This window comes from Schistosoma haematobium, chromosome 2 (genome assembly GCF_000699445.3).
Source record: "Schistosoma haematobium chromosome 2, whole genome shotgun sequence".
NCBI classification, from domain to species: Eukaryota; Metazoa; Platyhelminthes; class Trematoda; order Strigeidida; family Schistosomatidae; genus Schistosoma; species Schistosoma haematobium.
In genome coordinates, this window is record NC_067197.1 from 38,056,482 (window position 1) to 38,122,449 (window position 65,968).

Below are 65,968 nucleotides of genomic sequence, written 5' to 3' on the forward strand. Positions count from 1 at the left end.
TTAATCTGCCCTTCAAACGTGTACAGAGATGGAAAACGCTTGCAGTTTCCATTACCTCTTCATCTTTCTACTCAGCAACCTCACTAATCCATGGTCTACACTCAATTGTGTAGACGTATTACACACGGACAAGATAAATACCACTACTACTGCTACTTCTACTAAAACTATTACTACTACTAATACTACTACTACTAAAATTTGCGAAATACACAATGTTCATTTATGATGATAAGTGATGTTGAGTAATACATTTTTGCTTACTACATCACAGATTTGGACAAACCAGTCTTTGTTCAATGAAGATTGTTGAGAATATCAGTAAGACGTACATTTATACCGCACATCATACACTCACTGAATTATAGCATGCTACCTAAGATTTTGAACGGGTATTAAAGATTGATCTTTTTCAGTCAGTTCCCATAAAATCATTTGAACATTAAAGCTGAAAACTGGAATCCATAGGTTTATATCAGTTGGCTCATTTGTTCTTCGACTCACTGGTGTTGTAATTGACGTTTTATTTTCCATTTTCACTATTGTTTTACTACAAAATCCTTCACATATTTCTTTTGTACGAAATCTGTATTCGTTTCCATCACATCCGCTAAAAATGAATGGTAGACATTTGTTTGCAGCTGGACTGTAATAGAAGCGTGGCTTTTTTTGGAGACAGTAGCCTTTCTTCATTGGCAGAGCGCAAATTTCCGATGGAGTGACTGAAATGAGAGACACGAATACGACATCATAGACATAATTACTCTTAAGTGACAACTTGCATATAATGTTACCTGATAATACTGTGCAAGTATATCGTTGAAATTTAGAATCTAAATGAAATGCCTTCAAATAAATCTTGTTTATTCTACTGTACAATGAGATTCAAGTGTTTTGTTGTTATAAACTTACCTTCAAGCATATGAAATATAAGACTGGTTTCAAGATTTTCGTCTTTATTAATATATTTGACATACATAATCCGGTACACATTTCTACTTCTTATGTCCATTAGTTATTTTGCATCAAAGTGATATTGCATACAACTCATTTGCTCATTTTAGATACACATAAGTTTGAAATCGAATAGTCGGCGATTATGGTACCTTATTAAGATACCATATTCACAAATAATTGATTACAATTTCAAATCAATTTCTTATATTTTCACGGTACCAATAGCTTACACTAAGATGTTTTGTCTCAGACAATGAAGTATGTGATTTTGTTGTTGTGAAGCGTTTCATTTTTGACCCGTGTTCAGTACCAAACGCATTTCTTGAAACTATTTGCTGTGAGTAGAAAACTAGTTATATAAATCATTATTGCGCTACATGATAACTGTGAAATTCGATTTGAAATAAGCGATTATCCGATACAATAATAATGATCATTCCATGCATCAATAAATACACGGACGTTCAGAGAAATAAACGCTAGTTAAACGATCGTACTAAAGTCTATGCATTTGTAGATAATTCAACTTCAAATATACCTTATCCAAACTAATGTACTTACGTGACCTTTTGCTGCTAACTTGTAATATTACGCAAATGGAAAGTAAAAGGGAAAGACATTTGGGTAACATATTTCCCAGAAGGTAATATTCTAAGTGGTCGAACATACTTATATATAATTGAGAGCGTTTAATGAATGGATTTTATGGACATGTTTCCGTTTTAAGCCTATGTAATAATTGACAGTTTGTCACAACAAATATACAATTGATATAATCGGTGACAGCAGTTAGTGAAGACAAGATAATTTGCATTTTTCTGTTTAAATAAATCACAAGTGTTAATCTCTTTTGTGTAGCTGGCAAGTCTACTCAAGTTGTTTGACACCACATTAGGTGACAACACAATTAAACTATCCATGCCTGATTCAATAACCCAGATGTTATCGACTAGCCACATGTTATCTTGTGCACTCAGTTGAGACGTCCATAGCATCACTCTAAACTATGACTGCACAATCATTTAATACAACGCTATATCTTACTGCAATAACTAAGAGTCTCGTCCTCTCAGAGCACACCACATAGTGTGTCTCACTGAGGCTTATATTGCTAAATTGTAACAGGCTATTTTGATTGCATTTTTGTGAACATAGTTTGAGTTGAATTCTTTTTCACAATGAAATACAATAAAAATATTGTGACAAATATCTTACATTCTTTGTCTGACAAGAATGACCTTCATTAGTCGAAGAATGTGCATAATTATGAAGATTGTTTCCAGACAGAGTGATAAATGAGTTCAGTGTCATTGTTAATAAGAAGGGTAGTTAATTCGTATGACAATTAAAATCTTGTTAATTTAAAAACAACTATATTTTAGTGACATAATTGTTCATTATCCACCCACAGCCTTTTAATCAGAAATAGTTATTGTGCCAAATGTTTTCTTTGCGGTTAGTTCCATCACTCATCTGCTACGTGGGACAGTTGTGCGTTGCAAGCAACGGATAGGAATTACGCGCTATTGTCAATCGACTGAAGTTAGACATTGAAACCTCTGGATGCTGGTTCAGTGGTCTAGAGGTTAGAAACTTGCGTGCAAAACCGAACGTCCCGGGTTCCATTATTGCGTGCTGAGCTACGGATGCGCACTATTCTTGAGTCCCACACTATGGTGAAACGGCAGTCAATTGCCCCCTGCTTTTCAACAATCGACTGGCTATGTCCAACTCATGATCTTAACCATGAGAGTTCTACTATCTCCACAAATCCACTTTACCAATACACATATCCTCTGCTGTTCACATGATGTATGAAGTCATATTCAACTGAACATTTGTTTCAATCTCTTAGCTTACATCTTTAGTTGCAATTGAGTGGAGAGATGAGGTTTGTGTGGTGTTCATTCATATCGTGGTCACGATCAACAGCTAAACGAGAACGCAAGTCAGAATGAATGCCAATTCATTGTGGAAAATAAAATCACACAGAGAAGCCTGACACATACGTTGATTCAACAGAGCATTTTATGCATATCTTCCAACAAATTAATCTATCCACTCTCTGAGGTAGTGAACCTTCTTAACTCAAACTGATCAACTTATCTGAACACACGTTTTCATTTTGTCCACAGCGTTTTGGGATGGCTACTCTCGAGGATTACCTCAACCGCACATTTTGTTTTAATTACTGTCTGAAGTGATTGCGACAATGTTCTTTGAACATTGTTTATGGTTCATTTAGATTGTTCGCACTAATGTGTGATATCCACTGAGTGTGAGTTCTTGACATTCGATCAGGAATTTCTAGTTGACCATATGGTTGAGGTATTTAAATTTAGGTGAAAAGAATCTAGCATTTACTCGCGTTCAATTAATGTGATTTGAGAGGCTGGAACTGTGTGTTTGAACACTATTCACCATCATAGTATTTGATAATCCGTCAAGTCTTCTTCATTCGAGGCATTTGTGGAAAATTCAGTAATATGCTGAAGAATCGTGGATTATCTCAGTTTATAAATTGGACAACATTCAGCTCCTTCATTTAACATGAGCCTCCTGGAAATTGTCTCGAGGTTTGGATTCGGTCATTCAATACTCAAAAGCAACCAATTTAAATATCATATTGATTGATCAGCACACAGCTTACATTTGTAGACTTTTATAAAGCGTGCAATAACGAGTGATTTTTCTTTCTGATCTTTGTCCATTGTGTACACAGAAGTGAATGTGGACAACGGAACATTGCACTCGTTGTTGTGTAGAGAGGTGCAGAAGGGACTTACACCACAAGCGTTGTTATGCAAAGCTTTGTTTATATTTACGAATACTGTTGAACGCGTACTCTATAAAACACGAATGGGCTATTATTCAATTAGGAAAGAAATCAGTGAGTGCACTAGAATATGTTGTGTTTCGTCATTCAAACCAGGCGTGTAATAGTATAAGGAAGAATTAATAATTTGTACAAACAATAAAGTGGTACTGGTTGTGGAAGTTATGCTACGATTTTAAGCGGTCGAACTGGAAACCGGTAGAGAAATAGCTCATTGACTACTTGGTGTTCACTCAAGTTCACTCTTCTAAGTGGATGGGACAAAAACTCTACAGTGTACACTAGATGGACGAGTCTTTTGCTGAGTCTCATCCAACACCGTACATTTATTCAGCAAGAATGTCTAGTAAGCAATGTTGAACATGGATAGAAATACCTCACGCAGTATTTCTGATGATCGGAGACTTTGTTCTGTAAACTTTACGTAATAGAACAAGGCTAACATGAAATACGCCAGTAAGTTGGACTAACTTATGATGCAATAACAAACTGATCTCTTCTACATGGCACCTGGAAATCTCAACTCACTTTCTATGTATCTCATTCCGGTATTATTTCTCGTAAAATTTACAACTTCCTCTTCATCTCTACAAATAAACGTTGCAAACCTAGACAATCACAACTGACTGTTTGTCTAATTGTAGGTTAAATCACTATTTTATCGTCGGGTTGAAACACATAGTCCAAAATGGTAATTGTCCACACAGATCTGGACATTTGCAGATTTGACTAACTCCGATCCCTACTCATTTTGACGTTTTGACACTTTTAACACAGAAGCTAATCCATTGTGCACCCAATTCGCTACTGTGTGTAGTAACTGTGAGAAAGATGGCAAAATCAACAGTGGATAGCTCCGTTTAGTTTCATTTGCCAAGCAACATGTGAGAGTCATCTCACTAGTTCGACAAGTCGACGAGCATTCTGACCACTTCGTCTGAGTGCTTCTACAAAATGTAACAATCAGCTAACACTGACGTAAGTATTATGTTGCGACAAACAATCGTGCTACTGATTCACAGGCTGTAATTTGACACACGTGATAGACATTGTTAAATTAGATTCACATTGATTTGCCTCATTGGTGGATTAATGATTCGTTGTAAAGAAAGTTTATCTAGAATGAATTGGATTGGTGAATTGATTGGAATGAGAGATGAACGGACTGTGAATACTTGTGTCAACACGAATATAAATAGCGGGAGTCTGAAACTGTTTGATCAAGAAAAGCCGTTCCATCTTCACTGTGCTTCCAATGAATCAAACAATGTGCTTCACTCTGCTTGTGTGCGTGATACTCATGGGACTCCCAGAGAACCAAGGTAAGTGTGCAGAAACGTGTAAACGTGCGTATTTCAGTTGTTCGATGACCTCACACCTTTGATTATCCAATGACTTGTCAGCGACTGATACACTTTGCTCACATCAAGTTGTCAATTATCTCTTGAAGGAATTCACCCTCAGATTCAACAGTCGGAGGAAGTATTGAATTATTCAGGAACCAGTATCCGTTGTTGACTAGTGTTTGGAAGTGCAACCATGAAACTATATTTCGCACTTCGTACTAGATTCCTAGAATATTTGATTTTATCTTGTTCGAAACGCCTGTTTCACATGTCATGTCACGATTTCGTCGATACGCTAGGCTTTGTAACATTGACTGCAACACTTTAGTGAAGCTCATCTTATACACATTCGGTGGCTTACATGTAAATTGCTTTTATTCATTGTATGATCAGCCAAAATTTCAAGTCTTGAAGACTGTTGTGAACTAAGTGCCAGTTGTTTGTACTAATGAATAGAGCCGTACAATAATCACTCATTCGAATTTTCACCTGAATAAGCTTAAATATAACATGATATAGGCACCGCTCACAATGATCGTTAATCCCATAGTCCGTAAGTTGATTTATTCCAACACTTTGAACAAACATTTCATATGTTTGTGGACTGACATGCTATAAGACAGCGGTTTCAATACAAACACCGTTGTCAAACTATACAGATACCAATATTCTTGCTGCCATGTGTGTTGTTGGTGATCCAGCTGTGTTGTAGATTCGCTCAATATATAACAATGGGTTAACGTTGATTTGTTTATGTTTTTTAGCAAACCCACATGTAAGCAAATACTATTCCACTTTTTCTCCGTTAATACATTCACAACACAAATATGAGATGATTTGACTGGTTCAGAACATTATTTATCAAACACATCACTCACCCACGTCAATGAACAGATACTAGATATGGCCAATTCACACGTGTCTATATGTTGCATCTAACCTCATAGTACGATAAGCTCACGAAGATGTTATCCTGAATATTTCATTCACTGGATGTATGCAGGCTTTCATACTAGGCAGGACGTTGATGTGTGGTTAATGAAAGCAACAGCAATCTGGGGAATTCCAACTGCGTCAAAATCCTTTGAAGAACAATGCGGACTGAACAGTGCATGAATTTTACGTCGAATTGAATAATCGCCTGTGTCGTGTCCTCTGGATATGACTTCAGTTTTATCGACACTTCACAAGATACGAATCTTAGTGTTAACATATACTTCACTGGACTGACTGTTTCGACGTAGATAATAACCGATTGTATGAGATGGGTGATCATTTGACAGATCTACCATCCGTGTTGTGTTGCATGTGTTGAGACACTTATTTCTGTGATGATTATAATTTCAGTAATATCGGTAGTATTGACGATTGTAATTGAGAACGAGTCTTCGTTCGAACAGCGTGGTTGGTGATTTATCCGTTTTTCAAATAATATAATTGATAAGAAGAGACTCATTATTTAAAATTTCGTCGCCTATGCTTCTTGCAGTGACATACACATGATGCGAAAGATTTTTCATTGATATAGCGGATAATCGAGCATAATGCAGAACGACTTTCTATTTTAGTCAATCCAAGTAGAGCTATTGCATTTCGATGAGGAGATATGCACTCAAAATTTAAGAAGCCTAGCAATAAATTCGGATATTTGAAGCCACAGTTCTCTATGAAATGATCAACGTTTCCAACATAACTATGGAACGCGCTCACATCTCCTGATGAGATTTTGAGATTCTCTAGCGATATCCAGTATTGGTTCAGTTAGACAAGCTGACGTAATATTGAGTGATAAGACGTAAATGAAACGAAGTTAAACACTTAATTTTCAAATGTTTCTTCCTCGCTTTTGTTTAACAGTCTCATCATGGACTTGTCGACTACAGGGTTCCTTTCACCTGTTGGAGATGTCGATGCGTAAGTATTTGAATGAATGCATAAAGTTCTGCTGTGAAAGTATACGATTTCGAAACCATTACTGCACAGTGACAATAATATCATATGCACAATGTTGCGTGCTACCCAGTAGTCAGTGTACTACAACAATAACATCAACAACAACACACAAACTGCTATTCATTGTACCGTTGTCAACCACATAGAAGAAACCATTTTCATGATAGTGCACTGCTCCCAGGTGTTAGATTCGAATGAATGACACAACGAATGACGAAGCACAATTCCGAGTTCCATTAGTACTTGAAAGGAATAAGACACAGTTGGCACCATAAGACTTTCAACTACAAACATTGTGTTTAACATGTGAAGATCAACTTCAAGCCTGTTCATTCAAACAATATTATTGCAACAGTCATTCATTCCGGAAAGAATGACCAGTTGAAATCGATCCTTGGATGCTATTGTTCTGAGCAGATTAACGTAGCATGTCAGGTCATGAAGCGGAATTTGTCGTTTCGTTTCGCAATTTCAACGTCACAATTATTGAGTCTGTTGATCGATGTTACACGTTTTTAATACATGTTTTCTTTCAATAAAGTATCTTCCTCTGCTGGGCGATGTAAGTTGACCTGTGCTTCATATGATTGTAGTAATTTATCAATGTGATCTGACGTGTTAACGATTATACACACTCATAAATTCGTTTGCCCTCATTCTGTTTTCCAGTTGTCTCCTACTCTATGTGTGGTTAGCACAGAGCTGAACAGTTGTTCAACAATATACTTATAAATGACTCATTTCTCAAGATCATTCTTGCATTCTGAGTATTAACAATAAGCAAAGAGCACTTCTATAGAAGTTCACACGCCAACAACCCTACACAATCCTTGTGTTTCCAGAGAATTAACTTTCCAATCATAATAATTGTTTCACTACTTCAAAAACAAAACCAAATAAGTACAATTGTTCACGCATCACACAGGGGAAAGATATGTCTTTCGAAATTACCAAAAACCATTGTTTCTCAAGTATATATGTGAAATTTTAAGCCAATCAATGGAAGTTGACTTAGTTCAATTTCATTTCAGTTGCAATTTCGAGGCAATAGATATGCAAGGCCACCAACCGATATATGTCCAACATGTGAATGCGTAAGTTATCATCTTTTGGATTTTAAACTGAGTCAAGTGGTCACTTGAATGACCGCGATTTGAATAATTTCCACTACGGATATGTTTCGTTCGTCGTGTACCCGCTCTCTGTCGACAAGTGGCAAGTAGTTAATGTCACTCACAGTGCCGAGGTGGATTAATCACATCAAAGAGATTTATTATCATAATATTTTCCACATCCGTTTTATCATGGCACAGTGCGTGAAGTCGTCAAACAATAACGGAGTAATGTGAAACATGAGACCAAACACATTCAAAACAGGTTATATACGTGTTCAACACTAGTTTACTAGGATATTCATACTTCAGAAATGAGCTTCTTGGATCACTGAACAATTGAACTTACGTTAACTGTCTTCAATGTATTGCAAAATTTGAAAGGTATTCTAGTGCTTCTTTATATTTACAAATGATGAATATTTGTCGCCATTTCAGGTGTAGTAGCCAGCAGACGTGGAAATCATCACTTAATTAAAGAAAAATGAATACAGCTGCTGCTCGCTAAGCAGACGTCGATACGTTTCCTTCCAGACAAATTAATTTACACTGCGATCTAATTGATTATATTTCAGTTTTCACAATAAATGATGTGCTGTACTACTTCCTCGTTCGTGCTTTAGTTCAGACATGAATTTGTTTGCATCTTACTTGAGATAAAAACGCTTTATCGAGAAAACCCCTTAGAATCCAATTTGATGATGATTAGGTCAAGAATTTATCATTGGGGAGGACTGGAGTAGGAGGTGGTCGACCATGAAAGTGATATTCACGATGAGGTAGCGTCGGACGATACCTAAGAAGCTGTTGAAACAGCAGTAATATCAACCGGTGTCGAACACAAATATAGGCAGAGAGAATGTGTACTTATTGATAGAAGTCACAAGGTCTACGCAATGATCGTGAGCAGTGGTTGGTAGACAAATTAGGATGGATAAAACGCATCTTGAATAGATTACAGTAGGCGACCGTTCGCACTTATCAACGAAACTGGTATTAGAAATGCGGCCGTCAGAGAAACTGTCTCGGCAAATTATGAGACTATTATTAGCTCTGAATCCAGGAGATTGGATCTATGAACAGTACACTGTACGAAGCAGTCCAACTAGCCTTCAGTCAAAGTTGAGTTACCGGCGATCTTCAAGCAATCTGAATGGTAAACTATTTATATTCTTCAACTCTCTGTAAGGTTTAAAAGGTCATAAGTAGTTTAAATTGAGAGAGAGCAGCTGGGTCTGACGGACGAAATCCTTAAATCTTTATAGATGGTGCTTCAGTTTTAGCATGTGGTTTTCCCAAGAGTTTTGCTAACATCTATCAGCAGATTCTCTTTTTCACACAGAATGACCTGATAGTACAATTCAGTGTGTTAAAGACTCTTACTCTTACAACCTTAAATAACAGGCACATTTGTGAGGCCGTTTTCTTCCTTAAAATCTAAGATGTCATGTTAGAATTGTCTCGCGTTTTGCCTGAACTAATGATTCGGAGTGAAGTAGTTGGACGCATCGACCAATTCACATATCTTGGGATTCTCCTTAGTACTTATGGACTGGTATCTGACGAAATCTTGGCATGGATTCAGATAGTCCGATTAGCTTTTGTCAGCTTGCTGTACTTGTGTCGCAGGCGAGATATCCACTTACCAGCAGTTGGATGAGTTTACTGAGCAGGAGTTCGTTCTGTCCTACTTTTTGAATGTGAAATATAGCCATTAAGAGTAGATGATTTGCGTAAGTTACTAGTATTGAGATTAGATGGTGGTTGGAGGTAGTCAACAGGAAACCCTGGACCCGGGTTTCGTGCTACTTGGCACTCGTCAGCAAGGTGTACCTGTAATCTTGAGGGAACTGATGCTCCCTGGCGGATTCGATCTCGTGTCACAAAGCTTCACAGTCAGAGACGTTACCACTGAGCTATCCGAGTCTCTGACTGTGAAGCTTTGTGACACGAGATCGAATCCGCCAGGGAGCATCAGTTCCCTCAAGATTACAGGTACACCTTGCTGACGAGTGCCAAGTAGCACGAAACCCGGGTCCAGGGTTTCCTGTTGACTACCTCCAACCACCATCTAATCTCAATACATAGTGCCCGCAGTGTCGAGTCACCTAGACTGGTGGCCACATTGCAACATGATCGATAGCATTCGATCTGCACTATTAAGGACTAGACAAGCATGAGATTGATCACCACCCAGTGATCAATCAATTGTAAGTTACTAGTATTCGATCCTGTATATCTTCAAAGCATTGCATGTATAGTTTAGGACAAAGGATGCAGCCGTGCTTTTATCAGGAATAGAATATTGGGTAAGCATGACGAATTGATTAACGAGGTAGGAAATCTTCATGAACTGACGTGCTCAGCCAGCGCCTACATCGATGGGCGATGTTGTGTAGTGTAGTAGTAAGCTAGAATGGAGCTAGAAGCGATCAAACCAAAACATGTAATTGATTAATGAAGTCATACGTCACTTTTCTTCCCACCCGATCCTAGACCAATAAAGCGGATTTCTCCATCATTCCATTACCTAACTCAGTGTCAGAATCAAGCTTGTTGTTGACGACTACGTTTATACCTCCTCAGTTTTTGGCCTATCTCACTGAGCACTGCCCAGATTCATCAATATTGATGAATATTTTGGGGTTCATTTAATGCGCTCCTAAGTATGATCGAAACCTAATTGCTGCTCCACACAAGTCCTGTTTTTCTGTCGTTTCACGATGAAGACAGTTCGGGGATTTCTGACTCGTTTTTCGTTATTTGTGAATGTATCTACGATTCAAATACTCCTGTCAAATAAATATTATTGGCGTTTCTTACTTTACTCAACTTACTTATCTTTTCCGTTTCATGCTTACAATTTTAAATGTGTGTGCCCCTCGTCTTGTTCATCTGAATGAGTATTATGTTGACAGACAGTCTACCTACGCAGGGTCTTCCCAGTTGGTTCACCGTGATCCTTCCACGCTCTTTACTTCTTTTTGACAGTCTACAAGTGGTATATGAAGTTCTAAATTGTTTTTGTGCTTGATTCTTGCATCGTGTGGCTTGTCCAAATGCATGCGGATTCCAGTTGAGAATCTTATTGTTTGCATGGGATTCTTCGGGCGTGTAAACCGTTATTTGAGGAGATCGGATGGATAACGTCAGTAGCCGGAGTTTACAGTCCCCAGACACCTATGCTAATAGTACCATTTTCTGTGTTAATATGTTCTTAAGCTTCACAAATTGCTTGGTTAACTTCCGGTTCGGGACATCATAATTTACATAATCAGTGTCCTTATTTTCTGGGACAACTTCCATAATGATATTTCCTTTACGAAAGAATGCTCACGAGATTATTTTGGGATGTTGTTGATGAGATTGTTTCCAGAATATCGAGCAGTATTCCCACACCTCTTTGTTATTTTAGCTAGTAACTGATCAATAGAACATTAACTATAACGGTGACCTCAGTGAACAGTTCACAAAGGGGGTTAAAATAATAACTGTATTTGATATCCTTGCCTTGCTTAAGTCATGTTACCATATGTGGCTCAGCTTTGAGAACTATGAGCTTTCATTAAACTCTCCTTAAAGCTCCCTGCTAATTTTGTCCTGCGAACTAAAAGGATGGTCAGAACTATTTTTGAGGATCATTATTATGTGAAACGTGCCACGAACAGCGATCATTTTGGCACTTCTTGTTAACAATATACAGATGGCCGCTATGATGGCCTGTATTGTAAAAGGAATTTCTTACAAAGTTAAGAAGTAGGGGGTACAAACTTACGAATCAGGTGTTCCAAAAAATTTGCATATACATATATATAACACTGATAAATATGACATCCTGAGCATCGTTTTCGTCATTTTGATTAGTCTAGTTGTCAGCAGTAAAGGTAAAATATCGCATTTAGACAACTTTGTTGGTTGTATCAGGGGGAAATGATAAGCCGTGACTAAAACCACATAATATTTCTGAGTTTGTGCAATGCTTAATAAACATCGATGTGTATTACTACTGTTCGCTGTTGTCAACTACATTGTAGTCCATGAAAGCCTTTATAACCTACATCTTTCCCATATAAGCCAACCAGTCCGAATTGAGCTTATACATGGTTTCTACAGAAATCACTTTAATAGGGGTGAAATTATGGAAACATGTGAGCACCAACACATTCAACTGTATATTAGAAACCCTTTTATCATTTTATGGATGATGGAAAGATATAAACACCACGACTAGTGAACAGTAAAAATTATCTCTTGATTTCGTCCAACAATTCAGTTCATAATGTAAAGATACATCAGGCTGAACCTAATAAATGGAGAAATCATAATTGCATCAAGCACAAAGGTGACATACATCGACTCCGTGGGACGAACGAAAACACGTTACACGTGTGAGAAACGGTGGAAATTATTTTGTCACTGTACCAAGAGCTACTGTTCATCAGACAAAATTTCTTAGATAAGGAATAACATGATATTTTGTGTACAGCCATTTCCGAATGCCTCAGTAGCCACTTGTTTAAATGCTGTAAATGCAAAACTACATTTTGACCTCCTGAACATATACGCGTTTGGTAAGAATAACTGGGTCGAATGATTTACAGCCCTGCTATTATAATCAGTGTATTATATCGACAAGAATACTCAAGTAGTCTTTGAATTTAAAGTACGTTTGCATAGTTCCTCAAGACTGGTACGATACTGCTCAAAGTCTTCAATCAATTGACTACTGATAGATTTCACCTGAATTTATGAATTCCATCTATGGATCGTGTATGCTTCACTATCACCATATGACTATAACCTCAGTCATATCAAACGCCCTCGGGATAATGGTGAAAAGCCGTGTATGCCACCATCTAGCTGAAATATTTATCTGTACACCTAGCATGGTTTTACGGATTATTATCCGTGTACGATCTGTTGCTTTGAGTAATGTGACCATACAATCAAACACTAAGAGGCTTACTATCTTATTCTGCGATGACATACGAAAAGCATTGAAAGAGGTCAGTTATGGATTGTCAAAGTTAAAATTTTGTGATAAAGAATGCCCATTTATGTGTTGTTTTGATTTCTTTCTTAAGAATTGGATCTATGTGTGGAAAGCAAAACCATACGCTTTTACACCATTTCCTTAATACTAGTGAGGTCATCCAGGGTCATACACATGATCTACAACATTTTAAAGACTATCAAAACGATGTGTCGGACACCATGAAAGTAGTACGCTCCCAACGATTCTTGAATAGTGTCTTTTTCCCCCATACGCAATACAGATGCTTTCTCAACAACGTATTCTATTAAAAGTTAGTGAGTTATGGCATTAGTCTCACACATGGAAAAAGGCGTTATGTGGTTGAATATGATTTATCGTGTACCGGGTGGTGCCATAGAGTTTGAAAATTCATGATCTAGACCAGCATTGGTACACTCATATTGATTACAAGAATAATAGACCGAATCTCGAAACTGTAGGTTTTTCATGATGTGACTACCTAATCTACGATGTTTTGTATAGAAGTCAAATAGTTGTCTATACTGACTCGTCCAATGATGCTGAGCAGATGCGACCAGTTCTTCTACACCTAAGATGAAACGGGAAGCTCTGGCACTCGTTTTTGGATAAGCGTAGATAGAAAGCGTTGTCTGAAGACGCCGTCGTTCATATTCCTTTGACCAGTAACCTCCAACATACGTAGCAACATTTGTGTTTCCATGCCATCTCGCAATTTAACGTTTCGGAATGGCTGGTGTCAGCTTCGTCAATCGGTAAGGTCTCCATGTCCAAGGGTAGACATTTGTAAGGTCTCACTGTGTTTGGGAACACCAGTGGTAAATATACTAGTTGTAATGTACCTATTAAAGTAGTTCAGTATTTCCTCCATTGCTGTGAGGAATCGCGCACGTGAGTCTGTCACGCCGTGCTTACGGGAGTCAGCCACTCCATAGCAGAATCAGGTTTCCATATTATCAAGGCAGAATGGCATGAGTCAAAAAGCGGGATTCTTAAGAGTCCTAATCTTCAAAATTTTCGGTGTGTGTGTTGCGATATGATGAAAATAAAATGTATAAGGACGAGAAGATTATCCGAGGACTCAGAAACGATATCACGATGTGTAAATATATGCACATAATTTTGCGGACAGGAATAAACTCACTTTAATGCTTAGTATATCAACATGTCGGACTATCCACAAAAGATGCTGCGGACATTCAGGTTTTGATGACGTACTTGTTCACAACGCCTTTATAATTGAAAGGAGCCAACCCACTCAAACCAGAGGTTAGGAAAGAAGGATTCAGCAAATTGATTTAGAATGTATTCAATCCGTCGAGAAGAGTTTGATTTAAGCTAGCTGGTTGTTGCGAGTGGTACGTAGCATGGCGTATCCGATCGTGATCTGGTGAGGTGGCGTGACTGAAAGCTTTGAGCTAGGTTGAATCCATTTCATTAATTGAAGTTAAGATCAATTTCAAAGACTTGGGTAGCTTTTAATTTCTGGGTGTTTATTTGCGACCATACTTTTAGACAGTTTCTCATAAACATTTTCGCGAGCGGCATGAGGTGGACATTTCGCATATTTCGGATCCCAATATATCGGAACCGAGTTTCAGTAAGTCATTGATTTGATGCTGCACGGACTCTTTAGGAACTCGGTGTCTCATTGCACAGGCTTGGAGATAATAACTGAAAACCTTTGATGCTCCGTCAGCGTTCATGAACGTGAATTCAAGGAATTTGCTCGAATACGTTTTATTTTCATTTCATTTCTATTCATATATTTAGCAATAACCTATGACCGATAAACTGTACCAGTCATTGTGACATTGATCAGTTTTAGTATATTGCCGATTGGATAAAGGGAGATTGAGAAATATCATACACAAGCTCAAATATTTTTATCTGGTAGTCTAATGTAGGAATTAAGTGTAAGTAGCACTCATGAGTGATTTTGTGTTCCAATATTATACTTCTAAGAAAATGGATTCTATAAGACAGATGCAATAAAAAAGCGTTAAAACTACTGTGTATTCATCATGTTTAAGAGAAAAATGTTTCAATGTACAATTTTTCGTTCGCATTGGAATATAACAAGTAGCCAAAATCATGGAATATCGCTTTATCACGCTCTCAGTGTTGATAATTTCGAAAGTTCCTTTGGATAAAGCGCACTATATAATTTACAAGTGATGGGTACAGCTTTCACTCTTGGTTTTGGTGTTCTATGAAGGCTTTGGAATGTTTAGTTCAGTCCGTAACTACATTAGATTATGTTAATGAAATTTGTCAGTCATCTGATCACCCGTTCCTCTGATGTTCTTTCAAACACTAGTAACGTGTGATATGAAGTCAGGCTAAGATATATGCTTCATAGAATGTTCTCCAACTTTCGTATTAAGAGCGGATATTAGAGGCCTCTGATCATCACAAACTGCGTTCCTATGTGCGTCACCGATAACAACAAAATATATTTCTGGCACAAAAGACAAATGCCGTTTTTAATGACATGATGGATAATTTACACTATCAAACTACAGATAAATTACTATCCAGGTAGTGTTATTCAGTACATAACGTCACTGAAAGTATATGTGCTGAATAGCCCCATAGGGTATGATTAGTTCTTATCTTAAAGCAGAATATTTGATCTCAGTGGTAAGTAAAGGTTTTGATAAAAGACTGGTCAGCCGTCGGTAGTTATTAACCAGCTGGTTAGTGACGACATCAAATCCGCCTGAAGTCCCTCCGGGGGCTACTGCCAGTCCCAAGCCCGGATAAAGGAGAAGGGTTGGTCATAGGGTTAGCGTCCCCATCTCGTAGAAAACTAACTCGCTAAAAAAACGCTAACCAGAAAAAATTATTCAAACCTTTCAAACTCTACCCCGGGAGTCAGAAGGTCTTCTTTTAGAAGAACTATGACGCCTCATGATGAAAGCCGAATTCCTTCGGAAGTTACGAGGCCGATGCCTCTTCTGACAACTATAGCGACCATTTACTTAGGTACATGGAATGTTCGTACAGTGTGGGACACCGGGAGAGCCTTCCAAATTGCTGCAGAAATGAGGAAATACAATCTAGAGGTGCTTGGCATCAGTGAAACACATTGCACGCAAGTTGGACAACAACGACTAACTTCAGGAGAGCTCCTGTTATACTCCGGCCATGAAGAAGAAAATGCTCCACATACACAAAGAGTTGCATTGATGCTGTCCAAACAAGCACAAAATGCACTTACAGGATGGGAATCCCATGGACCAAGGACCATCAAAGCCTCCTTCAAAACAAAGAAAGAGGGCATTTCAATGAACATCATCCAATGCTATGCGCCTACCAACGACTACAATGAAGACGCTAAAGATCAATTCTACGATAGGCTGCAGCTAGTCGTCCAGAAGTGCCCAACAAAGGACCTGACCATTCTGATGGGAGATTTCAATGCCAAGGTTGGAACGGACAACACTGGATATGAAGACATCATGGGACGACACGGACTGGGAGAAAGCAATGAAAATGGTGAGAGATTTGCAAACCTATGTGCCTTCAATAAACTGGTCATAGGCGGCACCATATTCCCACATAAACGCATTCACAAAACCACATGGACTTCACCGGATCACACCACGCAAAACCAAATCGACCATACTTGCATCAACAAAACGTTCAGGAGGACTATAGAGAACGTGAGAACCAAGAGAGGAGCTGATATAGCATCAGATCATCACTTGCTGGTCGCCAAGATGAAATTGAAACTCAAGAAGCACTGGACAATGGGGCGGGCAATATCACAAAAGTTCAATACGGCCTTTCTTCAGGATACTAACAAACTCAACAAATTCAAGATAGACCTCAGCAACAAGTTCCAGGCCTTTCATGATCTACTCAATGGAGAAGGAACTACTGTGGAGAGCAACTGGAAGGGGATCAAAGAGGCAATCACGTCAACATGTCATGAGGTCCTGGGCCACAAGAAGCACCATCAAAAGGAATGGATCACTGTTGATACACTGGATAAGATTCAAGAAAGGGAGAACAAAAAAGCAGCAATCAATACCAGACGAACAAGAGCAGAAAAAGCCAAGGCACAAGCTGAATACACAGAAGTAAACAAACAAGTGAAGAGGAGCATCCGAACCGACAAACGTAAATATGTGGAAGATTTAGCAACGACGGCGGAAAAGGCTGCAAGAGAGGGAAACATGAGAAAACTGTATGACATAACAAAGAAACTCTCTGGAAATCACTGTAAACCAGGACGACCAGTGAAAAGCAAGGTAGGCAAGGTAATCATCAACATTGAGGAACAACAAAACAGGTGGGTAGAACACTTCAAAGAACTCTTGAATCGACCAGCTCCACTGAATCCACCCAACATTGAAGCAGCACCCACGGACCTCCCAGTCGATGTTGACCCACCAACAATTAAAGAAATCAGCATGGTCATCAGACAAATCAAGAGAGGCAGAGCAGCAGGACCAGACAACATTCCAGCAGATGTTGCAGTAACTTCAAGGATACTCCACATTCTCTTTGTAAGATCCAAACTACGTTTGGACTGCTGGACAGCTGTCTGGATGAGTTAGATACGCGCCCTCGCACGTTTGATACCAAAACAAAGTAACTGGGTAAGATAGCGGTTCTATAATTTATCATAAATTTAAGTGTACAGTATTACCTAAACAAATATAACCACTCAGTTATCCAACCAATAATTGTTCAATTGATCAAATCTAAACTACAATAAATAAGAAAGCTGATAAAGGATGCAAGAAAATTACCAAACACCACAAATAAATGTTATTCTATCCTGTCTGGATAGATCACGTACAGATTCGTTCAAAAGGTAATAATTGGTCGCTCTATAACACAGAGTGTTTTTAATTCTGGAATAGTGCTTCAATTCACAACCAAAATGCACAATTCCAGTCAACACAGGTCAAGCAATCAAAAGCAAGAACAAACCAAAATGGCTGCCGCCCAGACTTAGCATAAAGTAAAACAACATAAGTGCAGCTCGGGAAGAAACACGTGAAATTAGTGAAGGTGTAGTAAAAAACGAAAACTATAATAAAATACAAATATTAACAATTCAAATGTAGTCAAAAGGTTAACAATGTACAACTAAGAGGATCAATAGGAACAAGGTGCAAGTACATACATGGAGGGCTTTTCACAAACACACAAAGCATTCAAAATGGTTTTTACACTCTTAAGCAAGATTTCGGATGAAGAACAAGCACCAGCAGACTGGAAAGAAGGACTTCTGATCAAAATACCAAAGAAAGGTGATCTCGACAAGCGTGATAACTACAGGGGCATTACTCTTCTCTCGATACCAGGAAACATCTTAAATAGATCGTGTACAGACCAAATCGCAACTCTACGGATCATTGTGGAACAATCAATTGAATGGAATTCATCACTCTACATCAACTTCATTGACTACGAAAAAGCATTTGACAGCGTGGACAGAACAACACTATGGAAGCTTCTTCGATACTACAGCGTGCCTCAGAAGGTAGTCAATATCATACAGAGTTCATATGATGGATTACACTGCAAAATCGTGCATGGAGGACAGTTAACAAACTCGTTCGAAGTGAAGACCGGTGTTAGGCAAGGTTGCTTACTCTCACCCTTGCTCTTTCTCCTGGTGATCGACTGGATCATGAAGACGTCAACATCTGAAGGGAAGCACGGGATACAATGATCATCTAGGATGCAGTTGGACGATCTAGACTTTGCAGATGATCTGGCCCTTCTATTGCAAACGCAACAACAAATGCAAGAGAAGACGACCACTGTAGCGTCAGTCCCAGCAGCAGTAGGTCTCAATATACACAAAGGGAAAAGCAAGGTTCTCCGATACAACACAGCATACACCAACCCAATCACAATTGACGGAGAAGATTTGGAAGATGTAAAAACCTTTTCATATTTGGGCAGCATCATTGATGAACAGGGTGGATCTGATGCAGATGTGAAGGCGCGGATCGGTAAAGCAAGAGCAGCATATTTACAACTGAAGAACATCTGGAACTCAAAGCAACTGTCAACCAACACCAAGGTCAGGATTTTCAATACAAATGTCAAGACAATTGTACTGTATGGGACAGAAACCTGGAGAACTACGAAAGCCATCATCCAGAAAATACAGGTGTTTATTAACAGTTGTCTACGCAAAATACTTCGGATCCGTTGGCCAGACATTATTAGCAACAACCTACTATGGGAGAGAACAAACCAGATCCCAGCGGAGGAAGAAGTCAGGAAGAAGCGCTGGAAGTGGATAAGACACACATTGAGGAAGGCACCCAACTGCGTCACAAGACAAGCCCTCACATGGAATCCTCAAGGCCAAAGGAGAAGAGGAAGACCAAAGAACACATTACGCCGAGAAATGGAAATAGACATGAGAGAAATGAACAAGAATTGGAAGGAACTAGAAAAGAAGGCGGAGGACAGAGTGGGTTGGAGAATGCTGGTCTGCGGCCTATGCTCCATTAGGAGTAACAGGCGTAAATAAGTAAAGTAAAGTAGTGACGACATCGGCTTTTTTGTCCAAGATGTCTATCACAGAAGGCTATTTGAATATTCGAATTTAAGTTGTTCGGGGTAGTTAACTAAACCATTCAGTGTTTGGCAAGTTCAACAGCTTCAGAAGTCCTATATATCAGCTTAAAACCCTTGGAATTTCTTACTAGACATCGATTAATGAATGAGCATTTCTCATTCAAAAATATACAGACTGACGGTAGAATCTGACCAACCCAAAACTCCTTCAATTTTGCCGGGAAATTCAATATGTGAGACTTATTTGTAATTTCGATATCTTTATGTTGGTATACATGTACATAAAGGCTTTCTGGTGAGTGAGTTTATATATGATATTCTACGTTTTCACAATTCAGTGGAGCTAGTTAGAAGAACATAACTGTCTAATCTACATGCTATTATGTAATACTTCAGTGTTCAGAGACTGTCTAGCTCAGTTAACACTAACCTAATGATCTGATCGCCCTATTTATCAAGTATATCCTTTCGCGCATCTGATAGTGAAAGTGTTATATTTAGAGCAGATTATATAGAAATGACACAATGTTTGACGACTGGTTTACATTTACTTTGGGGACCTGCAACGCAGTTCGATAGACATAGGTCTTTAGGATGTCTGTATGGTGCTCTGCAGGTCACGATGCGACAACGCTAACATGTACGACCCAAATAATATGGTATGAGCAGTCTTGGAGCAACCTTCCTGCGGTGATTTTGTGAATTAATGATCCCTTGGCACTCGATGTGGGCTAAATTTTGAATCTCAAATGCAATATGTTCGTTTGCGCTCACGTTGAACTACCTGTTTGTAAGATCCAAACTAAGGTTTGGAATGAAGAATATCTGTCTAGGTGGGTTAAATACGCACCCTTGCCCGGTTGAAACCAAAACAAAGTAATTAGGTAAAATGACAGTTCTAAGAAAATATGACCACCCAGCTATCCAACCAATAATTGTTCAATAACTTGAATCAGTCGCAACAAATAAATGCTGTTCTATCCTGTCTGGATAAATCACGCACAGATTCGTTCAAAAGATAACATTTGATCGCCTTATAACAATTCCAATTTTGTAAGAGTGCTTCAATTCACAATCTAAAATGCACAATTCCAGTCAATACAAGCAACACAATCAAAAGAAGAAAAGACCAATATGGCTGCCGTCAAGACTAAATATCAAGTAAAACAACGCAAATTCAGTTCAGGAAGAAACACGGAAACTTAGTGAGGGCGTAAGAAAAATATAAACTATAATAAAATACAAATATTACCAACTCAAATGGAATCAAAAAGACTGACAAAATGTACAACCAAAGGAATCAATAGGAACAAACTACAAGTGTATACATGGAGGGGTTTTCACACACAAAATATTCGAAATGGATCTTACATGTTTAAAGTTTCGTTATTCTGGGGATTCCTATTTCGCATAATGATTCAAATACTTATAGTGATCTTACCTCCTTAGATACTTGAATATGGTTATGTGAGCTAAACAAAACGGAGTATTTTTTAGGGTGAACTGCAAACCTATACCCCCCCAAAGCGTTGTACTTGGTTGGTTTTACACCATATTTTTACTGGTACCAGTAAAAAATCTTAGAGTGTGATCATTGAGCTTTGTAGTTGTTGTGCTACCTGTCCTCTATTTTCCATTTAGATCTAGATAAACGTTGAGAAATCTATTGGTGGTCTTGGTATTTTCTGTTACATCTGTGCTTCTTGGTCACAATTTATTTTGTGCTTGTTTAAACACATGTGTAGATTACGAACGTAGACGATCTGTGTCGAGTGACTGTAGGCCTGTCTGAGTTAGACGCAAATGGTGTGAACAGACAGCTAACGTCGAAGTCACGTCCCACGATTGGTATTTAACGTGGATTACCCTTTCAACTTACTCAGGCGCTTTGGATGCTTTGATGACCGTACAACACAAGCGGTGTTGTTGCAGAAATATATTAGTGAGAATGGGTATAAGGTATAGAGTGCGACCACTATTGCATCCGCCAACCATGACGTGTATTTAACTGGTGCGTATTGGTCACATTTGACAAGGATTGGTAAACGGTTTGACATCCAGTGACGCGACTGCCGGATGACTTGTCTAGGACCCAGTGACATTTCGCCGGCCTACACATCCAACACATTTGACACAATTGAGACACGTTTTCTCCTCATTATGTATCCGCACAGTGATGGACATCATACTAGTGTCGAATCCGTAGTGGTATTGGTTCTCAACCACAATATCCCTGAAGCCGAACAGATAACAACTGGGAAAATATATATTAAACATCGAAGGTGGGTAAAAGTCCAAATATGGTGGACGCAGGAACTCAGAACCAGTACAGAATGACTTGGTTACGCATGTGTGGTCATTCTGTCTCACTTGTTTTTTTTCCGTATTGTATATATTATTCTATCCCTAGTTCAAATATGTTCTTCAAAATTACCGAAATGTATATTGCTGTCTGTAATGGTAGAGCGAACCGGTATAGACGACGAATCGACTACATGTCAGATCCTATAGATCAAGTAGTTATATCAATGCAAGCCTTCAATTTCGGAGTAGGTCTGTTATTCTAGTAGCACTGAAACTGAATACGACCATAACTCCACATTCTCAAGAGCTCTCTAACCTAATGTGTTTTCGCTTATATAGGTATAAAGATTTCACCAAGATCAATAAATCCACCTATAACCAAAGGAACCTCATTGAAATCATCTTCAGCACATTTAGCTGACCACAGGTAATTACTCACTATCTTTTGTCGCATAGGTGTGTATGATTGGAAAAAAAGTGGTTCAGAAATCAGTAATAGGTGTCCCTCACTGTTGTTTGATGCAGTGCACTACCCAAGTTAAACGCCCTTTATTAAATAGCTTAAAAAGCCTGACATTATGTATAGTACGGTAAATATTTTAACAGGAGTCGAAAATAGAAGTGGTGATAACAGTCAAAAGGCTTCAAATGCAAACTGACATATAGGGTGAACTAGCTGAATATGAAATAGACTGACTTAAACAACATACCTACAAGTGGACCGACGATTCTTACGATATTTAAAAACTAAAACGGTCAAAAAAGATTTTAAGCTCCTAATAAATCACCACTATGAATGCTGAAGCCGAGTAACCGGAGAAACCCCATTGAATTGAACTTAAAAGATGAGGAATGGCTTGTCACTAAAATTTAGGGTCAAAGAAACCTTATATATTTTTCCAAGCTCTACGCAAAGTCACTTTAGTTCTTATATGTCGTTTTAAAATCCCTGAGTAGCAATTTTGACATTAGTATAGAGAAAATGTTTGTTTATTGTCTGTACTAGAAGACATTTTAGTCATGGTGATTGACTTTGTTTAACTTTTCAACTTTGTCGATACTAATTGACCTTCTTAATGATGATTAATTTGAAGTAGCCAGGAGAGTATGTTTTTGTTCTTAAGAAATGTCACGTCAGTTTTTGCTCAACCATATAGAGAAGCTTTGATATGTAACCATGTTTGTAGGAGATAAGTAGATCAACTTAAGCAACTTCTCAATCCCATCGTTTTCATACGAAGACTCCGTAGTTTCTAAATGCCTCTGCTAAAATCTTGACCAAAGATATATATATAGTGGCCGTCCTATTGATAGCTACACCTTTATTTCGAAATTTCCTCATCTCCATATTGTAGAAAGGCAAAAAAATTATGTGTAGAAACATGGAAAATCGAACTTTAAGAAAGTGATGCTTGAAATGTAACCTATTGAAAATAGACCTACTGCTGTTTCCACTTTTCAACACTCAAAAATGTGAGTACATCTGACCCTTCATTTTCTACATCAGCTGGCATTTCGGTCAGAGGATAATAAACTGAAAAAGTATTAATATTTCCTTAACATCCAACCTATTAACCCAATCTCACACTATCTTGGTTAAATTTTGTGGTTTTTCCAAAAGTCGTAAGAAAAATGGTAGTCTTCCTCAGAGTTTGAGGAAAACTTCAAAGTGTCATAAGATTCTGTGAAAAGGTTGGGGAAAACCCAAAACTTCGAGAATTTTTCTCAGACCTGAGGAAATTTCAGGGTTTTATGACATCTTCCCAAAGTTTTCTATAACGATTCCCCCTAAATTTACCCAAACCGGACAAAGTTTTTCCTCAAATAGAGCAATTGGAACTCTTCAAATACGTCCAGTCAGTGATGTTAGGATAATTATGCATTGGCTTATTTTGTTGTTTGAGTTTTTAGTATCTTCATTACTTTCCACTTTCGACTGCTTTACTTGATAGTTCAAATTACTGATTTGTGGAAAAACAGTATCATCAAATACGGTATCCATCCATGCAAAGTCTTACTTCAGCCACGCTCTAGTTTAATCAGAAATACGCCAACACCATACCTGAATTTTGTCGTTTTTGGTCTGAGTAAGTGATGTAGAGGTTAGGCAAATGGTACTTGGCATAGGTGACAAACTATTTGATAAAGTAGTAAAATTTCACCGACCAAGGTAGTTAGGACGTCCGTTACCTATGCCTAACAACCACCTACTTCGACAAGCGATGCTCATTAATGCTAAAGTGGATCAGAAGAAAGCCAGGGGCGGGCAAACCGAACGTGGCATCAGTCTATGAAACCATTGACTGTTAGTGCAAACCATGTTGGTAGATGCAGATTACCTGGTTAAGGTCCGCATGATAACACCGATCAATGATTGGAGACGTAAGATGTCATGAATCAGAATCGGTGGGACTAATGCAAGTGCATTCTTTTTTTATCTTCTCAATCTTGAGTCCAGGTGTCCCTCTACACACACTTCTACGCTCCGTTTTTCCGAACGATATTACCAAGGTTTATTATTTCTTACTTTTATTGCTACCACAGTATTTTGATGTCTGTTGTTATTTCCATCTGGTCGTACTGTGGTATGGGGACTTGGTCCAACACAGACCTATACTATGTTGTATTATTATTATTATTATTATTATTATTATTATTATTATTATTGATGGCTTTATTCAATATTATATTTTGGTACAATATAGAATTGATGATGTCTGCCTGTCTCTGTTTTTAATCAAACAGATTTTAAAATAACCTGACTAGCATGTGGATTCGTTTAAAAATATGGTAAAAAAAGATGACTAATATAGTTTATATTTGGTTTTTGCGATAGATAAGCCGTGATACCCTGTCACCGGTAGTACCCACAGCCTTACTAGTGTGTAACAACTCTAATCCATTCCAGCGTGCACGTACTTGGTTAAATAAGTCACTTATTCTATGGGTGGCATTATTACTCCCCAGACACTTAGTCCTCACTTAATGGGTCGTACTGAGGTGAAATCTATTAAGTAGTTCCTTGATTTATTGTTCATTTGGTGACCAGTACTACATGAAAAACTACATTATTTGATTTGAAATATTAATAACACAGCTATATGAAGACCGGGTTCATTTCAATTGGAAAGTTTCTAGCGGTATCCAAACATTTTAGGGTATTAATACTTTTACCAAGTCATCGATAGTTTTTAATGTTTAAGGACTTAAGCACTTACCCAACTAAGCTATATATATATATATATATATATATATATATATATATATATACTCATCTTTTATTGGTGCTTATTTTCTTTTTTACTATTGTAGCTCAATGTGAACGCACTGGTACATATGTACACAACACTTGAAAGCAAAAAATAGCATTCGGAGAAATTTACTGTAAAACTATTAGTTCTTGGTTTCCTATTTCTAACTCTACGTGGGAATGTCTTCTTGGTCTTCAGATTTTAAAGAACAATCAAGGTTGTGTGATGATCTAGACTGTGATATGGATTATTTACTCTCTGGAAGGTATGAAAGACTGGCATCGGCCAATACCACTGTCCATTATAATTCTGTACAGTCTGCATTTGCTTTACCAAAATCAACAAACTCATCCTTTTGCTCACCAAATCAGATATATCCAATAAATTCAATATTCCCTTGTAGAAAAGTCATTACATGCTCATGTCGGTGCTGTGATCCATTCTCAGATAACCTCAGTCATATGACAAGTAGAAGTATAAACCAAGTACATGATAAAAATATTGACTTTCCGAGTATTATTATGAATGATAATGATGTTGATGCTGATAATGGCGACGATGAACAGCCTAAATTAAATTTAACTGATCCATTAATGACGGATATTGCGGCTGGCGAATTAGGTTAGTTTAATTGCTTTATGTTGTTATGTTTCAACTGAATTGAACTTTATTGTTGCGGATTTCCACTAAAACAAAAATGTATACTTTTTTTTAACTTAAAATATGTACATGATACTATACTAATTATCTATGTAGATCATTTACTAACTTCTACGTATTCATTACCAATAGTTGTTTTTTTAAACTATCACATTTAATCTATTGCTAAAATTCATTTAATGACTTCTAAGATTGTGTACTGATTCGACTAAACTAGCTTGTGTCACTCGAAATCTCATGTAATAGATGCTTGAATGTATACAGTAGACACCGTTTGTGATCTAGCTAAGAAACAATTAGCGGTACTGGATGTGGGTCGGTATAGAGTATGTTAAGCTACACATTGTAAAATGCATGGAATTAATATAACAACTTGGGTTAACTCTCGGTTGTACCAGGCTCTAAATTGATTATAACTGAGACTCCTTTGAGTATTTACTTCCCTGTAATTTATACTTGCTCGGGCTGAACCATGATTATAATGTAACAGCACTAACCACCTGCTCACCATATTTAAGTAATAACCTTCGAAAGTAAAGGTAAACCCTAGTCTAAACGGATGGTCTATAAAACAACTTCACCACACCCTGTGTCCATATTTATGTGGACAAATAAACTCCATAATTTCATATCACATTGCAGTATTTTGTAGAAGTCAGTCGACATTTGTTTTGCTTCGGAAAACTTTTCAAACTTTTCTGGCCTTACAATGCGCTGTGGATGACTTTCTTGGTCTAACTTAGAGTCATAATACTCTATAAAATATGGACTGATTTTAAAAGACTGAACGTCCAGTACTCTGTGATGGTTATTTCTGGTTTTCGACTGTAAGACATGACCTCAAGGTGAGAATATTTAAGGGCTTCTTGTTCGATTATAGTTGTCTTGATGAAGTTGCCTATATTCGGTAATAATACTATGGAAATAATTTTAATATCAGGTGATGTTTACGTGTTTGAGAACACCGTATTTTGAGAAGGGAGGTACTTCTAAACTTCAGTTCTAATGTTCGTACGGGTTCTAAATATATTGGTTCATTAGATACCATATCGTTATCTTCAGAACTGGTTTTATGAGGTAGGAGAGTGTTCAGTTTATGAAACGACTCTTTGTATGGGAAAATAGCTATCATACCTTATTGTCTAATAGTTTATCTAAAGTCCCTCAGTCAACTTATCTTATGCATCGAGAAACCTGGCACATATGTGAATCTGTCCAAATTGTCACACCACATTGGCACGTTGAGATAAAATTGGTATTAGAAGTAGTAACACTATGATTAGTTATAGAAACGTTTATGCTTAGGCATTATGATTCCATAAGAAATAATGAATTTGCTAAACAAAAGAAGTATTGGAAAATTTCGAAAATCACGACCTAAGAAAATATTAAGATCAAATGTATTCACTCCATGATTACCAATTCTAAGCCTTTCCGTATAACGTCCAAATTCCTTTAGAGATGATATAGCTAAATAATGTAGATCATGATTAATTGTGGTTTAAAACTAAATCTGTTGATTGTTTTTAGCTTTATTTCTTCTAATCAAATAGCAATCAAACCTTGGATAACTGTTTCATCGTTTCTGTTACGCAACGAAGTGATATAGTAGCTGGAATACTTGGCTTCAAACTTCACACTCCACCTTTTTCGGTTTCGGGGGCTGGGTAGTACCACTAGGTCACAGTGTGGTTTTAAGTTGAGTGGATAAACCGGTACCCAGTAACTGAGTTACACTTGTACTATACATTAGGTTTGGCTTAATGTCTAGTATATGAATCAGTATGTGGTCATTATTTAAGCTAATATAAGTTTCATGAAAACCACAGAATAAATACAGATAATATCATGATATAACCACTGAACTCTTATGAATGAACTCCTATTTGATTATTTCATATACTTTTCGCCAGTTCCTGTTGTTGATTTCTACTAAACTAGTTTAAATGTGTTTCCTTGTTAAGATCTATAATTTCGTCATACATGAGACATGACGATTCAGCAATTAGCCTATTTTTAGACACTTATATTTTGAAGATAGCCATTAATTCATTGATATGGGGTGAAGCGTAACCCTGTAGTCTAGCTTCCGAATTAAATTGCCTGTAATTATTTTACGAGTGTTAGAGATGTGGAAGATTTTTTAGAGGTACATGCTCAGATTAAATTTCCATAAGGTATAATTGCCTCCATTTTTATCCATGTGTCGCTCTCTGACATAAACATAGGGTTGTTTAAATATTAAGCATATTCAATGAGTTTTTAGTTTTATTTGAACATAGTTTAGTGAAAACACAATAAACTACAAGAAACAGTGTCAGTCAAATTGATTTAAAAGGTGGCAATCATGATAATTGTACTTAAAGTTAATATGTTTAAGACCTGTTTTTTCAACACCTACGGTAATTACGAATAAATACGTAAAAAGAAAAATAACCAAAACCAAAGGAAAATACTCATTCTATTCCAAATATGTACAAATACAGTATAGTAAACTCACAATCTTTTTATTTCTTGATGATAAAGGAAATGGAACGAACAAAACAAGGATTATTGATGAGTCCCATTGTATGTATAATAATAATAACTAGATGACTTTATTCACCTAAACGTTGATGACTATGATGTTTTTTTAAGAAATTTTCTAGTGAACACCATAAGCTATAATCTTTTTGATATTGAGTTGTCGTAATGATTTTACTTTGCTGTATCACTGAGTGAAGTGGATAAAAAACATCATGAAGATAAGTCAGTAGTAGACTGGTAGTATTCATGTACTCACCTTATTCCGTGGTGTGTTTTTTTCTACCAGTTGTTTGGAAACCTTCAAGTTACATGGTTGGAACTCGGTTGCGATGACACCGTTTTATTACCAACTTTTTACATTGTCTATATTTAATTTTTTAATAATTAGATCATTCGTTTTGCTGTGATCTTAGGTAAACTTTGTTTATAGTTGTTGATCTCTTTCCATGAATTTATCAACGCACAATAAATAACAAAAAATGATTATTACGACTCACTATGTTCTGTAGAATTGTTGTGCCGGAAAAAGCGCTGATCACTTATACTAGGAACGAGGGACCCCTGTAATTCCCACTATGCGAAGTAAGAACAGAAAGACTGGTATAAGTGAATATTTATTAGCCCCAAACACGACGACGAACGATGATCCAAATAGTCTAAAATACACTCATTTATGTATTGATTGTACACCCATTTTGATTAATAATTAGGATGAAATCACATATATGAAAAATGCTTAGAGTTATAACAAATCACAGACTGAGCATAATTCATCTCAATGGAATACAAGAATAATGTATGTTATACAGAATAAAATATCATACGACAAAGAAAACAAGTACTACCGTGAATGATCATCACATTGAATTAGAAGGGAAGTAATGTTGAACAAAGCTCATAATAAGTAAATCAATCGAAAATTGATTTTTCTTTCCATCATATAAAGCAATAATTAATCTACTGGGTATAACTCAGATCCTAACAAGAACAGAAGTAGGTTAGAATGAGGTTTAGACAGGTGGAGGCAGATTCATAGAAGTTATCATTCCATGCAATTATTCATTTGAACAATTTTATGATTTACGAAATTGATAGTTGTAGTCTATGAGATTATCATGATGTATGGTTTAAGACTTTCAGTAATATGGGTGAAAATTGATGATAGATATACTTGTCCTTCATATTATTCTAAAACTTAAGTTTCAATATTAGCTGGTATCTTTCTTCCCCTAGTTTCATTTGCACCTATTTCAATATATTTTTACTCAGCTTTTGGCTACTATTGATATTATTCTCTTGTTGTGATCACTCTCTATCTTGTTAATTTGCTTTCGTTGTGTCAGATATGGAATGTGACAAATTCCACTGAAGACAGATGTGAACAAAAAAGGGGAAGTATGACTGCAAGACATTCAGTCATTTAAATTTTGCAGGAAGTTAAAGAATGAATATTTTAGTATTGTTATCATTGAATTTTATACTATAAGTTTGATAACATTTGTTAGAAAGCGTTTGTTTCCCTACGCAACATAGACCAAAAGTCAACACTGTCACGATTTTATGTTAACATTAAGTCTAATCATCCTTAATTTTTCCCGACCGTTGTTGCTACCTGGACGTGGTGGTCAGGTTTGCTTATCGTGATGAACCAATCGAACTACACTGGCTGGAACAATCGTTCCTCAAGGTCCTACCATGCCAGACAGGTCAGTTGAAGAGCACTAAAACTAAAAGCAGCAAACCCAAGGTCTGAGGGTGAAGTCGTAATGCTGACTGTACAGAGGTGTGACGGCAGTAAGATGTGTCCTTCAGACAACCAGCATAACAGCGATGCTGCCTTCCCACAAGGAGGGTTGAGGTTAGAAAAGGTCGACCCTAAAATGCACACCTCGCCTTATCCCACGGATATCCGTCTCCGGCGGTAAGGTCTCAACAAGTACGGAGCTAACACTAAAATTACCTACAAAATGGTTGTGTGTGGCCGACATCGAGCAGTTGTCCCTTGGGCACTGCGGTCACTCTCTCAGGTCATTAAGACCACCTTTAATTCAATTTCCTTTTAAAGTACTCCTAGAAGAACCCTTCCATGGTGTAGGCAACCGGGAAGTGATAACTGTCCTCATACCTCCAACAGCATTCATAATCAACCACGCTCTTCAATTCCTATTGTTTGTCCTCCACTGACAGTCAACTCTAAACTCTCTCTTTCGGCTTCCTCTTCAAGTGTCACCATAGCCAACGATTCTAGTGCGCAAAACACTGTCCCAGGTCTTCTGAATCCTCGCTTCAAACTACACATTGGTGCCTTCAATCTACGCGCCCTATGTCGAATCAGTTAGCAAGCCTCCTTGGTTAAAACCCTAGAATCTCGCACCATTGATGTATTCTGTGTTTCCGAAACACGCATACAGGATCCTAGTGTGTTCATTCACTTGACCTCACCTCGCTAAAATGGCGAGCCGACGAGATACACCCTCTGTGTATCTGGTGACCCGATGGCTAGTTCTCGTGGACTGGTATGTGTAGGAATAGCACTAAGCATGAGGGCGGAACAAGCACTGTTAGAGTGGATCCCCGTTAACAGTCATCTATATGCTGTTCGGCTAAACGGCCCCGTAACAGCTCGGAAGGATAGGGACACACGTCATTGCCTTTTCGTCGTTTCTTCCTACGCTCCCACTGACTGCAGCCTGGATGAAGTGAAAGATGACTTTTACAGAAAGCTTTCTGAACTTCTTCTGAAAGCTAAACGACTCAGACATAGTACTCTTAGCGGTTGACTTTAATGCCCAGGTAGGGAGCTTAAATCAAACAGAAAGACATTTAGGTAGGAATTTGATATTTCCGCTCAGCGAACACATAATGGTGATCGTCTGCTGCAACTGTGCTCAAAAAATCGTTTATTTTTAGTAAACACTAGTTTTAAGCATAAGGAGGGACATCGTCTAAAATGGCGACCGCCTGCGCCAAACCAACGATGGACTCAAATAGACCATATTGCCATCAATGATCGTTGGAGAGGCTCGATAGAAGATTGTCACTCCTTCTGGAATACCTGCTTGGACTCCGACCATGCTGTAATACTGGTACGCATCTGCTTGCGCCTTACTGGACACAGAAAATCTGCACTAAGAAGACCCATTAGAATTGAATTGAGTAATAAAAAAAAACCAAAAGTAGGTTCCAGGAATGACTGAGGTCATACTTACCTAGTTATAAAAACAAGGTTGACCGAGATGTTGCTGGGTACTGGGTAAAAATCTCAAATAGGTTGATAAGGTTCTTAATCTTCATCAACTGAGATGGTTTAGACATGTATTACCTGTGTACTACCAACAGTGACCTCGGCTTCCAACTTTAGCTGATGTAAGAGTGCATTAGAATAAAGTTAAGAGGGACCAAACGTAACACCAGTCCATGAAGTTGTTGGTTGTTGGACTGAGCCATGTTGTTATGTACAGACTACCTAATTGGGGTCCCCACGATTACTATAACTAATGGTTAGCGATGATGATTATCACGGCTCAGAATCGCTTACAATCGCACAGATAAATTCCCCTTTTTTATTCCAAAGAGCCAGATTTCCTTTCTGATTTATATGTTTAGTGCCTAATCTTTTCTTTTACCACCAATACTTTAACTACTTCTGCTACTTGAGCATCTCTCTGTACTGATGTGTGGCAACTTAAACTGGCGCATTTATGTGCCAGGTTCTGTATTAATTATTATGACTGACTGAGTTTATTACATAAATAGTCTAATCGAAATTAGTTTTATCTGCATTTTTAAATAATAGATAAGCAACTAGTATATATGTAGTTGTATACGTGATTAACCAACGAACTTATATGTATGAAAGCAATTGGGCGTTGAAAAAAAAGATTTCTACGTTTCTGTTGGCTCGTAGTTGGAAGATTGTTTAATTCATCCGCAAAGCGTTTGTATTAGGTATTACTGTTATTTTTTTGATATTTTTACAAGTTTGGATTTATTTTATTATTGAACTACATTTCTGCTATCATGAAAGATACTTTTCTCTTTCTAGTCGATTTCTATTTTAATTAGTCGTCTCTTCGCTCTTCTCACAAAGATATTGTAAAGGTATCTATCTATGAAAAATGATTGTTTGTTATGCCGTCCAATATTCTTTAATTTCACAAAGAAATCTACTCAAGATTCGATTTTTTGGACTAACTAGAGCTAAGGACATGTATGGAAAGTAGTTCGTTGATTTGTTGTTGTTCTGAGCAGTCCAATTTACAAGTAATCCCCCGTTTTATTAAAACACCTTTTTATAAAATACAAACCGAGAATGTTGCTAGAGTAACATTTAAGTAAAGAAATTTGTATGAATTTCGTTACTGTCAGTATTTTTTTTCTGTTCATGTTTGGATTTTCACTATTACACTTATGTGATTTTTAGTTTGATATTAAAAATATCTACCTTCATTCGTTTTATTCATAGACTACTTATTAATTAAATGTTATGCAGGTTTGAACCTTCATACTACTGATTTAATTTGAATTTTCTGCATGACTAATTTCTTCTCATTCTGTATAGTACTTCATTGATGTATTAAGTACCATACAGACCAGGATAATTAAGAACTTAATGTAATAAGTCATATTTTACAACACAATGAAGGTAAACCAACACAAAGTGAGTAACAACTTTATTAACAAATTAACAGACAAAATGTATCTATCTGAAAAGAGAACATTAACTTGCTTGTTCGAAATTTCACTCCATGTACCATATTTTAGATAGTAGAGTGCTACTACAAGTTCTGACGCAAAATGTTTAGTTTAATGTCGGGTACATTAACTTGTATGTGGTCGACAATTTAAACTAAATCCTGATAAAAACAAGGATAACTAGATTTTCAATACTAATAAAAAGCTACGAACAAATACATGTGTGATGCATTGTGTTATCTCACTTGGATTCTTCTCTCAATAGTTTTTTTCCATGTTATGTGTACACTAGGTCACTGAATTACAATAATACCGCATTTCTTTCACATATATGTGTATATATAGACTGACTAATAGGGTTCTTCTCATAAACAATTTCAGCTTCAAAAAGAAATCTTTTCAATAATTAACTTTAAATTTCAATGGTTAAGATCATGAGTCAGTTGAAGTTAGACCACCATGGAAGACCTGGAAACACTGGACGGCCGTTTCGTCCTATTGTGGGACTCCTCAGCAGTGCGCATCCACGACCTCGCCCCCTGCGAGATTCGAACCCAGGACCTACTGGTTTCGCGCCCGAGCACTTAACCACTAGACCACTGAGCCGGCATCCAACGGTGTTAATGTCTAACTTCAACTAATCCACGAAATTGAGCGACACATTCACCATTGTCTTCAGTGAGTTACTATCTCACAACAGACCTGGTTGAACTCCACTGGTCACTACTTCTCACTAGAACTCCAGGATATACCTCGTGAAGCCAGTCACTAGTGAGCATATGTTGATTAATATCAGATGGGTTTTTGTGGAGATTGTAGTAATTTCAATGGTTAAGATCATGAGTCAGTTGAAGTTAGACCACCATGGAAGACCTGGAAACACTGGACGGCCGTTTCGTCCTATTGTGGGACTCAGTGGTCTAGTGGTTAAGTGCTCGGGCGCGAAACCAGTAGGTCCTGGGTTCGAATCTCGCAGGGGGCGAGGTCGTGGATGCGCACTGCTGAGGAGTCCCACAGTAGGACGAAACGGCCGTCCAGTGTTTCCAGGTCTTCCATGGTGGTCTAACTTCAACTGACTCATGATCTTAACCATTGAAATTACTACAATCTCCACAAAAAAACCCATCTGAAATTAACTTTAAACATAAATTAATGCTTAGTCATATAGCATGGATAGGATGACCTTTATTCACTATGTTTTCTGCTGATCATGACTTGTTTTTGGCTTATTATTGACTTTTAAATTTCAGTATGAAGAATAGTTGCAACAATTTAAACATATTGTTGTAACATGTGTTATTTATTAATAATAAGTCATATGGATTGACTAATGTCCTTTATAATAAGCATGATGAGATACTCAACAAAGTACTGATCCTCTTTGAAATCATGAACCAATCAATGTTGGACCACTATTAAAATTCTGAAAACAATGGACGGCCATCTCGTCCTAGTACGGAACTCCGCATGTAGGGTCATGAATAGACACTGCTAAGGAGTCCCATAATGAGACTAAACAGTCGTTCAGAGCTTCCAGGTTTTCGGTGGTCTAAAATTGATCGGTTCATGATCTCATTTATTGTTGTGCTTTCAGATATATGTAATACATGTTTTTAACTTTAACTTATGATCAAAGTGCTTAGAATACTAAACCATGGTTGATTAAAAATCAACATTCTTTTCATTTATATTCATGAATGCAATCACTTGTTGATTTATTTTTTTTCCAATCGGTTTTGTATTTTCTTCATCGGATCACTTAATCCCGAATCTTTTATTATCTTAACAGTGTTATCAGTATAAATTTCAGTGTGTATCATTTTTTGATATGATAACCATTCATCAATAACCATCAATTTTAGTACTATCAAACTGCAGTCATAGAAATTAAGTAGTCTATTTTCAGTTTATCACAGGAGCGGTGAAAAATCAGTCGAGATCGGGGAGATGTGGGCAACTATTTCTTCTCATTTGAAAAGGCTATGTAGAACAGTTCTAATCATTGATTACTTTAAAGGTTAAATAAACCCAGGATATTTTGGGTTAGATTGGAGTTACGTTTCATTTTGAATTAACACACTAATCAGGAGAAAATTTAGCACTGAATAGCTGTTTTATCCTGGTGTACAACTCTTGAGCAGTCCATACCCATGGCTCCATTAGAGGTCGAGTTCACGACTATCAAGGTTCCTTTGATTCATCAACAACTGACTAATGATCTCCAGTCTTCAACGGATCCTCAGGTGATATCAATTTAACAACCAAATTTTATTTAATCTCCAATTGGGGAGCACGATACTGTCCATTGAAACACTGGATTTAAGCTACAAGAATAACAGATTTGAAATCCGATCCATGTTGTTGTCATAGGAGAATTATTTCTTGGAAAATGTTTGAGATGTACAGCTCGGGTGAATGCTTTTGATAATGTTATGTTTTCTGAGCTAGATAGTTTAATGGTAGAACTCTCATTCTCTCTGGATGCAAAATGCTGCTTCAAGATTGGTCTGCATCTGAACTATTGATAAGGAGTGTAGTGGTTTCAGTGTATCGACCGCTTCACTTATTTCAGAAGTCTCATCAGCTTGTGTGGGTTGGTGCCTGACGACATCTCGGCATGATACAGAAAGCTCGGTTGGCATTTCCTAGCTTGTGTCACTTGTAGTGTAGGTAAAGTGTCTGTCTGTTAACAAAATGGGTTATATACTGTGCAGCAATCCTCCCTGTTCTCCTTTATGGCTGTAGAACATGGTCTGTGAAAGAACATACTGATAGGCTGAAGATTTCGAATCATAGATGTCTTCGTAGCATTTCTCGCGTTTCAAGGAATGCGTGTTAAATATTCTCATAGAAATATTAAAATATACAAATTCAGAAATGCTTCTTTGCAATTAATGCTTTACCATAGTTCTAAACATAAATATGATGTATGATATTCGGTTAGCTGCCAAACCAATTGAGCAATGTAATAATTTTCAATCATTCAGAAATATCTTTCTAAACTTAGTTCTATCTGTCAAAACTCAGATGGCAATTAGTTTGTTATCAAAACAGATATCCCGACTGCTGCTACTACCTTGACAAGTTAGTCGGACTTACTTATTGTGCTGACCTAGTCAAGTTAGATTAACTGGGACACGTTTCTTTAAGACCATGGATACCAGATAGATTAGCTAAAGAACAGCAAAACCAGAAGCACCAAATTCATGACCGAAGGACGAAGTTTTATCTGCAACTGTACAAGGGTGTAACAGCCAGTATTTATAGCGATGCTGACTTTCCACAGAGAAAAGAAGTAGTTAGAGAAGGTTGGTGGAGGAAATATTACACCTCAACGTGTTCCATGGATTTCTGTTGCCAATGGTAAGGGCTTAAAATAACAGAGCTTATTTATCAAAAAGTACTCTCAAAGATTCTGTGTGTGTTGCCTAGCTCAAGCTGTTTTCCATTGAGCGGTGTGGCCATCTCCCAAGTTATTAAGACCACCAATGACTCGATTTTCTTTTCAGGTTCCTCAGTATAAAGCAATCTTCCACGGTGTAGGCAACCAGGAAGTGACAGCCACCCTCATACCTCTAACAGCACTAATGAATAATTTGGAAAACTAATCATTTAGGTATTATTGTAGTAAACGCGAACTCAGGAGGGGAAAACCAATTTATTGTTTAGTGCAAAATTACAGGGTTCTTTGGTAAGATGTGAAAACCATACATTAAATACTTCATTTGCAAATTCTCCATCAATTATCACAAACTTCATCGTCTTTCATTGGTATTACAATTGCTCTCTGTTTACATTACCGCCCTCTTCGATTCGAACTTCTCAACCTACTGCTGCCAGGCATTCCACTTCTGATTGGTGTTACATACTACGTATGTCGACAGACATAATTAGCATACACCACAATGTAATAAGGAATCTAAACATGATTTTCCCAAGGTATCATTTTACTGACTAGCTAACAGTCAGGTCGAGATAGCCAGGATGAAGAAGAACTCCATTTTATTGTAAGCGTACTCATATTTTAGCTATCAAAGGTAACACTAAATTTAGATGATATATTGTTAAGTAATCTACAACATTTTGGTTGGTACTAATATTATTTTTCACTTGTTCAACCTATACCATACTATTCTATAGAACTATGATCGTGTGAAGTTAATTTGAATGAGTGAAACAATCAAATCAGTGTCAGAATTGTTGAGAAAATCATTATGTAGTTGTTTCGTCATACTCTGGGCGTTTGCACCACTCTTGAATTTGTGTATCGGATAAATATCACACATTTCTTTGTCAAGAATAAAGAGAAACACTGAATTAAGATCTTAAATTCATTTTATATGTACTTGACAAAAGATGTGATCCTAAGCTTTTAGCTCCAATATCATTTCAAACTTATATTTCTCGAATTTATTCTCTTTTCCAACCATATTCAACATTTATTCTTTTTCACTATATTGATACCATTATTATTTCGAATTTTTTAATATTCATCTGAATAATGTTTACCAATGACATAGAACCATGCCATTACATTTTAATTTCTTCTGTAAAAACTATTTAACTGATTGTAAGTTAACTAACTTTAATTCATTGTTATATCCTTAAATCCAATTCCACTACTTATCTTCAACGTTTCCAATGTTGAATAGCTGTTTTTTACCCATCACTTTCGGCCACTTTTCAATCCATTTGATGTGTGAGTGCTATATAATGGAGTGCAATGTTCACTAAATACTTCATTTCAAACTTCTGGAGTTAACCACAACTATCTGCTATGTACGTGTTAGTGTAGCTCACACCAATCAATTGAATGAAAAGTACAAATATATATTAAATCTAGTGATTTGAATAATATCTCTGATGAAAATTATGCTCTAATATCTAGTAGTTAATCACCTACTATTGAATAGGAAAATAGCTGACCTATCGAACACTGGGAACGTTGTGAGCGATCTCAGCTATTCTCTGGTACATATTTACTACTTAATATATTAGCTACCAGACAAAATAAGAATAACAGAGAAGTATTTTTTCAGGTGTATTAAATAATTCAATAAAATATTAACAAATGAAAGTAAATAATCATTGCTCTGTCAATAGTAAGTGGCTTCAATTAATAATTACTTTTCAGCCTTATTGCATAGAAAGATCAAGAAAATTTCATATTGTAACACATCAAATTTCATTGATCCTTTTCACCTCATGATCTCTCTCACTCGCTCTTAGTTTCATTCTAATCTTACTATGTGCGCATGCGTACACATGATTATATGTATTGTTAAATAGTATACATATGTTGTAAACGTGACCTAATAATTTTAACTAGTTTTGTTGGTTGGTTGGTTGGATTGCAGTTACACACGTGTCTAAAAGCCTTAAAATCACTGGTCTGATATTGATCGTGATAGTATATATATAAAGTTGATAAGTGTTTTCGAAATTACACTAGTATTCCTTTGTGTTAACTAAAACAATTGTGTTCTAATGACTTATTTTACTCTTGATCATTGTTTTTTACTCCAATAGTTTTAATTATAATGTGGATTGTTGGACTTGTTCCATTCAGATAATTATAGCTTCATTCCATTGTGTGGCTGTGTGTTGGGAAGAAATCTGAGCAGTTCGAACCCCCAGTATATCTTTTAAAATCGATCACCTATTTATTCTTGTAAATCTTCATACAGTTGGTATATAGTGTTTGGCATAGTGTAAGGACATATACTTAATTGTCAAGTTGCGTTGTGTTGTAATATGAGTTCGTTTTCACTAAAATTAGCTTACAGATGTGTTTTTTTTCAGAACATTAAATCTTTTATCGATTAAACTATTATAAGAGCAAAGAATGGAGTTCAAGTGGGACACTCCTGATTTATGAAAATAAAAAATATCAGTAATGAGTTCTTTACTCTATTAAGTTTAAAACTATGGCTTGCTGAATTCCAATTCATTAACTTGAAACTATCATGTTTGTCGTGTGAGATTTAAAGTCCATCAGTTAAATCACATGTGTTGACATTTCTATAAATATTGATTTTTATTTAAGGAGAAAGAGAATTGTTCATTATTCCCTATGTATCTAATGCTTTTTTCAGCCAAAATTATCTCGTGATGAAAAAAAAAAATGCTTCCAATTTATATTAGCTGTTATTGTTGTTTTTCTGTACTATCCAATAAGATTTATCCTTATATTATATACTATGCACTTTAAAAACTCATTTTGTCCGAAAATCATAAAAATCACGCGCTACTTTTCTCTATCTGAATTTGTGTGCATATGCTTTTCTCTCTACTTAGTTTCTTGATTTGTTTCATCGAATATATATATATATACTTGTCCATTTTTAATGGACAGATGATATCACGTTTCATACTAACTCTACAATTTATAACTAACCTAGTTTAATTTAAACTAAGGGAAAAATTAATTATAAAAAGTTAAATCTTTAAAAATAATAATAATTATATCCTTAAAAATAAACTTAAATATAAAATAATGTATGTTTAACATTCGTGAACCTGTGAATTATGAGAAAAACTTAAGAATTCGAATCACTTAAGCACATAGTAACTAATGAATAACATAAGATAATCATGAAATGTTCAATTCAAATCAATTTTCATATTTATTTATTTATTTTAACAAATAGATATTGGTACAAGGAGGCAGCAAATAGATATGCGCCACACAAATCTCATTCGATATGTGTGAGGGCTGTGATACTGCTCGGGTGCCCAAACCGAAGCAGGTGGTTTTCTTAAGGGGCCACTCCCCGAGCCTTTGACCTGAAGGTCTGATCCACAAGGCAGTGGAGCATCGTATGAAGATGCAGTCCCATGGTAGCCCGTCACCAACGATTGGTTCATACGCCATTTGTTCCTGCAGGATACTGTAGCCCATGTGCACCATTGCTTTGGAATCTGGTTAAAGCGCCGGACATTCGCTTTTCGTCCTCTCATTTTCGTAAACAACACCCGTGGTACGAGAAGGCAGTGAGTAGGACTTCCCTGACAGAGGCTATATACGCGTGGCCATGTGAGAGCATTTCGAGAGGGAGAGCGGACTCTCCCCACTCTCGGCCGTACCAGGGCATTTGGGAGCTACCTTCAGATAGTTTTATATGTAATCTCTGTCACTTTATCAACATATTACATATGTAATACAGGTACCAATTAAATAATACTAAGATCAAATGAAGTACAGATAATTACTGTGAATAAGTTAACTTAACTTTATACCCCATGATTAATAACAAGTATAAAATTATGGTGATTTGTATGGAATTTTTCATAATTGTTATGTAAATGGATTCATTTAACTTTTTTTTCTTTCTACTTCATAATCCTACTTAATGCTTTCTTTCGGTTGCTATCTTTTCTGTCAAGTTTACATGTTGCATTATGTAATGATTATATCTCGTATGAGTACAGATTGGCAGATGTTAATTGAAAAGCCATTCAAAAACCGGAAAGCATAAGTGTCTTTTCTTAGTACAGGAGCCATCGCTTTACAACATACAAAAAGTCACGACAGTACATAGATGATGGTTCAACCTCAGGACTTCTAGATCTCAAACGAATACCATGAAAATAATTGTATTTAAATATATAAAAATGAACTAACGACATACTTTCAAAGATTCAATAGATAAGTGGTCTATCATTTGGTTTTTGTTGTATGATATCATTCGTTTGGTATTGTGGTTGTGTTACATTATCCGTTGAAATAAAATAGAAAGGCCATAGTAAGTTTACTACCTATCGCTTACTTATGATTGGACAAACATGTGCATTTTGAGAATTTAAGCTTCATCGTTAGATTCCTGGGGAAACGCATCAGAAATTAGTGGTTCAAGATCAGCTATCGGATATAACTAAAAATTAGTTAAAATAGTGCAAGTGCACTTCTTTTAAGGGATAACTGTCTGAGTCTAGTCACGCATAGATTTTATTTGAGCAGCTGTTGATTTATCGATTTCAGTTTTCAACCTATACTAGTGGTACCGAAAATTCTTGTGGTAACATAAATTATAGTATCTTAGTGGACGACATTTTCCTGCCCCTCCTGGTATGAGAATAAATACCGCTAGATATACTGGTTATTTGTGGGAAAGACCTCGCTGCTGCCATACTTTACGTTGTGATGGGCAGTGTCCGCATTCTGATATTGGTACACGATGTGCTACACGCTAACTTCCTCCCACCTAACTACTTGAGCGAGAACACAAGAGTGAACGAGTAAACATATATTGGGCTATTAAATAGAATCCAAAAATACGCTTACATGCATACATCTCTACCTCCCAGAAAATCAATCCATTTCTTAGAGAATGATATGCAAATGTCCTTCAGGCCACCCCTGATTACTATCGATTGACCTCATTTGGCTACTTCTGCTTGGTTCACCATATCACCAGTACAGTCAGGAGTACCATTCTGCCCTCGTATCTTACGTTTGCTGTTCTTGGTTTTATTTCCATACAGCTGACCTACCTAGCATAACAGGACTTCAAAAAACAAATTTTTTACCATCTATACCCTGAATGGGTCACCATAATTTGGTAAAATTAGTCACCGCGTCAAGTTATTAGTTACGGTCTGTAGTCGTTTAAGCACTTGACTTTCAACTACGAAGCTGGAAATTCAAGTTCCGCTCTACTTAAGTCGGTTTAATCAACTGCTCTAATAATGTAAACCAAGTGTCTGAAATCGCTACACTATACCGACACAGTAAGATTAAATTATCTAGACAAGGTTCAGACAAGTAAAAGTACTAACAATATTAATGCTAGTAGAAAATATATGATACAGGCAATATCAATTGAGAAGAAAGGAGGAATTCGTAGAATAAAAAGTATGGTAAAATTTTAAAACTCAAAATCCAAGAAAAGAAAAAGAGTGAACAAGTGTACACCATTATAACCGATTTCGATCTATATCACTCGATGTCTCCAACTAATAATCATGACTATTGCACAGAATCGAACCAGGTGATTTACACCTACCATCATCGCTCAGTCTGACAGTCAATAACTTCATGGACTGATGCCACCATTTGTTTTGGTCGCCCTTATCTTGCTTCCAATCTACACCCACTCTAATAAACATCGCTGTTCAAGGTAGACAGTGGTTAAACATATATGATACATTCCCCAACCAATTCAGTTAATGGAAATTCACGTCATCGTTTTATTTGGTATGTTTACCTAATATTATTCACACTATTATTGTTGTTATTACTAGTGTAGTAACCAAAAACTCGGCGAGGAAAGCCGGATTATTGTTTTACGGAAAATCACAGTGCTTTTGTAAAATATGAAAATCATGCAATAAATACACCATTTGCATATCTTCGATCATTCTTCCTACCCATTTGTCATTCTGATTACTGTTCTGCTAGTAAGCATCCCACTTCCAATCCCTACTACGTATTACTTATGCCTGTTCATGTAAGTAGTTCACAACACACTACTATGGTTTTTAGGCTATTATTAGTACGTGATAAAAGCAAAATTCAGCTAAAACTACTTTCCACAAATTACTTATTTATTCACGCCTGTTACCCTTTGTGGAGGGGCATAGACTGCACACCAGCATTCTCCGTCGAACTCTGTCCTGGGCAATCCTTTCCAGCTGCTACTCGTCCTTTTGATGTCTGCTTCCAATTCTCATCGCAGTGTGTTCTCTGGTCTTCCTGTTTTCCGTTTCCATTCAGGATTCCAAGTTGGGGCTTGCCCTATGGTTTAACAATTTCCTCAATGTATGTCTTATCTACTTCCATCCTCTTTTCCTAATTTCTTCTTTAGCTGGATTCCACAAATTAATTAACTTTAAATTTTCTTTAAAATAGATATGCTCCACATAGAAAGTAATCTATAAATAATCAATTTCCTCATCACTACTCACGCCTTTTTATTTGTTTTTTTTCCTAAATTTCTCTTTAGATAACTCACCTAATTCATGTCATGAATATGATACGTTACTTATGCTTCCTTCCTCATCATCATCTTCTACATCATCAATTGGATACATCAATAATCACTGTAATTCCATGTGTTCAAGTCCTACAGAAATGGATTTCTTTAATTCATCCACTTCTTCATATGCTAATAATTGTAACAATAATAATAATATTAATAATTGTTACAGTACAATATCTCCTATTGAATGTTCTTCATCATCGTCAAATAGTTCTTGTTGTTCATTTAAATCACAACAATGCTACAATTGTATAAACTCAATTCAGGTGAAAAATCATTTAAATAATGATAATGTATCACCAAAATCTTCTAATAATTCTACAACTACTGCTATTAGTAGTAGTAATAGTAGGGCTACTACTGTTACTAATTCCGTTGATACTATTGCTACAGATAGTACTGTTATCGTTTCTACTTCTAATCCATTTGTGAAACTGTTTACAAGTTCAAATAGTTCACTTATTGATCATCAAACTCAACCACATATTTCATCATTATCAATGAGAACTAGTAAACCTGTATGGCAAATGAAATTCACACGTAAACAGTATGTTTATAATCGTACAATTGTAAATAACAGTTCTTCCACTGCATCATTAACACGATCTCGTCAATTGCATCACTATCATCATCATCATCATCACAACAACCACTACCATCAACAACAATTACATCATTATTATCACCAATCTAAACGTCGTTTCTCTTCCTTATCAAAGAAATCATTTCCTGTAAATAATAATCATATTGATCAAATCTATAATTCACATCCAATTTCAATGCATTATGATTATTCTCTTAGTAATAGTGATGTAGTACAACAATTGCCATCCAATCAAACTGTTACGTCATCTCAAGGACAAACTGTTCAATATCCTATTCATGATTTATTATCTACTTATACATTTCAGTTATCGCCATCAATTTCAAATAATCAAAGAGAAAAGTTATTCTATAATAATAATAGCAATAATAATAGTAATACTGTAGACAATAATAATGTTGAGGGTACTGTAAATATTCTCGAAAGTGAAGAAAATAGTCTTATGTATACACCTGTTCCAATAAGAAAAGAACACAGTGAATCATCGTCCATTCGACCGTCATCATCATCATCATTATCTTCATTTTCAATAACACCAACACTAACTAGCAATAGTACTACTAATTCTGTAACATGTAAAAACCAATCTAAAACTAATTCAATCCATCATTCTATAAATATATCTAATCCTGTTCATAAACGTTTGCATTTGTTACAATTTATTAGTAAACTTTTACAATATTCTTCTGATTCATCAACATCATCTTTAACGAATTCCACAAATTCATCGTCATTGTCATCATCAGCCTCTGCATTCCTTTCATCATTATTTCCTACAACATCTACAAGTTCATTTTGTTCAATTAATCAACAACCGGATGAATTTATGCTACATTTATTCAATCCCAATTCACAATATCTTAATTGTGTTCAATGGATTGATAAACAAGCACGTATTTTCCAAATAAGAAATCCACAAAAGTTATCACAATTATGGGGATATTATCGTAAAAATGTCAATATGACTTTTGAATCGGTTAGCCGTAGTTTAAGGTAAGTTATTATTTAGTTTAGTTTAGTTCAGATTCAGATTTGTGTAGTAAGGACAGAAGGCCTATGTTATTCCTTTTCTAGTATGCTTCTGTGAGTGTCAAGTCTTCTCTTGAGTCAATTGAAGGTGCGGACACCACGGCTACAGGCAGCAGGTTCCAAGTATTGATGACTCGGTGTGAAAACCTGTATACCACGGGTATTTTGTTCGTTCTTGGTTTTTCTACTCGCCTGCTATGTCCTCTGAGATGTCCCGATCCAGTGTGAAGAAAAAGAGAGAATAAGTTAGGTCCGAAATCGTTTCTCAGTATTCTGTACATCAAAATTAGATCTCCACTTAGTCTGAGATAGGACAGAGTAAAGAGCTCCAGTTTTTCAAACCGCTCTTTGTATGATAAACCCCGGAGTTCCGGAATCGCACAGGTAGCTGCCCTCTGTACTTTTTCTAGTATGTCCGAGTCACCTTTTAAACAGAGGCTTGCAGCCTGAGCGCAGTTCTCTAGCTTAGTTCTCACTAAGGATGTGTATACTGTGGTGAACATGGTAGTATCTAACTTAGTGAATGTCCTTTTTAAAGCCCAGAGGGTTCGAAAGCCCTTGGCTGTGACCTCCCGGCAATGGGCCGTCGTCGTAAGATCATTACTCACTGCCACCCCTAGATCCTTATGAGACCGGACTACTGATAATGACACATCCCCTATGTTGTACGTATTAACCTTTGAATCCCTCAAGTGCATGTAGACACACTTTTCCGAGTTGATAGGCATCAGCCACTCTTTAGACCAGTTTATCATATTATTTAAGTCTGCCTGAAGAGTAAATGCGTCTTTGTCTCCAGTTACTACTCGCCAACTTTTTACATCGTCAGCGTATAATAACATTGGAGACTGTACTATACTTGTAAGATCATTAACGTACATTATAAAAAGTAAAGGACCTAAGACGCAACCTTGGGGTACTCCACTAAGTACTGGTCTCCAGATGGAGCACCTGGAATTTATTCTTATTTTTTGTCTACGACCTACTAGGAAATCTTTAATCCATTTTAAAAGAGGTCCGGGAATATCAAGGTTTTCCAACTTCAATAGCAGTCTATTAGTTGGCACCTTGTCAAAAGCTTTACTGATTAGATTATTCTCAACGTCGTAAATGTTATATTTTCTGTTGTATTCATCAATTTCAACGACTTTTCCGCTCATATACTGTGCTGTGCGCTAGATATTAATGTTTAGTTTTCAATTGATTGATTAGTGACTAGTAATCAATGTTATATTTGTCTAATCGTTTAGTATTGGTCGAATTCTATTGATTAAGTTGTAATGTGATCACTAGTCGAAATGACAGCACATCGAGTGCACTATGTTTTGAAGTCCGGTGGTTAAAGGTAAACGACAGTAAACTTTGGAGTCAGGATTTGTACCACATGGCACTCGTCAGAAAAATGTGTCTGAAAATTGAGGGAACTGATGCTCTCTGTTGAACTTAAACTTGCATTACCTAAGTTTATAAAGTGATCAGTTAAAAACATCTGACTTCTACAGGTCAGTTGCGGCCCAAATAGCTCAGTTATAATATCTCGAACTGTGATGCGAGTTGGATTCTATTAGGAAGATCAGTTCGCTCTAGATGACAGTCACACCTTACTGATAAATTTCAAGTACCATAAAACTCTAGATCCAAGGTTTTCTATTGGCTGCCTTCAACCACTAACTGATATCTCAAAAGAGTGTAATTCTCATTAATGATTCCATTTTATATGTACTTTTTTCTGACATATTGGTTCGCGTTACAATAACGTGTTTATAACAGATAATTGCGTATAATTCCAAACGCTTGAAATGAATGAAATCTTTCCTGAAAATTATATTTCATTATTCAGAACACCCCTACCAAAGAAATAGAAAAATGAACAAAACTACTAAATATAACACATGTTAAACATTCAAAATATTTGAGACGATGGAAAAGATTTGTAGCTCAGGTGGATGATTTTGATGAAGGTTTGTCCTCTAAGCTGGATGATTTGGTCGTGAGGCTTTCGTCGTTATTCTGAATGACATCATCAGCACAAACTTCAGGTAGAATTGAAGTGTTCGAATTTCTTCGCATATGGCTCTCAGAAGTAAACAATGACAAGTTAAAGGTCAACAATAACCAATCAACATCGAGGTCTACAGGACAAGCTGTGAGCCATATGTGGAGAAATTCGAACACTTCAATTCTACCTGAAGTTTGTGCTGATGGTGTCATCCAGAATAATGACGAAAGCTTCACGACCAAATCATCCAGCTCAGAGAACAAAACTCCATCGAAATTCAAAGCATTGTGAAAAACTCTTGTCATTTTCTCTTTTTTAAGTAACTTCTAGTAATCATCAACCATTGACTTTATTCAATTTCACCACTGTCTCTGTGTTTGTGTCTGTTTATTTCACATTATATAGATTGTATTATGTCTCTGGGAAATTAGAACGTATTCGTGGTCAACGTAATCAATATCGTTTTTTAGACGTAAATGCTTAAATTACACAATTACATAATATTCATTTATGATTTTTTTTCCTCGCTAGTTTACAGCATCCCGTCTTCTGCACTATCATTTTCTTTATTTACCGTTTTTTACTTTTCTCTCGTGTTTTTGTTAAAAATTTTCTAGAACTATTTTTAGTGAGAAAGAGATTAGCACATAAAATATTAAGAAGCAACCTACTTTGTATATTTTCATTTATGATCTGTGTTACATTGCTTTGTCTGTTGGATTATTACTATTATTGTTATTATTATTATTATCGTAACTATTCCTGTTGGGGTGGCCTATAGCTCTTCCACTAGGAGTAACAGGCTTAAATGAGTATTTTAACTATAATTATCCTGTAATTCTTGTATGGATACACTCACATATTCTGCCAGTTCACGTAACACATACACATTAAAATTCTTCTTTACAACTTTATTATATGAAATTGTCTTTCTTATTGATTTCACTCAGATAAAATGAAATAAGTATTGAATATTATTTTCTATTATTTCCATTGTTACTATCATTCTTTCTTATGATTATTTTCTTTGTCTTTCGTTTATTCAATATTATAAACGTCCATAGTGATGATATTAGTTGTTGAGTTGTTTTGTCTATTATTATTATTATTATTATTTCAAAGTACACAATAATTTCCACTCCTTTCTTTGTCTTTCCATTAATTCTATTTACTATATTTAAACAAAGATAAACCTTTGCCTTAGTAACAAGAATTAATTACAAGAGAAAAACTTTTTTTTGAAAAAGAAAAGAAAATCTGACAATGTATTTTCATCTTGATTCATATTTCTACTCTTTTTTTTTCTTTCTAATTTCATAGTGAAATTGAAGTAAACAAGTTCAATATTCAAGAATTTAGTCAAATAAATAACATGAATGATAATTTAAAAAAATAGTAGTCAATTTTATTTTTCTTGCCAAATATATAAATATACATATTTAAATTTCGATTAATTTGTGAAAAGAAGAAAAAAGAAAAGTAAACAAAAATTACTTTGCAGATTATTTTGTTTATTTATTTATTTATTTATTTACTTATCTGTTTATTTATGATCAATGTGATATTTCCTTGTTAATTGATTAATTCTAATTGGTTTGTTTGTTTGTTTTTTTCTTTCTTTCTTTCTAATTGATTCATTCAATATTGAAGTGTTTTACTCGTTTGCTTCGTTTTCTTTGTTTTTCCCTCCAGAGAAATTAGGCGGAAGGAACAAAAAAAGAAGCAATAATTATTATTGTTATTTTTTCTTTCTTTTTATTAGTTGTATCTTTCAGTAGATAGACATCCTCAGTCAGAGCAGCATTTTTCCCCTCCCCCTGGCTCCACGTTTAAAAAATCATGTCTATTACGAATAAGTATGATATTTTTTACAGTTATCGATCTTGTTTGTTTGGCTTATATATTTATATAAATAAAGTATTAAATTACCCTCTTCAAAAACAGATATTTCAATTGATCAATTGACGATGATGATGAGTTTGTAAAGCAAACGTATATATTGGACAATGTTTTGCCATCCCTCCCCATCCTAGTCGGTTACGTTCTTCCTAAATTCTCCTTTTATTGTCGTCAATGGTGGTAGTTACTTTTATTGTAATAAATTCATCTTCAACTATTTCATTTTTTACTGAATACAAGTTTGTTATTCTTCTCATTCTTATTTATTTGTCTTCTTTTTTAAATAATTTTTATTCAGGAAAAATCTAGACTTTCCATGACTATCTACTTACATACCTTTAATATCTGCCATAAAATTATTTGTTTTTTTCCTTAGTCATATATTTAATTCTATTCATCATTGTTAGATAATAGTATAACTTTAACTTTTCTTTTTTCTTCGTTAAATCACTTTGATTTGAATGTATCTTATCATGGGTGGATTGTGTTTGTTTTGTTTTTTTCCGTATGAAAATCATACTAATACTACTATTACTATTGTCAATAGTAATAATATTAGTAATTATTTTCTTTTAATTATGGCCAATGCCTTCCCCCCGGCCTTATTGTGCTTTCAGTCCTTTTTTGGTCGATTTTTTTTATCGCCCCCTTTTTTGTCGATAACCTATTATTATTATTATTATTATTACTGTAATTCAGAATGATTAGTGTTTATTTATTTATTTTTAGTGAAATTTATTTTTTTATGAAGGAGAAGATAAAATACAAAAAAAATCAGATAAAAACTTTTTTTTCTCAAATTATAATTTTCTGTGTTTTCATTTGTGACTCTGAAAACTGAGATAATCAGGTATCATTGTACAATTGAACGAATTGTTTATTTTCATAAAAGTGAAACAGAAATTCAAAGAGATTAATTCTATGTCATTGTGTTTATGAATGTAAGATTTTTTATTTATGTCATAACTTATGATCGCCGATTAGAGAACATTGACTTATCGATCGGATCAATGACGCGTAAACCCGTATGAGCAGCCTAGAGTTCTGATTGACCTTGCTTCCAGTCTAGCCCAGTCAGTTACGTCCAGAACACAAGTCTCAGTCTCTACGATATGAATCATGATATTTCAAACATACTCTGTTTATATACCAATCAAGTAGAGCACATCGTACCATAAAATAGAAAATAACATTTGTAAAATATTTGGCCAATAAAAAAATGATACCATTTCAAGTCGAAGGATAGCATTAAACTTAACAGGATAATTTTTTGAGATATTTTTCTGAATATCCCAACAATTTACTGACTTCAATTAAATTAGATTTGATCCAAAAGATTAATATCATACTCATTAATGTCATTGTGACCTTTAATCTGATTTCAGTTAGATCATTTTTGATTGTTATCGGAATATACATCCTGGCAATCGTCGTTTATAATCATCGACTTAACTTTTATTAGTGATTAACAAAATTAAATAAGTCAGATACGAGAATGAAATTTGAATACGTATATTTCATACAATCATTGATCCAGACAAACGATCGAATAGAGAGAAGCGAAATGACGCGTAATACAGAAGGTATATAAGCCAATTCGTTATGATCAAGCGTCAATCGATATTTATAGTCAGACGAAAATAAGTTACAGACATGTAATGAATAAAATAAGGAATGCATACGCTTACATAAAAATAGTTAAGTTTGATGAGTGAGTAATTGACAAGGTCGAAATGTGACTCAAGAAGAATGAATAAACTGGCTTGTTCTGAAGCCAGAATAAGCTACATGAGCTTAATATAGCAACCGACACTACATGATCATATAGGAATTATTCACTTACATCGCATGCATTCCGACAGGTAAATAACGTGGTGTCATGCCTAGAGTCGTTCAAGGTAATCTGTATAGTATAAAATAATTCCACTGCATTTGGTCTTCAACAATTAGATCAGAGGCTCCAACTTCACAATACCTATTTAAGTTTGAGTATTATCACTTGATCCACATAAGATATGTCTCAAAGCTGTAGTTGGTATTAATAATTTACGTCATAATGTTTTCTAATGTTCGTAGTAAGCTAAATACTGATTTCTTTGTCATTGTGGATTTGTTTATTTTACTCAGATAAAGAATGTACAATTTTTCTAGTCAAATTTGTTTCAATGGTATTTCTATCCTAATTGGTTATTATTTCTTAGCTTGTAGGGTTCATTAACTGAGAAGTCTTTTCCGTAAATTCTGCAGTGTGATAACTAGAATACATATATGGATAACCGTTTTCAGTTTAACAAATTATGAATAATATCAGTGAACAAACAATCATGTGTAATATTCCAGTTTCAAGTGTATCCTAATCACTTCGCTTATGGGAATAATCATACCAAATGAATCGATTTTCAACATTGCCACTAATTTCGAGCTGTGTCATTTAAGCTACTTAACAGCAAATCAGTTGTTATTTCATAGATTCCAATTAAAAATTCTATTTATCCAGAGAAGGTTTAGACTAATAGTCAGCTATTTCAAAGACTGGTACTAGTCTTAGTTCGGTCACCTCTAAGCGTCTTCCAACTTTTATACTGACGAGAATTGTACATCGGCGTAGGTGGCAGCTAGTTATGTTTAGTACAAGTCCTAGCTGAGTCAATCGTTGACAGTTTCGAAACTTACCAATCGATTCGCTATTTCTATTCTATACTCTACGCCTAGACTCAAATCTACTCACTGCTTTTTCATTGTACTTGGACAACTCATCAAGGATATATGTAACTAAATATGAGGAACCCGCTCATTTTTTCAACCTTCATGGGCTATTTCATAATAATTTAATGAAAATCAAAGTTCTGAACAGCTTACTCATCGTTTTGTAGAAACATGCATTTCTCATCTGTACGCCATGGATAAACCATAAATGGTGGAACTTCCAAAGGCAAGTTATCAATACACTCGACAGCTTTGGACTCTGATTAGACTAGAGTGCACGGATGAGTCATTCTTGCATCTAGCGGAGAAGGGATGTGTCTGGACGCTTTCATATTCTTTGAAATTCATTTCATGAGACTTTTTGATGGACTATTGTTATGGTTCAGTAAGAATCTAATGACCAAGCCTTCTGCCATAGTATAAAAAGGGCTGATATTTCTACATGTATATTTTTACTCTGATATTAATGAATAGGACAAAATACTATGATTAGTTATGTATCGTAATCAATGACACATGGTTTTTTCTCTGTGTTAAATCTAAAATAACTTACTTACTTACACCTGTTACTCCTTGTGAAGGAGCATAGGCCACTCACCAGCATTCTCCATCCAACCCTGTCTGGGTAATCCTTTCCAGCTCCTTCCAGTTGTTATTCATCCTTTTCATATCTGATTCCATTTTCCGCATAATGTGTTCTATGGCCTTCCTCTTTTCCGCTTCCCTTCAGGATTCCAAGTTAGGGTTTGCCTCGATGCATTCTGATGATTTGCGTAATGTATGTCCTATCCATTTCCATCGTCTTTTCCTGATTTCCTCTTCAGCTGGAAGTTGCTTTGTTCTCTCCCACAGAAGGCTATTGCTGATGGTATCCGGTCAATGTATGTTGAGTATCTTGCGTAGACAGCTATTTATAAATACTTGTACCTCCTTGACGATGATTGTGGTAGTTCGCCAAGTTTCAGCTCCATACAGTAAAACTGTCCCGACGTTCGTATTGAAGATTCTCACTTTGATATTGGTTGAAAGTTGTTTTGAGTTCCTTATGTTCTTCAATTGTAGGAATGCGACCCTTGCTTTGCCGATCCTCGCCTTTACGTCTGCATCTGAACCTCCTTGTTCATCGATGATGCTTCCTAGGTATGTGAAGGACTCTACATCTTCCGGAGTTTCGCCATCAAGAGTGATTTGATTGCTGTTCTGCGTGTTGAATTTGAGGACCTTGGTTTTCCCTTTGTGTATGCTGAGGCCTACTGATGCAGAGACTGCTGCTACACTGGCTGTCTTCATCTGCATCTGTTCGTGTGTATGCGATAGGAGGGCTAGGTCATCTGCGGTGTCCAAATTGTCTAATTGATTCTGAGCTGTCCATTGTGTTCCATGTTTTCCCTCAGATGTCGAGGTCTTCATAATCCAGTCGACCACCAGAATAAAGAAGAAGGGAGAGAGTAAACAGCCTTGTCTGACTCCAGTCCTTACTTGGAATGCATCTGTCAGCTGTCCTCCATGCAAGACCTTGCACTGTAGTCCGTCGTGTGAGCTCAAGATAATGTTGACAATCTTCTCAGGAACTCCATAGTGTCGAAGAAGTTTCCCTAACGTTCTCCTATCTTCACTGTCAAACGCCTTTTCATAATCGATGAAGTTGATGTATAGTGATGAGTTCCACTCAACTGGTTGTTCGACGATGATCCATGGTGTCGAAATCTAGTCTGTGCACGACCGATCTTTACGGAATCCAGTCTGTAAGATGCAAGATAACTTCTCCTTTTATTCAAATTTGTTCACTTCTATTAGGCAACTAATCAATTAAGATCCCTAACATACGCAGATGATAACATAGATAATTCTAATGTTAACTAAGATGCACATACAATAAGGTCAGCAAAGTAATGCAAATTTCATAATAAATTATGTAGTTGATAGGAATAGTAATTTACATGTAAATGAGCTGATCATAGTTATCGAATTTCTAATAATGCAGAATTTGAAGTATAATTCCTATGAATGCAATTCTTTGTTTGCCCACTCAATTAGACCGTAAGATTACAGCGTACGCTAATGACGACTCCACTTTAGGCTAATCTGACCAAAGATCTTCCCTAAATAACTTGAATGATTGGTAATAGTGGCCAGATATCCTGATTTTTATTAGTTCACTAATCTCTCTATCTTTATTGGCCAGTCAGAACACGAAGATACTGGTATGGTGTGTGTTCCAGCCAGATTGGTTGGTAAAGCCTTTTCTATTGATGCCTCAGCTGACCCTTCTGAAATGGATTCCATGTTTTCAAGGCTCACAAAACCACCACGTGGATGTGATCTTATGGGGAACCGCTATCCCGCAGGTCTTTGCGTGTATCTCGGCATCATAATAAGATCGAGTAAAACATTTTTTGGTTATTAATTACCCTCGATATGTATAGTCTACATGAATACTAGGTAACACACGGACTTTCATCTGAGTATTCCATGGCACACATTCAGGTATATATACCCTGTGAGCAAATAGTTCAGTACTAGGAAGAATCAGGCCTGTAGCTCTAATAGGGTTACTGCCGGTCCCAAGCCGGGGTAAAGGAGGAGGGTTGGGCATGGGGTTAGCGTCCCCATCCCGTAGAAAACTAACTCGCTAAAAAAACGCTTACCAGAAAAAATTATTCAAACCATTTAAACTCTGCCCTGGGAGTTAGAAGGTCTTCAGTTAGAAGAATTATGACGCTTCATGGTGAAAGCCGAGTTCCTTCGGAAGCCACGAGGCCGATGCCCCTTCTAACAACCAGAGCAAAAATTTTTATAGGTACATGGAACGTTCGAACAATGTGGGAAACCGGGAAGACCAGTCAAATAGCAATGGAAATGAGGAGATACAACTTAGCAGTACTGGGAATCAGCGAAACCCACTGGACCCAAGCTGGACAGAAAAGGCTAGCTACGGGAGAGATGCTGCTATACTCCGGTCACGAAGAGGACAATGCTCCACACACTCAGGGAGTCGCTCTTATGCTGTCCAAAGTAGCACGAAATGCACTTGTAGGATGGGAGTCTCACGGATCCAGAATCATCAAAGCATCATTCAAAACAAAGAAGGAGGGGATCTTAATGAATATTATCCAATGTTATGCACCCACCAATGATAGCAACGACGACATTAAAGATCAGTTCTACGAGCGGCTACAGTCAATCATTGAGAAATGTCCAAGAAAGGACCTAACTATTCTGATGGGAGATCTAAATGCCAAAGTCGGAATAGACAACACCGGATATGAAGATATCATGGGACGACATGGACTGGGACAGAGAAACGAAAATGGAGAAAGATTTGCAAATTTGTGTGCATTCAACAAATTGGTCATAGGAGGCACAATATTTCCACACAAGCGTATACACAAGGCTACATGGATCTCACCGGACCACACTACAGAGAACCAAATAGATCATATTTGCATCAACAAAAATTCCGAAGGACAATTGAAGATGTAAGAACCAGGAGAGGAGCTGACGTAGCTTCAGATCACCACCTAGTTGTAGCCAATTTAAAACTGAAGCTAAAAAAGAACTGGACAAGTGGACAAACAGCACTACAAAGGTTCAATACAGCCTTCCTTCGAGATACTGACAAGCTCAATGAATTCAAGATAGCTCTCAACAACAGATTCCAAGCCTTACAAGATCTACTGAAAGAAGAAGAAACTAGTATGGAGGACAACTGGAAAGGCATCAAGGAAGCATTAACTTCAACGTGTCAAGAGGTTCTGGGTCTAAAGAAATACCATCATAAGGAATGGATCTCTACAGAAACACTGGACAAGATCAAAGAAAGGAAGAACAAGAAGGCAGCAATAAACAACAGCCGAACACGAGCAGAGAAAGTCCAAGCACAAGCTGAATACATAGAAGCAAACAAACAAGTGAAGAGGAGCATTAGAGCCGACAAGAAGAAATACGTGGAAGAACTAGTAACGACGGCAGAAAAAGCTGCTAGAGAAGGAAATATGAAACAGCTTTACGATACAACGAAGAAACTAGCAGGGAAATACAGTAAACCAGAGAGGCCGGTCAAAGACAAAGAAGGCAAGCCAATCATCGAAATTCAACATCAGCGTAACAGATGGGTGGAATACTTCGAGGAACTCCTGAATAGGCCGGCTCCAATGAATCCACCGGACATCGAAGCAGCACACATAGATCTTCCTATAGATGTCAACCCACCAACGACGGAAGAAATTAGAATGGCCGTCAGACAAATCAAGAACGGGAAAGCAGCAGGACCCGACAACATACCAGCTGAAGCACTGAAATCAGACATCGAAGCAACCACAAGCATGCTGTACCTTCTATTCAAAAAGATTTGGGAGGAGGAACAAGTGCCAATGGACTGGAAAGAAGGACACCTCGTCAAGATTCCAGAGAAAGGAGATCTGAGCAAATGTGAAAACTACAGGGGCATTACACTACTGTCAATACCAGGGAAAGTCTTCAACAGAGTGTTGCTGAACCGTATGAAGGATGCAGTAGACGCCCAACTTCGAGATTAACAAGCTGGATTCCGTAAGGATCGGTCGTGCACAGACCAAATTGCAACACTACGGACCATCGTCGAACAATCAGTGGAGTGGAACTCATCACTATACATCAACTTCATTGATTATGAAAAGGCATTCGACAGTGTAGATAGGAGGACATTATGGAAACTTCTTCGACACTACGGAGTTCCTGAGAAGATTGTCAATATTATCCGGAACTCATACGACGGACTACAGTGCAAAGTAGTGCATGGAGGACAGCTGACAGATGCATTCCAAGTAAGGACCGGAGTCAGACAAGGCTGTTTACTCTCTCCCTTCTTCTTTCTTCTGGTGGTCGACTGGATTATGAAGACCTCAATATCTGAAGGAAAACACGGCATACAATGGACAACTCAGAATCAATTAGACGATTTGGACTTCGCAGACGACCTAGCCCTCCTATCGCATACACACGAACAGATGCAGATGAAGACAGCCAGTGTAGCAGCAGTCTCTGCATCAGTAGGCCTCAGCATACACAAAGGGAAAACCAAGGTCCTCAAATTCAACACGCAGAACAGCAATCAAATCACTCTTGATGGCGAAACTCTGGAAGATGTAGAGTCCTTCACATACCTAGGAAGCATCATCGATGAACAAGGAGGTTCAGATGCAGACGTAAAGGCGAGGATCGGCAAAGCAAGGGTCGCATTCCTACAATTGAAGAACATATGGAACTCAAAACAACTTTCAACCAATATCAAAGTGAGAATCTTCAATACGAACGTCAAGGCAGTTCTACTGTATGGAGCTGAAACTTGGAGAACTACAACAACCACCATCAAGAAGGTACAAGTATTTATAAATAGCTGTCTACGCAAGATACTCAACATACATTGACCGGATACCATCAGCAATAGCCTTCTGTGGGAGAGAACAAAGCAACTTCCAGCTGAAGAGGAAATCAGGAAAAGACGATGGAAATGGATAGGACATACATTACGCAAACCGTCAAACTGCATCACGAGGCAAGCCCTAACTTGGAACCCTGAAGGGAGGCGAATAAGAGGAAGGCCAAAGAACACATTGCGTCGGATTATAGAAGCAGATATGAAAAGGATGAATTACAACTGGACGGAGCTAGAAAGGATTGCCCAGGACAGGGTTGGATGGAGAATGCTGGTGAGTGGCCTATGCTCCTTCACGAGGAGTAACAGGCGTAAGTAAGTAAGTAATTTAATTTAATTAATCGCGAAAAAATTTCATATTAACAAACATTAATTATAAGTGAGTGTATACACGGTAGATATTTCCTCTTAGTTTAAGATTGTGAAACAATAACTAAAACTTTCTACCAAATAATCGATATTTTTATGCTCGGAATTTCGTTTCTTGTATTGTGATAATCTAAAGATGACATATGATTTTGTTATTGATCAAAAGAAGATTTAAAAAATATTGATCATTATAGCTCAATTCAATCGATTTAACCAAAAACTTTTAAGAGTTGGAGAGCTCTTATCTTGTCAATATTTAAGTGTTTATACTTTCAACAAGTAATTAAGTATCAGGAAATATTTATTCATTCTATGGGATTTCTTGATCTTCAGTCCACTGTTGTTCCAAAAGCACAAAATAGAATGAATCTTATAAATATCTTTTTAAAAGATATTATAATTAGTGCGTTATAAATAGATAGATGTGTTTAACTTGTACGATTTAATATATTCTTGACTTTGGTACTGTGATGTGTACGACTTATGTCGACAGATATAAGTAGTATGTAACATCAATAGAAAGTGGAAACCCTAGTAACAAAAGGTTGAGAAGATTGAATAGAAGAGAATGGGAACAGAAAGTAATTGATATGGATGGGAAGGAGCAATAAAGTTTGAGACAAGTGATAGAAGATTTGCGGTGAGACTATAATTTATGGACGAACCAATCAGATTTAGGATAATAGGTCTTGGATTTTGGCTCGAAATTCACTCATTCATCCGAATAGAGTCTTGGCATTTTAGCTGATGTTAGTTCGTGATGTAAACCATAAATCTAAATCCTAATCCTTACCATCAACTGTAAATTATTGCTTTTATTCTTCAAACTGCTTTATAACTTTCATTTAGCCCTATTAAGTAGGTAGACACCCTCAAGGTCACTTTGACATCGCTCAAAGGTCGTTCATAAATTATAGTCTCACCGGATTTGCAAATAAAGTATTTAATGTATGGTTCTCAGATTTCACCAAGATGTTCTATAAATTTATATTTATATAAATTTGGTTGTCATGGAGCGTGTTCTTGTTCGTTACAGTACTCTTAAGATTTATTACAACAGACAAATACAGTTGATTGCTTAAGATGATTTCAAAGATTAAGCAAACAATATGGTTTTTAGATTAATTTATCATGAATCTTTTAAATTTAATCATTCTATTCAACAACTTGAGGGTTGACCAAACAAACTTTTATCATTGAGTTGATTCGGAAATTTGCCTTTAAGAAATGCAAGAACCTTCGAGCTTAAATCATTTAATTGACAGAATGAAACAGTCATATTTTATATAGTTCAGTTAATTATACAATATGATTATTTTTTGGTCGTATACGTGTTACTGCAAGCATCAATATACATGTAATGAAGATTACTTTGGAATCAGTAAGTGAATCATTTATTTTTTTCTTGTCTTTGAATTTTAAACATCGTATGAAGTAGGTAATGTATTCATCTACAGGCTTGAAAATCCTGGATTCAATCCTGTGTTGCATCATGGTTAAACACTGATAAATACTGACTACATTCAAGCACATTTCTATTGTTCAATAGTTTTCTTTTTTATAATTTCTAAAACCATTTCAGTATATTTCTATTCAACAGATGGATCTTCGGATATTTTCTGGAGTTTCTTTTCATTTTTTAAAGTCACAGTAACTTTCACAAAGAATACATATGTTCTTAGGACTCATTTACTAATTTATTTATTTACTTACCTACCTACTTACTTACATACATACATACATACTTACTTACTTACTTACTTACTTATTTACTTACCAACCTACCTACCTACTTACTTACTTACTTACTTACCTACGTACTTACTTACTTACTTACTTACTTACTTACTTACTTACCTACCTACTTACTTACTTACTTACCTACCTACCTACTTACTTACTTACTTACTAATTCATTTTACTCCCAATGGAGCGTAGGCCGTCGACCAGCATTCTCCAGCCCACTCTGTCCTGGGCCTTCCTTTCCAGCTCTATCTAATTTTTGTTCATTCTTCTCATGTCCGTCTCCATTTCAATACAAATGTCAAGACAGTTCTACTGTATGGGGCAGAAACCTGGAGATACAGGTGTTTATTAACAGTTGTCTACGCAAAATACTTCGGATCCGTTGGCCAGACATTATTAGCAACAACCTACTATGGGAGAGAACAAACCAGATCCCAGCGGAGGAAGAAGTCAGGAAGAAGCGCTGGAAGTGGATAGGACACACATTGAGGAAGGCACCCAACTGCGTCACAAGACAAGCCCTCACATGGAATCCTCAAGGCCAAAGGAGAAGAGGAAGACCAAAGAACACATTACGCCGAGAAATGGAAATAGACATGAGAGAAATGAACAAGAATTGGATGGAACTAGAAAAGAAGGCGGAGGACAGAGTGGGTTGGAGAATGCTGGTCTGCGGCCTATGTTCCATTAGGAGTAACAGATGTAAGTAAGCAAGTAAATAAGTAGAAAACCAACTCTCTGAAAAAGCGCTAACCATTAGGACGCATTTCACCATTATAAAATTTATCTATCGTATTCTCATATCTCCTTATCAATGTTTCGAATACACTATTCTCTTCTCAGTAACATGACAGGACTGAAAATAAATCAAATATTGATTTTTATTCCATAGATGTTTTTTTCCGAATCATGTCATCGTCTCCCCTTCTTTTAAGCAGTTACCATGTTCACAATCATCGATCGGTATTATCTATATTAAAACTGACAAAAATAAAATGTAATCAACGTTTTTGAAGTAATGTACTTATCGATTTGTAACTTGACTGAGTTTTTGTTGAAAAAAAAGTGATGAAAATAGTATATAGAATAAGGTTTAATATCCATAGATAGTACAAATATCTGACTTCATTCAAGGGTTAAGAAATGATACTTTTAGCTACTAACTAGTAATCAATAATATATCGTTTAGTTGTCAGAGTTAATCAAGTTTTGTTGGTCAATTTGACTAGATAATATGGCGAACTATTTTTTTGATATTACTGATTATCAATCAGTTCAAATGAATATCGCGACCCTATACCAGGTTAGTTATAGCCTAGATAGATTAATGGTAACACGTCCGACTTTGATACTTGGTGACTATGGTTTAAATCCAACAAGTGATCTCAGAAATACAGATATTCTGATGAGTTCCATCTAGCATACGTGATTACATGATTAATTTGTAGTGGTTTGCAAAGTTTCTTCATTGTGAATGTAGATCATGGTGTAAACTAACTTCATACTGAACATTATCTTAAAACTTCTAACGCAATGGTAATCATACTATCAATAGAGACTAGCATCATGAAAAATTCCCAAAGTCCTAATGAAAAGTCTTGACCACTAGAGTTTGACTCTGAGAATAGTGAAACAGATTTCATACGTAGCTTTGAATGATGGCATCGATAGCTTAAAGATTTTGTACTCTCCACAAAATCCGTAACATTCAATTCTTTTTTATTTGCTGGGGCATAATAACTATTTTTAAACGGTTCAACACTTTGTATCAGTTTATTTAGTGAAGAAAATGTTTTTTTATGAGTTAAGCATCGTTATAAGGAATTAGACAAAATTTAACAACTATAAAATTCAGTGAGAAATGATTTTTGGAGAATTTATTGAGATCATGAACCGATTGATGTTAGACCAACATTGGAAACCTGGAAGCAGTGGACGGCCGTTGCGTCTTATTATGGGACTCCTTAGCAGTGCTCACTCACGATCCCGCCAGCGGGATTCGAACCCAGGATCTATCAATCTCGCGCGCGAACACTTAATCTCTAGACCACTAAACGGGCATCCAACAGTGTTAATGTCTAACCTCAAATTACGCGACCATCTTCCATTGCACTGAGGTAGATACCTGTCTCTAACCAATACGGAGTAGCTCCAGTGGTCACGGTTTCTCACTAGAACTTCGAGAATTCCCTCACGAAGCTAGTCACTAGTGAGTACATGGTAATTATCAGTACACGGTTGTGGAGATTATTAGATTTTTTTGGCTAAGATTTGTTAAATTTATAGGTTGTATCTATTACTTATTGCTATAATTTTGACGCTTTACCCTGAAATTAAGCCTACAAACTAATTTCGTCCATCCTGATATGACATTTTACTATAGTTATTTTGTATATAGACATGTCATTTTCCAACAAAATATTTATTCTTTTGGCTAGTGGTATTATCTATGATTTTAAATCATTTGAGAGCTGAATTCAATAATACAGTCTAGTGAACAGCTATTATTTAGCCGCACTCAGTATCGTTACCTATCTGATATCTATCAGCATTCTTTTGTTTATTTTAATAATCGAAAATTATTCTCCTTGACCAATAAAATTCTCCCTCACAACACACTTGTAGTACCATTTAAAACCAAAAAGCATTAGACACTTAATTTTTCCTCACACGGGACTTGTCAGAAGGGGCATCCATGTCTCACCTAGAGATCGAACTCAGGACACTAATGTCTCGTGACGATATCACTCTAGGATTATGCAATACCATTGATGACATTTGTTTTACTGTTGAGATGTCCAAACTCAACTAATCGCAACTACTTATTAGGACTTCTTGGAAATCTTGAAGTAAGTTATTACTGAGTTAACCGATATAATTTTATTGAAGGGTTTTTACAGAGATTAGTTTAATTTGTGAATTGTATTCGTTACAGATTGATTTCAGTTGATGTACCAATGAAAACTACTAAAAAATATAAAGTCTGTAGGGAATTTTTCAGTAGTATTGTAGTGAAGAAGAGCACAGGTGAGGACAACCGAATTGTATTTAGCACAAATTATAGAGTTGCTTGGTAAAATAGAAAACCCATACTATAATACTTAGTCTGCAAAATGTTCATTAATTGTCTCGAACTTCGTTGTTCTTGCATTTCCATACTAATTGCTTTCTATTCCCATTCTTCCTTTCTTGATCTTCCCCATCTTCTTCTGCCAGACATTACATTCCTGACTCGCGTCATATATTACTTATATCAATATAAGTAGCACGCACCACAGTATGAATAGGTTAAACATAAAAAAATTGTATAACTTATCATTAACCATGAAATAATTAAATGAAGAAGTAAATAAGATTTACTCCGAAACTATTCTTTGTAGTTTTGTGCAAATACTTCATGTACAGCTCGTGATCAGTCGAATCAATTTATACATCCCACAGTATATGCACAAAGGCATAAATATTAAGCACCATAAACGATGCCAACTGACGATCCGCGTTGGTTCTATAATTGACATCGCTGGCAGTCCCCGGGAAACCTATCCATCACAAATAAAACATTAAGTTACTACAAATTATGACAAAGTAGTAGATCATATTGATCCCCTACCAACTTCTCATATGAGTTCATAAGACATAGTCCGATTATCGCTTAGGCTCTAATAAGAAAAGTAGTCGGATTTTGTTTATCATTCAAAAACTACATTAAATTATTGATTTTCTATAGAAACATTTATATTTATCTATTTTCTCTTCTTTTTTCTTTTCTTTTTGTTTTTTTTCAACAAATTAACATAATAAAAGTAAAGTAACCACATGTGACTTAAAATGTACTTTTCCAATATAAATTTATTTGTATTCTTATATCTATTTTTTTTTAAAAAGGATAAAAATTATAGAAAATAATAATAACAATAATCAATGATATTTGTTATTAAATAAAGTTCTATTTTATTGCTTGTTATCATTATTATTATTTTTTTCATGACCAGTGGAGTTCAGCTGGGTCTGTTGTGAGATTGTAACTCACTGAAGATAATGGTGGATGGTTTTACAATTTCGTGGATTGATTGTAGTTAGACAATAACACCATTGAATGTCGACTTGGTAGTCTAGAGATTAATTGTTCGCGCGTGAGACTGACAGATCCTGGGTTTGAAACTCGTGAGGTGGGATCGTGAATGCGCATTATTGAGCAGTCCCATACTAGGATAAAACAACTGTCTAGTGCTTCCATGTTTTTCATGGTGGTCTAGCTTCAACTGACTCATGAATTCAATTATTGAATATAAATGGTGTTAATCAATGATTTCGTATTCACGAACAGGTTTATATTCTTGTTTAGAATTATGTATTGATTTTTTTATCGATTAATTAATTAATGGTGAATGTTTTGAAATCTAAGATATTTCTTATATTTTGTGATTAACGATGGATTTTATTGTTTACTTTTTTTTAAGTAGAGTGGGGTATTAACATTCATGATGATACATATCCATTTAACTGATATGTTTTAAACAGTATGATATAAGGGAGAAGCTATGATTGGTAGAGGTCAGATAGTAAAGTTGTTGCCAGTACCAGTGAATGATCATCGTGTTATATCGTAAATTGATTGAAATCGAAATTTCACAACTGGAAGTTGACCCATTTATTTTAATACTTAAATGTTCTCTACGTGACCTGAATCTTTCGGATTCGATGGCTGATGAGCTTGTGTAATCCCATCGTTGAAAAGTTTTAAATAAAGATAAACAACTATTAAATATGCCCTAATTTTAAACGGTACCCCGAAAGGCAATATTCATCATGAATCGAATAATTCTGTACAAAATCCTCTCAATCAGTATCAGATGGGTTTATGTTGAGTTAAATTGTTAACTGTTATTTAATACATTCTCCAATTCAAAAGTATTTTATATCGCTGACTGACATTTTATTGATAACCATTTTAAAAATAAGGCATAGATAAGACAAAAGTATATGGATGAATGAATCGTGTTTCAAATAGCTGTTTCAATGAGATGATCGCATAGTTGAAACAAATAATATTGACTATTGGACATATACTTTCTAGTATTTATGAAAATGTAGAAAACAGTTTAAGTACAAGAGGACTGTCATGGAAAATTGTTTTATACATGTATATTAAACATATGAGGCCAATGAAATGTCAAGATAAACGTGATATTTTTATTTTCCAGTGTAAACTATACAGCCATTAGAAGTTTATAAAATCTTGGCTTTCGGTAATCAGCGTGTTATTTTTAGTTCATTGATTTGGAATTTATCAGTATACAAAGGCAACTACAGCCATGGAGTGATATACAAATTAAGTGGTTACAGAGTAATAACTAATCTCATATTTATCTCGTCCACTGAAATGATCGATCTGTATGTATTAATTTGTAATGTGGCCTCGAGTCTAAGTGACTTGATATCTCATTCACTGTATTAGGATGTTAGGCAATTGTAGGTAGTCGACAGGAGACCCTAGATCCAAGTTTTTTTGTGTTTGGCGCTCAACAGCAAAGTGTACCTTTAATCTTTCGGGAACTAATTCTCCCCGGTAAATTCAAACTCAAATCACTTAGTTTCACAGTTTTATAAGTTACGACAGAGCTGTTAAGTATAGATTTCACGCCAAAAATTAAACAGGTATCTATTGATTCCTGTATTATTATCCATCCATAATGAAAACTGTCTCATAATAGAAGTTCATATCATTTATAAAAAGAGGTGTACTTTAGTTTTAATAATACTGAAGTGGTTGTAGGGCCAGCGAAATGTCACTAAGCTCTAGCCAAATCATCCGGCAGTTGGGTCATTGAATATCGAGCAAATCTTCGATCCTCGTCAAGGTCAGGGACAACCAACGCGCATCAGTTAATCGTATGCCATGGACTGGCCCGTGCGCAGCGGTCTCACTTTCACTTGTATCTACTTTAACTAATATATTTCTGCAATAACGTCCTCTGTGTTGTACAATCTTCAAAGCATCTATGGTATCTTGATACGTCAATGGGGTAGTCCACGTAAGGTGCTGACCTGGGGCATCTTCATGGTGAAACACTGTATTCTAGATTTATTCATTAGTGAGATTAAGTATCTTTAAACCTAAAATTCATCTATCAATTTCAATTCACTTCCTATTTTTTCTTAATAGTTAAATAAACCTATAAGTTATTATTATCATTTACAAGTTTATCATTATTTATCATTCATAAGAATATCACAAGAGATACATTGAAGTTAATGTTTTCTTCATGCTTCTATGTTAACTTTCTACTAATTCTTGTTTCTATATTTATATCTTTCAATAGCTGATCTTTATCATTTTAATGAATACTACTGAAATAAAATCATACTTCTTATGTATTGTTTTCTTAACCTTATTTTGAATTTGATGGAGCGTAGTTATCATTTGAGTTGCCTTCAGATGCTGCAAATTAAATTACCAATGAATTCCTTCTTTAAAAGTTCTTTAAGTGGATTACTGACTTTGTCTGAGATTATTGCAATGATATCTTTCTTAGACTTGTCGATTTGGAATCTTGATGTATCGTTGAAAATTCGGAGCATTTTATATACATAGTCTTTTCATTTCATTATTATAACACCAAAATCTTTCTCTGGCTTTATTATAATGATCTTATTATTATTTTGTAAATTATTCAGTGCTGATATATGTCCCTTCGTCAAAATTTTTGAAAGTGAATTTGCAGAAATACAGCATTGATTTACAATATCCACCAGTTTGGATTTCAATCAACTTTTTTCTATCTCTGTCTATAGGTTTCAAGTGAGTAATTTATTGGTACATGTTTTCGAATTGCATTTGTATATTAATTTGGTGAACATTTCTTTCTGATTAATAAGGTTTTGGTTACGTTTCGAACACAAACTGAAGTATGATCAAGATTTGTTAATAATTATGTCATTAATTGTAATTTTAGGTTGGATGAAGCTGATGAGAAACCGTGAAATGGTATAAATCTATTTTATTCT

The 65,968-nt window shown here is 36.1% G+C and overlaps 1 protein-coding gene across 1 annotated transcript; it reads left to right on the forward strand.

Annotated features, from left to right (window-relative positions):
• The first annotated feature begins 23,142 nt into the window (after positions 1-23,142).
• Positions 23,143-50,427, forward strand: MS3_00006899 (uncharacterized protein). Its single transcript, XM_051215138.1, has 4 exons — positions 23,143-23,185; positions 25,393-25,952; positions 43,157-44,789; positions 47,230-50,427. Exons 2-4 carry the CDS (start codon positions 25,511-25,513, stop codon positions 47,306-47,308), a joined length of 2,154 nt encoding a protein of 717 aa, XP_051068322.1. The 5' UTR covers positions 23,143-23,185; positions 25,393-25,510; the 3' UTR covers positions 47,309-50,427.
• Positions 50,428-65,968: the final 15,541 nt, after the last annotated feature.

Coding starts and splice junctions, on each gene's coding strand:
- MS3_00006899 (XM_051215138.1), top strand. CDS start 25,511: ATGTCTTCTTGGTCTTCAGATTTTAAAGAACAATCAAGGTTGTGTGAT. Junction 25,953..43,156: donor TATTGCGGCTGGCGAATTAG/GTTAGTTTAATT, acceptor ATTTCTCTTTAG/ATAACTCACCTAATTCATGT. Junction 44,790..47,229: donor TCGGTTAGCCGTAGTTTAAG/GTAAGTTATTAT, acceptor CACATTATATAG/ATTGTATTATGTCTCTGGGA.